Raw genomic sequence first — 65117 nt, forward strand, 5'->3', positions numbered from 1 at the left:
CCATTTATTTTGCACAAAAAATGTAATTTTACCTAAACCACATTTGGCACAAAATAATGGCCGAATGTGCTATAGGTAAAATGAAAATTCAATTGCATCACGATTCGGTGACCTTTATAAAAAATGGTAATTCGGTCAAACAAAACTTTAGCCCTTTGATAATTCGGAATAATGAGAATTGCAACTGAAATTTGATCAAATTAATTTTGGTAAAATGACGCACAAATTATCATAATCTTCTTGTACCAAAACACAAAAACTAATTCACGATGAACTTTTCAAATTTATTTAACATAAAAATAAAAATTAATTATTTTGAAAGCATATACATCGACTAAAAAGGCTACAGAACAGCTTCAAGCAATTTGGTAAATAGTGTTTACATGCAAACCAGACTTCACATGCATTCAATAAAACAACTAATAAAAATTGTATCAGATAATTATTTATTATCAGCGAGAAAATATTGCTGGCTTATTGTTTTACGATAAATAATCCTCTACCTATATCTTTAATTACAAAAACTATTTTGATTGTGGATACATTTTCTTAATATCTCTCCAATACAATCGATTTCACAAAATATTTTTAAAACACATAAAATGGCACACATTTTATTAAAATATTTCTTTATAACACCCCCACGATTCCGGCCTATTTTCATGCTTGTCGACCAGGCCCACAAACTCGCTTCTCGACGGGTGTGAAAAACGACTTTCTACTTCCTAGTAAGTAGAAAAATTATGGCAGCGAAGGAATATGGATTATAATTTGGCGATCCACGGTACTTCCTCATAAAGGCATATTTAAAATTTTCTCACGAATCGAAAGAAACATTTAATATTTTCTTGAAATCTTTCAAAATTGCGAAAGAGCTTTGAAATTTTTCTTCGAAATCTTAAAATTAATTTTTTGAACAAATATAATTTCAAGTTTTTCCAGGAATCTTAAGAAAATTCTTTTATTATTTGGAAAACTTTCAAAATCCTTCTGCAAATTAAAAAAAAATTCTCTCTTTTTTTGTAAATTTAGAAGAAATCTTTAGGTACTTGCCTTACAGTCTTCCAGATACTTTTTCAATTCTTGGTTACAATTCTTCGAAAATCTAAAGTTTGTTAGATTTTTTTATATATTAAGCATTCTCTTAAAAGTATATAAAAAAATCACTTTAAATTTTTCTCCACTTTCTTTAAATCCTTTTAAGTTTTATATTATTTTTTGAAATCTATTTAAAACTGATGAATAACTTTCAAACTTATTGGAATATAATTATATTCTAAGATTTTGTATGCTTGAAACTTTAGAAAAGTTTGATTCAAGGAAAGAATTTCTGAAATTTTTTTTCAAATTTCCCCAGGAATCTTGAGAAAGGATTTCCTATTTTCTATGAAGAAGTAAATTTAAGTGACATACAAATTTTTAATAGCCTTATAATAATGAAAATATTGATTTGAAATGTATGAAAAACACTAAAACTCAATTTTTCAGTTTCAATTTGGTAATACAAATCTTCATTGTAAAAAAGTCTGGTGAAAAAATGAGAATCTCGTCACGATCGAACGTTTTCTTAAGAATCTCGATCGAATAAGACGAGACGATATTAAAGTAACGTAATGGCAAACTAAGATTAAGTAAATTATCGCTGTATAAAGATAAAAAAAATTAATCGAAAATTCCTTTACAAATAATCATTTCAATTTTAAGTTCTTGAGTTATAAAAGATTTAAGTTGGTGGCTAACCCCACAACGGCGCTCTCTTCAAAAAAACGACGATAGACTCCCGTTCACATACGCACGTCTGTTTATACTGCACTCTTGATTGGTCAAGCTTGAGTATTTTATAACTAAAAAACTAAAACTTCAAATAATTTTTGGAAAAGGAATTATCGAACTATTTTTTTAATTTTTATAAAGCCATATAGGTCCGGACAATGCAGTCTGGAACACCCTGTAGAAGGGTAACGTTATACATCAGGACCAACCCATGCGCACGATTTCATCCTGAAGCAGATGTGAGGACGAGTCGTGGACTGCCCCTTATAATCACTGTACTGTGTGAATATCGAGTTGGCAACAGTCCTCTTTTTTCATTGATGGATATGTATAGCAGGGATAGTATAGCAGCATAACATAACGAAATTGCTAAAACTAACCCCGCATTTCATGTCAACAGCTGCCGGTCGGCATTCAAATATGTTGCTTGGACTGCTTTTCTGCATTTGCAACCCTTTTGTCAGCGACTCGAAAAGCGAGATTTTGGAATCGACCCACAGTCATGGAAAGTACCCAAATCACAAGAAGCGTTAAAAAAAGTTTCGTGCATAATTCGTGGGAGACCTTCCCTTTATGCAATATTCTATTATATTGTTAAAATAATTATTTTCAATATAAGTTTTAAGCGATGGTGGCATGTTTTAGTCTCAAATGGGACTGCCAATGATGTTTGTGTTTGAATCTTTTCCCACAAAAAGAACATCCCCATGCTGGTTCTTTGCCACATTCTATTCTCTGGTGTTTGTACAATGACTTTCTCCAGTGGTACTGTTTGCCACACTGCATGCACATCCAAAGACTCTCCGGACGAACTGAAAAAAAATAAAAATATTAGTAACATTTTTCAAGTGTAGATTGCACAAAAATGTCAAACATTTTACATCACAAATTACATGCAAATAAAATTTCTTATTTTTTTAAACATCAAAAGACAGTGATTTGCCTAATATCTTTATTGAATGTTTAAAACTTCAATCGACCCTCTTTCTATAGCAATACATTTTATATCGCCTAGTTTTATTAAAATTTAATTGTATAAATAAGATTTTTCTGGTAAATTAATGTTTAAGCTTATAATGAGATTCCATGTGATGCTTATGCTTAAATCTTTTTTCACATCCAGAACACTGATACGAAGGTTCCTTTCCACACTCCAAACGCAAATGTCTAGTTAATGAGTATTTCATTCGGTACTGTTTTCCACACTGAGAGCAGACCCAGATATTCATGTAATGAGCTGAAAAGAAAAAGAAAAATTTAGTAAGATATATTTTTTTAAATAAATGATCTGGAGTCTACACCAAATAAATACCTTTTCTACATAATAGAGCTAAGAAGCAAGCTAAATTTATTGTTATTCAGCCGAGGAAGAGAAACGATTATGTATTTCTACAAATCCATGGATGACCATTTTTTTATTGTGTTTTTTTAATAAAATATCTTTCTATGCAAATTTTTTACAGATTTGTTTACAAATTAATTTAGGAGCAAAATAATGCAATCAAGTTAAATACAATTGATGCAAGCTCCTCGCATGCGATATCCATCGATGCTTGTGCTTAAATTTTCTTCCGCAAATTGGACAAGTGAATTTTGGCTCAACACTACATTCATAGCGAGTATGATTTTGGAGAGATTTTCGCCACAAGTAACTTTTTCCACAGTAGCAGCAGTCCCACGTTTTGGTTGTAATAGCTGAAAAAGTGTAATATTGATGAGACAAAAGGGAAGAAATAATACTTTACAATTTTCTTATTAAAAAATAAAGTATGTAAAGTAAATAAATTAAATAAAGTATGCAGTTTAAAATTTTTATTTTCTATGATATATCCCAATGAATCAACTCTCTGGTACAAAATTAATCTAACCCGCACTTGTTACGCGGGAGACCGGGGTTCGATTCCCCACCGAAGAGCCAATTTTTCCAGCAGAAAGCGATGGAAAAACACCGCTACAATAAAGCAATGCCTAGTAAAATTACGTTCCCAGTTTTACGATGGAGAACTACGTCAAACCAATCTTTGTATTATTTATTATATATGTATATGGATATGGATATGTTTATATGAATATGTATGTATGTATGTATTATATATGTTTGAATTAGAATAACATATCAATGTTGTGAATGCTGCTATAGTGATCCTCCAACTGTTGGTTGCGTTTAAATTTTTTTTTACATATTTTACACACAAATCGAAGTTGCATCTCGCAGGCTAATTTGTGAAGATCGAATGATGTTTTCCATGAAAAGGAATCTCCACACGAATCACAAATATATGGTCGTCCTGAATCTGCAAAAAAAAATACATTTTTGAATTAGTTTTTGCTTTAATTATACAGATTCTAAATATTCTGATCGATGATTTAATAATCATTAGTTAGTAATTAGCTCATTATTATTATAATATAAAAATCTACCGAAACTTATGCCAAAAAAAAAAATTTCAAAAATCTTATTCTACCAAAATCATGTTCTAAAAATAATAAAATAATTTTTGTAAAAACATAATTGAAAATATTCTACATAAACTATTTCTATTTTACAAAAAAACTTTCATATTCTACACAAATAATGTTCTATATACACAAGGGATTCTGCAGAAAATAAAATAACAATTTATTATTTTAGGGAAAAATAGACATATTAAAGACAAAAATATTTCCGAAGAAAACTTAATTAGTTTTGTGTAGAAAATTTGTCAAAATAATATGCAAAATAACATTTGTTTACATACATATGTGAAGTATTTTTAATTATATTTTTACCAATTTTAAATTCGAATTTCTTGTTTTATAAAGCTTGAAATTAGGTTACACAGACAAAACTGGGATGTTTCATGCAAAGAGGGGTATTCAATAAATATACAAATGATAAAAATCTTTGCTCAATAAATTTATTTGGTTAAATGGGTTATGACATTTCATTCACCTAATAGAAAATAGTGAAAATACGTAAGAATAGGACGAAATTATAAACCTTTTTATAAATCTAATTCAAGTAGTTCAATTTTAAATTCACTTTCATTAAAACAGTTTTTATAAGTCTTAAATAAAGTCACAAAGTTTATTGTTAGCGCAAAACTTAATTGTTATACCTAAAAAAATAATTTTGAAGAAAGCCCCAATTATTGCAGTCTTGACTCATACTGTCATCAAAAACGTTAAGTTTCAGTAATGATATTTTAATTGTTTATTAATTATTATACTTGATGAATTCTGAAAAAATATTTCCCAGTATTTTTACCTTCCTTTAAAACTTATAAAAATCAATTTTCATACAAATGATTCGTTCGTTTCGTTTCAAAGGAATAAACTGCTTTTCTATATAGTAAGCTTATATTAATAATAAATATTTTACTTTATATTATAATTAGTTGTATAAATTCAATTTTTTGTATTGATCGATCCTTTAAATTTCCAATTTTTCTAAATGAATTAGCAGTGCAATATTTGAAACAATTTTTGAAAATGAGTTTTGAGTTTTTTGTACAATCTTTAAACACTTGTTTTGCATAAATTAATATTTTTCATCTCGTATAATAATATTGTGAAATTTGATCAAATGTTTTTTCAACATCCACTTGTGTCTAATTCTGGTTTTGCAAATTGGACAAGGATGTTGAGGTTCCTTCATACATTCTTCTTTTTTGTGCCTAACCAGCGATTGTAGCCACTTGTATCCTCGTCCACAAGCTCTACAAACGTGACGCCCAGCTTTCCGGGCTTCAAGCTCAGCTTCTAAATATCCTGGAAAAAATCAATGAAATATTCAATAAACCACTGAATTCGACATTAAAGTATTTTTTTAGTAACTAGTATATACCAATTTTTACATAGTTGTACATATATACAGAAAGATATGAAATTCGGAAATTCCAAAATTGATTTACAGGTTGCGGATTAGAGCCACCGTGAAGTTAGCTGACGACAGCAGCTCGGCTCTCACGTGTGGAAAACCCGCATGTGAGAGGCGAGCTGCGCTCGTCAGCTGACTTCACGGTGGCTCTAATCCGCTCACGGATGATTCACACTCTTTTCGGTGCTGAAAGATTTCTGAAATGGTAAAAGAGATTTTTTAAGAAAGAAAACCTTAATTATATATAAAAATATGAAAATTATTATTTTAAAGCATCAGATCGGTACATTTATTTTGTATTAATAAAGTAACATTATGTATGACTATGGAAATTCTTAAAATGTGTGTTGAGAACCTGCTTGTGCCTAAATTTTCTTTTACAAACCGTACAAATAAACTTCGGTTCGACTCCACATTCAAATTTTAAATGTTTATACAAAGAATCTCTCCATCTGTACTCTTTTGCACAATTTCTACATTTGTGATTCGGATTTCTACCGCCACATTCTTCGCGCTGATGACGATTGTAACTTGACTTCCAATGATAAGATTTTCCACATACGCATTTGTAAGTAGAACTGCCAGAATCAAATGTGACCCCTTGAGTATGCGACCAACCTGAAATTAAAGAAACTCTTTGTTAGAAGAATGCGTTCCTTTTCCATTGATAAACCAAGTATATATTATTTATAGAATACAAATTCAGAAATTATAATTGAATTTGGTTAATTATTCAAGTTACCACAATTTCGAACCTGCAAATCAATTAAAATTAAATGCACCTTATAAGCAAATTAAAATAATGTCTGTAATACATAAGTTCTTTTATTTACAATCCAGTTGTAATAAGTAGAAGTAATGAGTTACAGATGAAATAGTTATTTACAAAAATAAACTAATAGTAGTAGTAAACTAATTACGAATTAATTTATTACATAATATAATATGTACACTTTTATAATACAAATTTTTAGAAATTTCATTTATATTTTTATACAATCAAATACAAAGAGTTCTCCTAATTTCTCATCGAAAGTTGAAATCTTTCAAAATAAATTCACAATTGGAAAGGTTTTTTTGTAGGAAAATTCTTTACTTAAAAATTAATAGTACATGAAACTTTATAAATACTGACATTTTCATATTTTCATATAACCATTTATAATCATTTTTTCAAATTCATTTTAATCAATTTCTTACCATGCGGGCAGTGCAATTTTAAATCTGCGGAAACAAGTCCGTTAAAAAAATTATACATTTTTTCTGCAAACTTTTATAACCTTATTTCCAATTTTGTTTTGCCGAATTTGTACTTGAATAAATATTTTGCTGAAAAAGAGAATTTAAAAAAATTTAATATTCGCCTTTCTTAAAAAACGGCTCATTTGACAAACTGGTAAGAACAAATTTCGCAGTCATTCGAAACTTTTACAAAATAAGAAAAATAAAAAAAAATTCTTCTTTGTAAAAGCACACATTAAAAAAAAAAAAGATTGGAAAAGATAAACAAATTTTTTTTCCAATAACATTTTTTCCATTTTTTTTTAAATTTTAAATTTTAAAAACCGGGAAGATAAAGAAGGATTTAATAGAAAGGCCCACTTTCTATATTTTATTCAATATTTTTCCAAAACTCGAGATAATATTGATAACGACATTTGTTAAGTTTTGTACATGCAAAATAATTTGGGTAACAATGATAAGTTTTTCTCTCGAAAAATTCAATCTTTTATTTTTTTCTATCGCATAATGCAAGATATTCTAAAGGATAAGAGGTATTTGCTCGAAAAATTTTTAAATGAACAAACTTTTTCTGAGTACTTTGTCAAATCTTCCATTGTGTGCAACAAAATGCAAAAATTCAATTAAAAAAAATTCTTGTGGCCATAAAAATGGTTTAGATCGCATAAAAACCTTCGCGTCATTTTTTTCAAAACGTTCAAACACGTGTAGTATTATTTTCTTAAAAAAAAAAACAGATTAAAGAGGTAAATGATGACATTTTCTGCCTGCAAAGCGAATTTCATAAAATATAAATTAAAAAGGTTTAAAATCTTATATAAATTTGTTCGAAACTGTCCATAATAACAATTAGAGCGGTGAGTTCTAAATTTTAAATTCTTTAAAACTAGTCGCAAGTTATAAGAGCACTTACATACAATATTTTAGGCAGCTTTAGATGGTTTTGAATTTAAAAAATTCAAACATGAAAGAATTTGAAATTCAAAGTCTAAAAATTGTTCAGATTCAGCAGTTAAAAATTAAAAATACTTTAAAAGTATCATCTACCAATAAAAATTTAAAAATCTGAAAAATCTAAATTTAAAATTAATAATGTTTTACAAAGACCATCAGTTGAGTTTTCGTTTTTTTTTTAACTTCTCAAAGACTGATATGAACATACTAATATATTATACAAGCCCATGTACGCCCAAAATATGTCTGTGATAGTTTGTTTTTCTCTTGAATCCTTTTAGGCAAATTTCACAAATATATTTTGCAGGTTGTCCGCATTCATAATCCAAATGTCTATTCAGGCTTCCCTTATTTTGATAAAGTCTTCCACATCTGTGACAAGAATAAGGTTTCAGCATTATTTCACCTCCTGGAAATAAAAAATAAAAACTCCATGTTATTATTATGATAAATTATTAAATAAATAATCAAACGGTTTAATGATTCTTCACATGAAAAATGAAAAAAAGGATATTTAGGAAAAAGTACAATACGAAAAACCTACTTTAATTAATACTAACGTAGACGCGAAATTAATAATAAAAAATAAAACAGCTTCTCAGAAAAGGATACATATTTTTAATAAAATATTCACCAGGTAAAAAAATATTTATTTTTATTTTGCAGTCACTAAGTGAAAATCTCATTTTTGTACAATTTTTTATCGCCATTGAATTTTTTTATGTGCATTAGACAATAAGTTATGTGAACTGGTAAATCAAAACTGCATTCCATGAACGTTGGCACCATGTCTACGGTAATGCGATTTGTGCTTGAAACTTTTTGGACAAAATGGACAATCAAATTGCGGAATTTGTCCACATTCATATTGAAGATGTCGACGTAACGTGTCCACTCGTCCATAAGATCTTCCACATTTTTCGCAAGGAAATGGTTTTTGGATTTTTAGATGTCCTCTAAAATTGAGATGGATGAGTTCTGGAAGCAAATAAATAAACAAAAAAATAGTTTGGTTATTTAACAACTTTTAATCTTAATTTTTCAAATATTAATAAAGCATTAACTCAGAGTTTTCATATAAAAAGCTAAAAGAATCGAACTAAGAGGATTGGATAGAGGGACCAAATAACAATAAGTAAGAAAAAGATTTTGTGAATTAAAAATTCTAAATAATGTCAACTAGGAGAATAATAACTATTTTTATTAGATGATTGATTTTATATTTTATTTTATCAGAATCTATTAAATTTGAGCATGAACAATTTTTCAATCGAGAAAATAGTCCTACATTTCAATAAATACGAGTACATATAAACAGTATTTTTTATTAAAATAATTATGCCCTTTGAAAATGTTTCAGCTCGCATTGTGGACATTAACTAAATGCCTCATGAAGCTACTTCTTTGTTTAAATTTTTTTCCACAATACATGCAAGAATGTTGAGGCAATTTTCCGCATTCTTCCCTGAGGTGTCGATTTAGAGAAATTTTCCAGGCGTATCCTTTTCCACAAAGATTGCAGTTATAAGGACGATCAGAGGCTTGACTAGGAATTTGAATTTTGTAGCGTGAATCTGAAATCAAAAAAATCAAAATATGACAATCTATTCTAAATCAAAATTAAAAATGCAAATATTTACATACATTTAAAAGCAATCAAATTTGTACGACTATTTTTGTATCTACTACAACAATAATTATTTTCGTAGCAAATTTTTTTATTACAAGTTTATTTTAAATCTCAAACGTCTATACTAAACATATGTCAGTAAACAGTATTCCAAAGTCGATTATACAATAGGCCAATTTTTATCTTTATAATATATCTAAACGGCTAAATATAATAATTACTGTTAGTGTAAGTGAAAAAATTGTATTTGATGAATTCGTTATAATTTTTTGCGATTTTATCGTTTAGATTCGTAGAATTCTGGTCTGGAAGGAACAGCAGTTTTTCGAATTTTGCTTTCTTCTCGTCCCTTTGCTTGTCGGAACCATTCTCGTACTCGAAACTCGAAAGTTAATTTATCAGCATTTTCAAATGAAGCCATTGCAGCTACTGGAATAAAAAATGTGTTTAGTTATCTAGATTATACGATTTTGCCGAAAATTAAAAATCTCGAAGATTGAAAAATACTGAAAATATTAAAAATTTGAAAAAATATATTTCCCGAAATTCCAACTTTCTAAAGATAAATAAAACTACTCAAATGTTTAATAATAAAATTAAAATATTCCGAAAATATAAATGAACAAAATTAGAAAAATCCAGAAAATTGAAATGACTGAAATTATTATATTATAATCACGGCAATTTTTAATATTTACATTTCTATTATTTCGAAATAATCAACTGTTAAATCTTATTAGGAATTAACAATTTCAACAAATCCCAAAGTACATTGAAATAATTCAAATCTACTAACATTTAACATTACTAAAATCTTTGATTAATTCAGATTTCTTTCAATATTATACATTTCGTTCAGAAATTTAATTTGGGGAGCAAAAATGTTTAAAAAATGTTTAGAAAAATGGAAATGTTTCGAAAGTGAAAATTAACGAAACGCGATAAAGTCGGAAATCTCAAATTAACCAAATTATTAAATTCTCGAAGTTGTATAATTACCGACCCCTCAATTCAACTCCTCCCCAACCCTTTTCCAGATCGAAAAATGATCATTTAAAATAAATTGCATAAACATTTATATGTGATTGAACACAATTTATTTAACATGTTATATTTTTATAGTTAATTATAGACATTTTTTATTTCGGTTGTGCTATTATTATAGATTAATAAACTGTAAAATCTTAAAATTCATCATCAATTTCAAGAATATAATAAATTTGATAAAATAATTCAATTCTATTAATTCCCCTTTTGCAGCTCGAAAAATTATAATTTGAAATTTTTTAATTGTACAAACGTTTATAATTTGTGAATAAAATAAAATTTATATAATGTATTATAATGTTAATGATAATTACAGCAATTTCTAGTTTATTACAAATTAACCAAATCTTAAAATTAATCAACAATTTCAACAAAATAACAAATTCATTAAAATAATACAAATCTATTAATATTTAACATTAATAAAATGTTTGAACGATTCACATGCCTTGCAATATAATACATTCTTCATCAATTCTTTGCTTCTGAAATTTAATTTAGAGAAAAATTTTAATCCAAAAAATGCAGATAATTCCGAAAGTAAGAGAATTCATTCAATTCCCGAAGATTCATAATTACCAAAAATTTAAAACCCGAATTTTTAAAAAATAACATATTATTCTAACCTGCTATTACAGAGAAAAATTTGCAATTTACAAATTTCGGACATTTTTGAAACAGCTTTTTCGGTAAAATTGTATTGTTCCTAATCATCAAGAATTAAAATACATTTTTGTTTAAACATTTTCGAAACTTACTACACATCGAATTTATTGTTTCCAGATGCTGAAGCTTTCTTTTCCCTTTTCTTCCTTCCCATGAATAAAGACTGGCTAAATTATTTGTAAAGGTGACTCTTAAAACTCTTTTAACAAAATCGATCAAATCTTTGCCTCTGATTTTTTTCATGAACGATACCTGAAACCAGAAAAAATGAGGAAAAATCATTTTGTTGCAATAATGATTGCAATTGTAATGTATGCTTATATTCCCGTTTTATATCAATTTTATAAAGATAAAAAACTTGTTTTTTCAAGCATTTTTTTACATTTTTGACACCAAACCAAAATTATTGCAATCAAAAAGTTACATATCAATAAATAAAAAATAAATGTACCAATTGATGCTTCTTTGCAGGATTCATAGCGATAATACTTTCCAGATGTTCTAAATCTTCATGAGTCTTCATCGGAAAAACGTTATTCCAGTCTGCGTCATCTTCCATACTTTCCTCTTCAGCATCAAATTTTCTCAAACCAACATAAGTGGCCATCATTTTGTGAATTTCCTGGCAAATGCCAATACAGCGTCTCACGTTATAATCTACATCCTCAACTGACGATGAGATTTTCTCGATTTTCGAAAATCCTGCTGAAAAACAAACAAAATATAAATTAGTAACAAGAAATTCAAATTAAGATAAAAAGAATGTTTACCCGATTGTTAAAGAATTTAACAAATGCTCGGGGGGGGGGGGGGGCAATTATTTTAATTAATTTAGTTAAAACAGTAATTGCACGATTAGATTAAGTTGCTAAAATGTATATTGCATTATAAATATATAGATATCATTAGTCAAATAATTATGAAACATTATCAGAAACAACAAAACATTTACAGTTTTATTTTATGTACAATTTATATACAGTGGATCACACATCCGTTTTAAATACTTTTATATAGTTTAATATATTTAATATGTTTAATAGAAGAAACTATTATTTGGTTCGTTATAGGTAACAGCTTGCATTGCATGAACACTGGAAAGATGTGGTCGTAATTGATATTTATGTTTGAATTTTCTTCCACAAATCGGGCACCCAAATTGAGGTTCTTTGTTTCCACACTCTACTCGTTTATGTCGCACCAAACCCTTTCTGTATTTGTAGATTTTTCCACAAGCGTTGCACAAAAAGTGACCAGCTCCTGAAAACCAAAAATTCACGTACTGTTTCAGAAGAAAATTCGAGGAGATTTGGAGTCATCCAGTAAACGAAGAAAGCAAAATAAAAATACGACGTCGATTCATGCTGAATTATTAAATTGTGAAAGCATCTTGTCGAAAAATATTCAATATTGCCCAAGTAATATTTTTGACGAAATCATTTAAGAAAACACTTTTCTGAAATAAAGAATTAATTATAAAATTCGCAATAAGATTTTATTAATGAATAGATACATTGATATCATTTAGCTATTACAGAAATGCAATTTATATATATATTTATTATGCCTAAGCAATTCACATTTCGGTAAATTTTCATTAGTTCGATGTAACTGATTTGTTTTTATGAAAATTATAGAAACAAAAGAATTAGTTTTTTTTGGGTTTCTTTACGACTCTTCTAGGCAGTTCATTCTAAAATATAATTATTATTTCCAACGTTTATTTGCAACTCAAACTTTTTTAAGCTATAGAAAATGAAGCTTTAGTTATCGCAACCAAAATCTTAAATAATTAAGTTTATAATTTGTATTTACAAGATAAATACAAGTAAAAATTAAATATTTATATGTACAATTTTTCAAAGGGTGTTTTTTCTTCTGCGAGTAGCACCGGATTACGAAATTATTTTACAAAATCAAAAGTAATACTTAATTGCCAGAAAAAGTATAAAATAACTGAAAGTCAATCACCAGTTTTCACCAACACAGAAGGCCCCTACAAGCTAAAACTTACACTACATAAAAATTACATTAAAAACGGTTTCACTGCAAATTTTTAATGAATATGAATTCTGTGTCTTTGAAGATGATGCTTGTGTTTAAAACGTTTGCCGCAAATTTCACAGCTTAATTTAGGTAATTTTTGACACTCTATTCGTTTGTGCTGCGAAAGAGATCTTGACCATTTGTAACTTTTACCACAAACTTCACAAGTAAATCGGTTTCCACTATTTTGATTGGAATTAATTACTTGACCCGATGTAGGTTGGAGATGCTCCTCCTGATAGTACACCATGTAACCTGCAAGAAAATATATTCATAAAAAGAAACTGATTTATAAACAGGAAGCGGATTTGGGCCACAGTGAAGTTAGCTGACAAGTGCAGCTCGGCTCTCAAATGCGGAGAGCCCCGATTAGACCAGCGACCAGCTTGCACCCCTCTGCCGGAGAACCATTGGCCCGACATAAAGTGAGGGAAGGGAGCGTAGTGACGTGCGCACCCGGCATGGAAACAAACGCTTGCCGATCATCTAACCGGGGTTCTCCGCATGTGAGAGCCGAGCTTCGTTCGTCATCTAACTTCACAGTGGCTTTTATCCACTACCTTTTGACAAACATTATTTAGACTAATGGCACAATTTAATTATGTGTAAATTATTGAAAGAAAGTTATTAAAAACATATAATACATTAACCGTTAGCTCTATATAATAAAAGAAGCCTGGGGTGGTCTAAAATCTTACCTGATATATTTGGTTCTTTTCTAGAGGGCCAATTTGAGAAGAGACCTTTTCTTGATTCAAGGAATAACTAGTGAGAGGCTGCAAATGGGCATTCAGGAAAAAATGAATCAGCATTTATTTGAAATTTATATAATTAAAATAGCAATATTGAAACTGAGATAACTCTTAACTACCAATTGGACACATTTCTTGAAACGGGGATAAACAGATGGCGACGCTTCCAATATAATAATTTCAAATTAATGCTGATTTCTTTTTATCTAAATGATCATTTAGACCACTTTTGGGATACTACACGAGGGTTTTGGGGTGGACAATTTTCGATTACTCTAAAATAATTATTCTTTAAAGAATTCTCAAATATAATCTGTGGGGGATTTCTTTTTTCTCGGAACACTCACAAATTGGGGTTGTTCTTGACCTTCTTCTGAAAAAAGTTACATCTGGGGGTGGAAATCATAAAATTTTCTAAGTAATAGTAAAAAAGAGCAATAACATACACTTAAAAAATTTACGTTTGGAATCGAATATATTATTCTATCAATAAAACGACAAAAATATTATTTGCTGGAATAATTCATATTAATCAAAAAGTAGACGGTGGATATGTTTAAAATATTATTTTATTATAAATATAATATATTTATGATACAAATATTGGATTTGTATTTGAATACTACCCATTTTTGGGAATGGATATTCAAATTGTATTTTGATGAAGACGAAGTTGATGTCTCTTAAGATGATGTTTGTGCTTAAAAAGTTGTCCACAAATTTCACAACTTAATTGAGGTAATTTCAAGCACTCTATTCGCTCATGCTGCACTAGTGATTTAAGCCACTTATAACTTTTTCCACAGCATTGGCAAGTAAATCGTTTACCGTCATCTGCACTAAAAATAGCCAACTGACTTGTTGGGGGTTGATATATGTAAATCCTCTGCCCTAAAAATCAGATATTCATAAAAAGAACAGATTAAGCTTTGTTTTTGCAATATTTCGCCTATTTAAAGATGTTAATGAGTTTAATTCAAGCCGAATTCTTGCTAATGGGTATCATCTCATGCGGTTTTAAAATTCAAAACAAGAATGCATAACAAATTATTACTATGGCAAATAATTTTCCTTCGAACTGAAGTAGAGTCAAAATCAATTTTATAAAACATTTCTCATTTTTCTTCAATCTTCTTTGTATTGCTCACTTACCTCGAACACCTGCGAAAATATTAATTAGTCATTATTTTGAAGACATGAAAAATTTGTTATTATTATAACTTTCGCGCATACTAGAAAATTCAAGTCGTTCTTTGTCAATTGAACACCAAATATAAAAACAAAATATTCCTGACTTTGGCTCTAAATAAATAATTTTTCTAAATATTTTTAAGATTTTATTTTGCTACAAATGGAATACAAAGTTTACGAAGGCGTTGCTTAAAAAATGAAAATACATTAAAAGCGAAAATATGTATAACATAAAATTAATATGATTAATATCATATGAAAGCTCAAACAGATAAAAATGAGGAATTGCCTTAGTGGCCAAGTGGCACTATATAAAATAGTTGAGATTACTTTCTTTCGTCGTGAATACATTGTTCCTAAGAATTATATCACCGGTATTTAAAAATATTTCGAGTGATGCGGAAGTACGTATTTCCACATTTATTGTTAAGGGCTATCTAACTTTAAGTGCGATTGATTCGAAAATCAGGAATTATGACTATAGAAAGGATTTTAAAGACTAAATTAAACATACATATTGGAACAGACTTGTTGAATGACTATTTCAGGAAACTTCTATACTTCCGCGACACTCGGTACAATTACAATAAAAAAAGAAATCATCTACAGCGACCAAGACTATTTTATCACTTCTAGCCTAAATGTCTAAGCAGTATTCGAAGGCACGAATTTTAAGGCGTACATTGAAAAACCTTCTTTCTCACAAAATAGCTTTTAGATCAAAGTTTTAATAATTTTTTTTTTAAGTTTGCATTCATTTTTCTCAGACTCATTCATTACGAATAACAATATGTTTTACATATTCGACAATTAATCCCAAAAAATTGAAGCTACAAGTAGAGTTTAAAGAACATCCGCTACCTTGAAATATTTCTAAATCATTGTCACGATTTCATACCAATAACCGTAAAAGCCTAGTATCAAAAATGGAATAAATTTAACATTTTTCCATAGACAATTTGCAAAAAGTAACGAATAAAATATTTTTAAAATACATGTGTGGTTGGCAGTAGCAAACTTTTCACCATTCTTACATTTTTCGTTACATTCATGCGAACCAAAAACATACAATTTGTGCATCTTGAAATTTGATTTTCAAAAGGAACACAAGATAGGTAATTATAAAAAAATTTTCAGTAAAATATAAAGATATCGTATAAAGCTCCCTGCTTTTCCTAAAAGCATTTTATATATTTATATAGAATTCTTGCTCTTTTTAAAAATATTTTCCAAACAGATCTTCACCTTCCAAATATCACTGAACGTTACCAAAGCAAGATTCTATGCTTTAAAATTAAGCCTAATTTCTAAAAGCAATATAAAAATCATCTATCACCCAAGTGTGCGACCTAATTAGGAAAAAATAATTTTTTCGAACTTATACTCCGCAACTAATGCAAAAATTTCTCAAAGGTAACAATAGAAAAATACTAAACAATATTATCCAGATGAAAAAAAAATCAAGTTTTTCGTGTTTTATAGATTAATTTTAACATCCTGGAATATCATTCCAAACCCATAAATTGATAATAAAATAAATCAACGTCTTGAAATATAACCATTTTAGAATCATGTAATTATTCAAAATTAATAAGACCGAATATGATGATTTTAAAAATAAGTTTTAAATATCTTTTTATTTTTTTCTAACATTTCGTTTATATATATTTCTTTTCCATACACCGCGTAATTTTGTTGTATTCTATAGTCAAGGGCTGCATATCCAAGGACACATTAAAAAAAATGGACCTAACATAAAATCGAAAATGGTACGCCTGAAGCTACATATGTATCTATTACCTAATAATCTCCATTTTTACCATGGCAGTCCTTATAGTAAAATAATGATAGTAACAAATAAGAAAAAATATTTTCTTTCATCTGACGTTCGCGATTTTCATATCCCTAAAAGCGACCGCCATCCCTCTTTAAGACCTCTTCAGGCACTGTAATTACTATTTATAAATTTATTAATTAATTTTATCATTGCCATAGTTATACTATAAATGATCCTATTTTTGTTACTGTATATATGATGAAGTTTCAACTTAGGAATAACCGTTTATCGTATTCATTTTATTTCACAGTCGGGTTTATCAACTTCGTGGTTGAAGTTGATTATCTCTATTTTAATTAGTTAAAAAAAATTTGAGTATTTTATGTATAGCTTAGTATAGTCTATCCTGCTTTATAAATACTGTCTATAGTATAGAAAATATAACAGTCGTGATACGTAGATGGCGTAGGAATACGGGACGAATACCTGAGAGTGAGTCAATACCTTTTGCAATTTCTTAATTAATTAAATTAATTACTCAAACACTGGCCTTCCCCTCATGCAGCTGAACTGCTGAGTATAAGAAATTTTTTATTAAGACTTGGTAATTTACAATTACGATGTTCGATATTTAAGAATTATAACGATTCCACCGATATGTTATTTGCTCTCAATAGTTAAAAATTAATGAATAAATGTTCTCATTTATGTGATATACACTTATTCTTTAGTTTTTATCTATAAAGAAAAATTACAGTCGACGCTATTTACCTTGCCGTGGATGGGACCGTGGAGGAGTAATTTTCCTGGAAACGATGTTCCCCCACTCTCGAGTCTGATCTTGATGCGTGGTGCTTGATGCGAATTGTTTCGCTCGCTAGTGCGTTGCCACGGTCGTGGTGGGGGAAGAGGTCGACCGAGAGTTAGGTGAAGAGACAAGGTGAATGGCGGCAAGGTAAGTAGCGTCGACTGTACATATAATTGGAATCATTGTCATTCTTAGGCTTCGAATATTTTTAATATCTAAAGAACCAACAGCCAAATTAAAAAATTTTATATTTCGCACTTAAGGTACAAATTACTCCCGCTGACCAGGCTCGCCATCAGCAATTTGGCTGCGTTAGGGGATGCCACGTAGAGGGGGAACAGCATTCAGGTAGCTGATGCTAAATTGTCCTCTGCCCCAAATATTTAAGTACAAAAATGTAAACTCTTTAGATATTATTGGTACTTATTTTTAATGCCAGTTAAAAATGTACTACACATACATATTCCACTCAGTAAGACAGAGTAAAAAACCTTTTTTATTTAAATCTGTTTTTGTATCATTTGAAAAGTGGTATACCATTAGCATGATTCGGAATAAAAAAAATTATCATGATGAGTTACCAGAACTTAATCACATTGTTAAAGAAAAGATTTCAAAAAAATATTCTTTACTCCGCCCTAATATTTAAATATACAGTCAATTCAATCATACAGTTTTATTTCTTAGATTCAGCTTTTGATTTTTTGCTTACAGTAAGAAATGAAGCATACGAAAAATACTGTTAGGAACTGTAGCAGAAAAAATAAGTAAGATTCTCAACTCTTGGCACTTTATCCGACTGATCGATTTAGTAATGCAAATTTAAAAATTATAAACAAAATTATTATTGGATATTATTGGAATGATTATTGGTGTAAAGTTTCTTTTTAATTAAAAACCGGCAGTAATATTTTGGACAGTCTGGTAATTTATAAAATTACTTAATATTCAAAAAATATTGTAATACTTCAGGATAAAATAATTAAAATGTATAATTTAAAAGAAAATTTAATCCGCAGTTTCTAAATCGATAAGGTTAACGTTTTTTTAACAACTGTTAAGATCATTGAAGAATATATTTATCAGTTTTTTTGTCCCTAGTGAGCCACCCACTCACGACTGTATTGATTTAAACTATGGAACCTGTGTGACCAGAATGGTTGCTATGGAAGAGTTCCGGTTACCCGGAAATTCTAAAATCTATCGCATGGAAATTCAATTATTTCTTTAGCAAAAATATTATTCATAAAAAAGTGCTCATGTTTAAAAAAATGTGAAAGCCATACTCAGTGAAAACTTCCATGAATAGTTCTATTATTTTCAAAGAGAATTTCCACAAAATACTGTAAGGAATTTCACTCTGGAATTTGCTTGGAATGGTTTCAAACCAAATTTTTTAGTTGATTTGGGATTTATATTATTTTTACACATTTGTGTTTTAAAGTTTCTCATATTTAGATATTTATCTAAAAAGATAACCGTAAAAAAAGAAACCTCCCCAGCGAGAAACTTACACGTTTCCTCTTTGCTTTGCAAAAATATAGTATCTATGAAATAATAATTATGAGATATGTATAGAAAGAAGCGCTACCTAACATTTTAGCGCCGTACATATATACTTCACAGTAGGATTTTTTAAAACATTAGGATGACAATAAGAACATATTTTTTAAATCCACCACTAGTTTCGTTCCTTTTTAAAATTTAATTCCTTTCTTCTAAATAATAAACATATTAAGTTGTCGCTAAAAGCCATTAAGAAAAGAAATTTAATTTCTGGTATAACACTTCAAACATGAACACTTATTAGTAATTCTATATCTGTATATTTTTTGCGAATGGGTAATTTGAACAAAATTTCTATAAGAATAATAAAAATATATATACCACAAAATAAAATTTTTGTGGAATTCCAGTGAAAATTTCCCAAATTTGATCAAAATTCTATGAAAAGATTATTGTAATCTTGTAATAATGTTAAATGTTAAAAAGAATTTTATGGAAATTATGCAGATTATTTTCATTAGAAATTTCCATAATATTTTCCAAAATAATTTTATAAAAATTGCATCACAATTTCATATACTTTCTCTACGAGAGCTCTATAAAAAATAAACATTCCACGAGAATTGTATAAAGCTTCTGAAGATGAGGTTGGCCCTTTAAAAATTATTCTTAAGAAAACGGACAAGACTTTCTTCGTAAAAGGAAGCGAACAAAAAAGTGGATATTATTAAAAATAAATTGAAATGCCAACCCAATATATAACATATACATGAAGGCATTTTTGATCACTGGAAAAAGAAGACTTCATCTTCTTTCAATATATTTAGAGTGCGAATTTTTTTCACACTTTTTTCTAATCCCTTCTCTCCTCTCTCTCGAAAAAACTCATTACTTCAATAAATATTCTACAAATAAAGAAATGGCACAATTTCCTTCCGATTCATAGAAAATTCATCGAGTAACTGACATTCGTTTCCTTAAACTATATTTTCTTAATGTGCTACCCCCTTTCGTTAAAGATGATTGATAATCAGGGAACGGATTATACCCGCTGTAAAGTAAGCTGAAGAGCCCAGCTCGACTCTCACATTCGAAAAACCGTCAGCCCGACAGAGAGGGAGAGGCGTAGTGATATGAGAGCCGAGCTGCAGTCGTCAGATAACTTTACAGTGGCTCTAATCTACTGATAAGGCTCTAATCCCTGTTTATAAGGAGTATAAAAATATGCAATAAGCTATTTCACAATTCATTTTACCTTCTTGGAAGTAAATTCTAATGATTCTTATAAAAAATTAAGAATCTCTTGTTCGGAACCTATTTTTCTTAATTTTTTTAAAGTTCCTATCATTCCAAAGCATATGGAATCCACATTACACCAGATCCTCCTTATAAAGTTTTTCTTTATGCATTCGCTCCATATGACGAGCAATGTGCATTTTCTGCTTTGCCCTGTAAGTACAATGCGGGCAAGCAAACGCAGGTGGTTTTCCACATTCCCATTTTTGATGATTTCGAAGGCTGCTTTTGAGTTTGTAAACTCTTCCACATGCTTCACAACTGAAGCCTTCAGGGCTTGAAGATGCCGAGCCAAGTCCTTTAGTAAATTCAGATTGCCACAAGAGTGTTGGTATTGGCCATCTGGGCCAATTTGATGTAGTCCATTTTAATCCAGGTAGGCTGAGGTCCTCAGCTAAAACACAGGTGATCATTTTTATCAAAATGGAAAGCATTTGTTTGAGCTGGATAACCCAGAGAAGGCACCAGTAATTTTATAACAAGGCCAAGATGCCCAATCGTTAATTTTGTAAGTTTATCATTTTTTTCTAAAATTTGGAAAAATGATAGTGATAAATTGTCTTATGTTAGCCAATTATGCCCTATGGGGAAATAATCATTTCTCATTAATTAAGAAATACAATGTTCTACCTTGCTAAAAGTAACTCCCAGGTTTGAGTTTGTATTTTCTTACTTTTGAGCCCCAAGCTGTTAACTATGAATTTTATAAACCGAAGAGCAGATTTCGTGCGTTGTGAAAGGAACAGAACGTGCGATTCGAGGACCTCGAGGATATAATTTTCTTCTTTTATTTATCCATTCCTATAATTCCATAATATCCCTCGCTGTTCCTTTCGAAGCACAAGCGTTGTCAATCGTGACCTCTATATACAGGTTTTAGATAATTATGTGTTAGTAAGCATGCTTATTTTTCAAATATCTAAGAAGACCAAAAAGAATAGAAGAATCAAAAGAAAAGAAGTCTAAAAAGAAAAGAATATTGAAAAAAAGAAAACTAAACAGAAAATAAGAATAAAAAGGAAGGAATATAGCATATTATGCGCCAAGGGGAGACACGGGACTTTTTCGACGAGAGAAAGAATCCCCCTTGATGCATACAATATTTATTTATGACAAATACATAATTTCAGACATTATTCAAAGATAGGCCTGATAAGTTTATATGGAGGAATTTTTTAAATATCATTTTATTTTATGGTGTGTCTAGTCATCCAGAAAAATAGCAAAAGAAAAATATTGGACTAGTCCTCCCGAATTCCACGACGATGAGACACTTCGTTTATTTTGAAATGAATTTAGGAAATTTCTGAAAATCACTGAAATTTATAGTAATTTTATCAATTGCAATTTTTCGAAATCTATGTAAAATTTAGATAAATTAACGAAAATTTTGAAAATCTATGTTAAATTATCGCTTAGTTTTGGTCTGATCTACCAAACGGAAATTTCACAAATTTATGAAAAATTTATAAACTAACCATAATTCTGAAAATTTATGCGAAATTGGTCAATTACTTCGTACTTAAACAAATTAAAAAATTTTTGAAGTTTTGAAAATTTCACAAGTGTTGAAATTTTTTCAAATTAAGAAAATTTTTTTTTTAATTAAAGGAAATTTAAGGAAACTTATCGCTTCAATTAGGCCCAGTCCGTCTAATGGTAAATTTTTAAATTTATATTAAATTTATACTTTAACAAAAATGTATGGTGAATTTATCAATTTAAAAAAAAAAAATGTTAAAAATTAGGGTAAATTGAAGGGGCGGATGCAATAACCACCTTAGCGCTTGAACACAAGGAGAATTATTGTCTGCTGCGCAAATTTCCAAAATTGTTCATATTTGAGTGTTGACCATTAATACTTGTGGACTATTTTATTGCGCATCTTTCTTGTACGACAAGCAAATTCGAATTTTTTTTCGTTTTTTGTTTATTTAAGGAAAACAACAATTTTCAGCGAAAAAAGAATCAATACTTTTTTGCATTCAACACGCCAGATTTTTGTCGGGAATTGATATTTTTTCTTGAAAATTTTATGTAACATTCTTCAACATATTCCAGGACTGTTAGAGTGTTTATCTTATTATAAAAACATTTCAGAGCTGTTTAGTGAATTTACAAAACTATTTTCTTCGAAATCTGGGATGCATATATATAAACGAGAAAGTTGTGGGAGGAAGTTTCAAATTTTGAAAACTTTCAGTGAGAAAAGTCTTCCTTAGGTTAGCAAGCCGTACATAATTTTCACATCACTCTCACTTTTTTCCCCTGATGACAAAAGATCTAAAACTTTTTGGAAAAACTTTTTTGATCCCTAAAAAGATTTTTCTCACTGGAAGTTGGCAAAATTCGAATCTTCCTCACACAACTTTCTCGTTTATATACATGCATTCCAGATTTCGAAAAAAATATTTTTGAAAATTCACTGCACAGTCGTAAAATATGCTAAAGAATGTTACATAAGATTTTCAAGAAAAAATATCAATTCCCGACAAAGATCTGGCGAGTTGAATGCAAAAATGTATTGATTCTTTTTTCGTTGAAAATTTTCGTTTTCCTTAAATAAATACAATGTATAGAACAGTTGGAAAAGTAAAAAATGAAAATAAACGGAAATATAAATGAACTTGGAAAAAACCAAAGAAACTTTTTTATGAAGCAAAGAATGCAGAAACATTTGTTTATCGCTTTAAACCCTTCCTTTTAAGATATTTCAACAAAAGAAAATTTCTAATCTGCGTGAAAGCAAAGTAAAGATAGCAAAAAGAATTTCGAGCCAGAATATAATTTCAATAAGAATCAAGTAGGAAAAAAGTTGGAAATTAATTGTCTAAAAGTTGATCCAAAAGAGAATAAAATACTTGGTGAAGTAAAAATAAAAAAACATATTTTTTCATTGGATAATGTTTGATATTATTGGATAATAATATTAAAATAAAAGCAAAAATTTTCAGCAGAATGATAGTATTACAGAAAATTAATTTTTGCAAAAGTTAAAAACTTTTATCATTTTTATCTGTACAGAATTGTGCTTCTTCAGTTTTTCTTTCATCTTCAGAACGGCAGGGGAGCATCCTCATTCTCGATGACCCTAAAAAAATAATAATGATTTAAATGTGTTCCAATTTCTTGTCTTAAATAATAACATACTCACCTATTCCTTGAAATTTTTTCTTTCTTTATTTTCATATTCCCATCTTATCGTCACTTTCTTTATCCAGTTGCTGCTTTCAAATAAAAACCACGCTTAAAAAAGGAAGATTAATGGTTTCAAAAAAATCTCTCATGCGTAACATTCATTTATTTGTATTCCCCCCAAGTACATTCTATTGCCCTAATATATAAAAATAATATCTGCTATGCAATTAAACGTAAAAACAATGAAAACCAACTTAAAAACTAAGGTAATAATTTTCCTTTGTAAGGAGCTATTATCAACGAAATTAATCTATAAAATTTATTAATAAAATTAAAAGAACATAACTTATCAGTAAAATTAATACTCATCTATAATAAAATCAACATAATATTTTTTGATTGCTCAACTAGTTAATATCCATAATAAAAATAGATTTATAACTATAAGCTATATTTACAACGTATTAACAAAAGTTAAATTATTTCCGTCGTTTGTCTCGATATGCTGAGTGTTTAAATGCCGTATCATATGCCACTTTTGGTGTGATCTATACGGACAAAATGAACAAATAAATTTTTTATCTTTTCCACATACCGCACGATGATTTGAATAGGATTTGGGCGACTTGAAAAACTTGAAACACTGTTGACATTGATATGGTGTAACTTTTGGCACTTGTAACTGGCTCCAATTGTAATAATCTGAAATAATACAAAATTTAATGCATTACTGTTCCTCTTATGAAATATAAAAGAGAGAAATATATATAAAGATGCAAATAATCATTTTGATAAAAAATGTATACTGTACAATGTATGGTATTTGTTGTGTAAGGTTATAACACTTCTTAATATTAAATTAAATCCTTATAAGAGTATACAAATACTATTTATTTGTTTAACAATTGATGACAGAAGAGAAATTCGGCCCGGAACAAAAAACGATCATAACTTTTTGGCGCCTAGAGCGGAGGGGCCTCTCAACTTCGCTTAAAATCAAGCGGTAAGGGGTCTCTGCATTTAGAGCGCCAGAAAGGTACCCGCCATTAAGGTGCTTTTATAAAAACAATAAATACATACCTGTTCGCGAATGCAAAAAAAAACTGCCGAAAATTGGTATGAGTTATAAAGGCAGTGGAAAATATAAAGAAACATTGAACATTAATTTAATATAAAAAATAAACGTCGTCAAGTGTTAAAAAAATTTTTATTGATAATTCTATAGAAGAAAATTTACATTTTTTTACAAATGTTCTTGTGGCTTCTGCTAGTCTTTTTGTTATGTATGGTTAAAATATGTCTTCTAAGATTGCTACATTTTTGACTTTTGTAATGACACATTGTGCATGCGAATTTTGGTTCTTTATAGCATTCTGCTCTCTGATGAAAAGCTAAAGATTCGAGTGAAACGTAAATCCTTGGGCAATTAGAACAATTGTAACGAAATAACTCATTTCCGAACTGATGATGATCCACTAGAACAAAAATTTTACTTGTTAATTTAATTATCATCAAGTAGTATCAAATATCTGTTGATGCTTTAGATGGTAATTGACGGCCTGGATGAAAAAATGGTAATACTTTCTGGCGATCTGAGCGCCAGAAAGTTAGAATCGATTCTTTGACCCGGGCCCTCGATTACAGATAGAGCTTTTATCAAAACAGTAATTGTAAGGGTATTTTATAACCAATGGCTTTCAAAAAATCGTAAAATTTGTTCAAATTCAAATCATTACATAATTTTTATTTTGAACAATTTTAAATCAAACGTCTGTCAAAACAAAAAAATAAAATTTAGGGTGACAAAATTTCATTTGTAAATTGTGTAAACAATTGTTATTCAAAAAGTTGGATTTAATATTCGAGATAGCGAAAAACTAATAGCGCCAGTCAGTTCCGCGCAAAAAATTTCATAAGATCCGTGTATTGAACCATTTTTTTCCCAATTCAATTTATTACCCACCGAGTGACGAAAAAAATAATGGTGAAATACATGGAATGTATGTATCTTTTTGGCTGAATCGAATGGCTCTATTAGTTTATACACATCGCGCAGTTTTACATAAAATGTTTCAACAATTTAAAAATAATTTTTTTACTTGAAAAAATTATCTATTAGTTTTTGGGTTATTATTTTTCTAATTCTTTGATAACAAATTTTTTTCAAGTTTTTCAAAGTATAAAAAATAATATTGTTTGCTGCTGAGCCAACTATTTGTCTCGCAACATGTTTCGAGTGTTTCTCTAATACATTTTACGTTAATCATATACTTTCTTATTTCTTTGCTTAAAAAATAATTCGAATTTTGAGAACATGTTAAAAAGTTAGGACTTAAAAGTGAACTCATCAAAGATTGACAAAATTAGGATTAATAATCCTATGAACTTGACAATTTTCAATTCAAAAATTTTAAATGGAACAATTTAAAATGTGAAATATTTAACATTTGCCTGTGAAAATTTATTTGGTAATTAATGACTAGAAATTGCAGACACACTTAAATTATTTTGCGGTGGAAAAAATACTGCAATTTGAATTACTTGTCACTGATTTCAGTGTGACAGGAAGTTTTATAAATTATATGCGTTCAAAATTTCAAAATTCAAAAATTTTTCAAAAAAGAAAAATTATTGGTTTTAATACTGGATACCTTTTTGACAATGGCTTGGACGTGATGTAACACATTCTGCTTGAAGCTGGTACCAATTGTAAGAATCTGAAACATCAAAAAATTTAGTGCATCCCTGTTCCTCTTCTGAAATACAAAAAATATATTATTTCACATAGAGCAAAAAGACCTTAACATGCAGCGCAAATTCAATGCTATTGTTTACCAAATAAAAAAAATGCTAATATAGAGTAAAAATATACACATCTTATCATAAATTAGGCAAAAAAAAACTTCCGGCAGTATCCATTTTATGAAGAAACCTTAAAATTAACTTAAATTTAAAGTATAAAAATCGTGATTATGGTTGCACATTGAACATTTATCGTTCAATACTCGAATGTTGAGTAACTTTGGCAGTTAGTAGATCAGTCATAAAAGGAACAATTTAATATAAAATAGATTTTCATTTATGCATTAGGATAGAAGTTGCGATTAAATTCTTCATCTTTTTTTTGCTTCTTTTTGATTAAATGAAATTGGAGAATTCATTTTCCTTCGTCGAAATAAATGTATATGATCCGAAAAGTGATAAAAATTTTATTTCATCACTCAGACAAAAAATTACATTTTTTTAAACATTCGTTTATATTATATGTGGCTTCTTTTTAAATCGTGTCTATGTAACATATGTCTTGCAAGATTGCCACGTCTGAGACTTTTGTAGTTGCACATTGTACATGAAAATCTTGGTTGTTTGTTGCATTCAACTTTCTGATGAAAACCTAAAGCCTTGAATGAATTGTATTTCCTTGAACAAGTAGCGCACGTGAAACGAGATAATTCATCTATGTAGTGTTGGGGCTCCACTAGAAAAACAAACAAATATTATTAGTTAGTTTATTTAAAAATTCAGATTAAAATTCTATTAAAAAATTATAGTTTCCTTGTTTCGAAAAACTTCTCGGATATGAAATTGAGGGTTATCTTCCAGAGAAAAGTATAAAGTCAAAATTACGAGGTATCAGTTAATCAACAGGGAGCGAATTAGAGCCACTGTGAAGTAAGCTGACGAGCGCAGCTCGGCTCTCACATGCAGAGCACCCCGGTTACACGGGCGCACGCAACTTCACAATGACTCTATTCTGCTCCATATTAATGACAAAGAAGAAATAAACATAATAAGAAAATAGACATTGTCCTCACCTTTCAGAGTTTTTATTTCAAATCTTGTGTATTTAGCAAGCTAAAATACAAATAAACTAAACAACTATCTACATTTCATAATAAATGTATTTATTTTTTTTTCAATACTTTTCGCAGCTAACATTATTCTCGGAATAATAATATCATTACAATCTTTAATAGTTACCCTAATCAACATCATAAAATTGATTCAGATAACCGCCTAATTAAAATATTAACATTTACATATTCAATCACGAATAAATTCTTGAGAATTCTTTTCACATTTTCAGTAGGAAAACCAACTTTTCATTGTCTTATTACAATGAAAAAAATGAATTCAAGCTGACCTTAAACGAAAAGTAAAATTCCATAAATAAAAAGCCTATTTTCAATTAATTGCTGATAATTTTAAACAATTTCGAAACCTTTCAGTCAACTTAAACTCACATTTTTTCTTTGCATAATAATATCTATGGCTGACAATTTTCGTATCAAAAATAAGTATTAAATTGTTTTAACTCGCTTAAAGTGCTCGGTTCTTCTTGAAGAGAAACATGAACTTTATAATGTCTCTGCAAACTGTGCTTGTGCTTAAATCGAGAGTGGCATATAATACATTCAAATTGAGCTTCTTTTCCACATTCAAACCTTTTGTGGCGTTGTAAACTTATAATTCGTCGATATTGCCTCCCACAAGCGTCACAGGGGTAGGTCGAACCATTATCCGCCAATTGGTACGGAGGCACTGAAAAATAAAATCAATTTTTATAAGAAATTTTGTAAAAGCCCTCGAATCTTTATTAAATTAATTATTCCAATAAGACTAGAACTTATCTAACCATAGAGAATTATTTCATAAGTTACTATCACCCAAATCAGAAGAAACTACTCCTGAGGAAAGAAATAGACCTTTTTTATTTTATTTTATACTTTTAAAATTATAACTGTACGTTCAGCATAATATATTTGTTTATTAAAAGTTTAAGAATCGATTTCTCTCCTTCGAACCATAAGATCTATAAATTAATGAAAATCTACCAAAGAGGTGCAGAGATAGAATTACAGAATTAAAAATAAGTGATAGAAATAATCAATAATGTTATATCTGTTTTTCTAATAATGTCCAACACAATAGTTTCATACTTTTAAGACTTACATTTTTATATAATATTTTATACACATTTTGCTTTCATCTCCTGGAGAAGGATACTTATTTCAAATAAAAGAACATATTTTTTTGAAGCAATATATTATTTTACATTAAAGACTGTTTATGGATGGTCTTGACATGATAATGCAAGCTATATTTTCTTTTTGTACAATAATTGCAGTGGGGACATCGGAATTCTGGAATTCTTCCACATTCAAATCTTTTATGTCGAGTTAACGATGATCTCTGAATGTAGGATCTGAAGCACTGATTGCAGAAATAGTTGCGATTTCTCTCTCGCGGATGACCTAAAATTTAAAACAATTTAATAAGTACGCTTCTCACGCTCACTTTTATAATGATTTTTAAATAACTTTCAATTATATTGAACTATTTCTACAAAGTGTGATGGGAAATCGTGATATACATAAACAATTGTATTCAGTATCAAAAATATATTTAACAATAACTGCGAAGAGAACAATTTTTTACAAACACATTTGCAACCCAGACGACAAGTTTCAAAATATTTTCTACAATTTGACTTATTTACAAATTAGATACATTGCTATTTACGTTATAGAACATTTTGTGATGGATTTGCTTGATAATTTCACTGTTTCCTGATGTCAAAAGAATAGGCCAACATTCTGGACTTTCCCTAACATGACGATGTAGAGATTTCTTCCACTTGTAGGATTTCGTACAGGCCATGCATGTGTTGTATTCTGCAAAATAAATACCAACCATTTTTTGATGTATCATTTTTTTTAAAGAATAAATAAAATAAGCATCCTATTTGAAAGAGTTTGGATCACTACAAAGTGTGGATTTCAATAATTAAATATTAGGACATTAACAAAAATCAGAAATATCACAAACAGAGGAGTAATGCCAAACCGAGAAAGTTGACGACAACTTTTATAAAATTAGATGAAGATCGTGCAGGACTTATCAAGATTTGCTGGTACTTTTTTCCTCAATTTACTAATTTATTCTTTTTGGGAATAAAAATACACCAGCAATTATTAAAATAAATTTTTATTCAAAGAATTACAGTCTTGAATAGGTAAATCACTTTCTGTACAAAAATTTAATCCTGGATTAGGTGTCTCAAATTTTTTTCTCAAAAATTGGCCTGATACTTCTACCATTTTTCATGCGACATTTAAGCAAATTGTTATTTGCAAATAAAGTCGCAAAAATGATATTATCTTGTAAATCACTTGACCAAATTTCAAAAGTTTCAAAGTCAGTCATTGATGTAAAATCAGCTAAGTTTATGATGTTTAATTTTTTTTATCAATGTACGTTAATATGTAAGCACTTTCAATCCGGTTAGGAGTATTGGAGAGAAATAAATGACAATGTTAAACTGTCGAAAATTAAAGCGTTTAAAAATAAGGAGACTTAAATTGAAACCTCTCAGAACAAATTAATTCTATTCCAGCTATTCATACCGAAATTAGAAATGGATTTGCAAACAGGAAATTTGAAAATGTCAACATTTTGATCATTCAACAATTGTTCTAAATTGTATGCTATTATAGTTAAATAGATTAAAACTTTGGAAATTTAAAATTAAATTACTACTAAAATACAATAATAAGAACATGTAACCACATACGAAAATAAATTACAAGGAAAATAATTGCAGTGGTGTGATTTGTTTTTTGTTATTTTCTTGTGGCCACAGGAAAATGAGGAAAAAAATGTCAGGAAAAAAAAAAGTTCAAAATTGCTCCCTTTTCAAAAATATACAATTTTATCAAATTTTTTTTAAAAAATCTATATAAATCGACTCAATAGCATTTATTTTAACTTCTTCTTAATCGATTTGGGCACTTTTTTCTATTTTCTGAAACGCTTCCAAAATACACAAGATAAAAATTTGGTAAGGGTGTAATTTTATATATTTTAGGAAGGGGAAAGATTTTTATTTTTAAACTACTAATGATATCTTACGTCTTTTTGGCAAAAAAGGTATTTTTATATTGAGAAATGAAAAAAAAAATTTCCCAAAAACGTGTAGCACGATTTTTTTCTTCCTTGGCTCAAAAGAATCGAGAGACATCCGTAGCAAGTGGAAGGAACAAGAACAAGTTATAGAAAGTAATATAGTTGTGAAATATATGATATGCAAATCTCCAAACACTGACAGCACCTAGCTATGTTCAAGAGCCTTATTTTCTACATATTTTCCTCGTAAACTAATTATTAAGTTGCCTAGAAAAAAATAATGATTTTCTAAGCTTTTGAAGTGTCTGTAGAGGTAACACGATGAAAAGTTTTCATGTGTCTTCTAAGGCAATATGTATAGTTGGTCCGGAAGCTACAAAGATCACATTTGAATTTCAAACTTCCCGTATTATGTACATTTCTTATATGTCTATCCATATTCGTTTTGTACATTGTCATATGTGAGCACAATGAACAGGAGAAATATTTCAATTTTGGATTTTTCCTGCATACGCCCTGCTGATGTCGACAGAGGAGAGATTTTAAAGGAAAAGTTTCTTTGCAGAAAGAACATGAGAATCGTGTTTGCTGAGTCTGAGATGAAACTCGTTGAGATGAAGTTGATTGATTTAAAACTGGATGAGATAAAATTGATCCACCACTCAATCGAATTTGGTCCATCAGAAATTCTGATCCACGATTACTTTCTGTTTTCATTGAGTTATATGGCAAAATTTGTCGGTTATTGAGACCAGGATACTCGCCCCATTCAAAAGATTCTGAAACATAAATACATAGAACAATGTAGCTGAAAGTTATCATTTTGTTATAATTAAAAAAAGCAGCACCTAAATTGGATGATATAATGGATCAATAATTCTATGAAGTAAAAGATCAAAGTATTGGATTAAACAGGCAAAATATAATAAAATAAAACTTAAATTATCCAAAAACACTCTGCTAATCAATTTTTAAAAACTTACAAATACAGTAGACTCTTACCAAGCGCCTCGATCGTAACGTTAGATGCGCGTGCGCGAGAATATATTCAAATACTCCGCCAATTCGTCTCAGAGATATTTCCAGCTAGATTTTAGGGGCGTGGCATAACTAAGCGGACGCTTTGTGAGAGTCTGCTGTAATGATTTCTTATCTATAAGAGCGATGATTAAAATTTTTATTTTTTCTCTGATAATGAAAATAACAGACACGTTAATGGTAGTGAAGTATTTTAGATGAATGCTTTTTGATATAAAATACTTTTATTGTAAAGAACAAATACTTATAATATACGTGAATCTTAACCTAATGTTGATGATATACATGAACATTGTTATCAGAAACTTATCAGGAATTTGTTGTGACAACGAAGGATGAATGTTCTCTAAGGATGTGATATTTTAATAAAGTATTCACTCTGGCTCTGTGTGTGCAAAATGGGCAGGGGTAAAGAGGTTCCACTTGGCAGAAGAAATTCATGTGCTTTTTTAAACTTCTCCAATCACTGTAATGTTTTCCACACTTGAGACACAAAAGATCAGTCTTGCATCGTCTCCAAACTTCAGCTGAAAGAGTACTGCAGAATAGAGGGAGTCCGGCTGTAACATAATCAAAAATAAATGATTAATGAGCTCATTTCTAGAGCTGACTTTAAACGCAAGAGATACATTACTTGCATTGCGCCCTGAACACTAATCACGATTTAGAGCTATATAATTAAGATTAGTTGGGGTTAATGAATTACCGTTAAGCTCTAAAACTTAATACTTTAGGCAAAATAACTACATTTTTGGGAACTTGAAAAAATAGACGAAAGAGAAATTGTTTAGAAAGTTTAATTTTACTGTTTTTAATTACAGTCTTATTAATGAAATTAATTATCAAATTATAATTGCGTAAAGAGCTATAATTATAGCTTCTTTTTTTTTAGATTCGCAGTCTTTAAAATAATAAAGAGCACAAATAAAAGGCTAAATCCGAAGTAAATATTTTTTCAATTTTGAACTCTTTCAGAATTAACCATTTTTAATGACATTTAAAAAAGAATATTTTTTGTATTTAACTTTTAAAATTGTCAAATTCCTGATCACAATTTTCAAAACTGTCCATTTTAATACGGGGGAGCTAAAAATTTGGTGATTTCTTTAACTACGAAGCATGAGAAAAAGTGCAAAAGTTTGATTTCATAAAGTAATATTAAAGTATACGAAGGTATAAAATGTAGTGGATATAAAATTTCAATAAAGATGTATACAGAAAAAAACTATATCCTATTTTTTTATATTTATTATATAAAAATTCATCGGTAACGTCCAAAATGAATTCACTTTAATTTTAGGAATGTACAATTCAACCATTTTTTTTGGTGAACACTTTTTAATTATAAGGTTTGAAGACTTTTTGAAAAAATGTATCCCTGAAATTTTTAGAGTTGAAGACAAAAAGCTTGATTATTTAAAAATTAGAATCGTGCCAATATAAATAATTTCCAAATTAAATTTTGTATAAATCTGCAGTGTGAAAAGTGATAGGATTCCAAAAAATGCGAATGAATGTATAAATTGAACATTTTAAAGTAAAGTCCGAAAAATTAAATATTTCAACGCTGCAACACTCATAATATTGAAAATTATAAAAATTACTTTGTTAAATTGCACAGATCTGAGCCATTTTCAATTAACTTACTAAAAATTAAAACGTATGAGATGGAAAAATTTAAATTGGAGAGTCAAAATTTAACAATTCGGAATTTAAAACGTCTATAATTGAAGAAATCTCAAGTTTTAACATTACGATTCTTCAAGATATTTAAAATGTTTCCATTTGTCAATTGAAAAGTATAATTAAAATTGAAAAAATAAAGAATTTTTTATATAGTTTCCTTTGATTGATATTGCTTTTAATTATAATAGCGCTAATTACAGTGATAATTGACATAAATATTTTGATTAATACATGATTTTCAAACTTTTATTTTGAAAATTTACCATTTAAACTGTAGTGAATTTGCACTAGTAATTTACCCTATTTATATCAAGTCTCTTTATTTTAATACAAAAACATGCAATTCATCAGTCAAATAGCCGAACGAATAAAAAATATCCAACTGAATAAAATAAAATAGTTTAAAATGGTGATGTTTATAAAATATACGTGAATAAAATTTTACATTATTTTAAAAATATGATATGCAAAAGACTTAAAAATAGCATAAACTCTGCACGATTATTTTTCATTTTATTTTGCGTAGATTAATGAATTAAGGAAACTAAAATCATACAGATGGTATTAGTAAAACCTATCATTAATTACAACTTCTTCGTGAACCACGTACACCAGGTATGCCAGGTGGCTGATAAACATTATGATTTCTCATCATATGACGGCGCAGACTGACATTTTGAGTGAAGCTGCGGTGGCAAATTTCGCAAACAAATTTTTTTTGGCCCGAACACTCAAATCTCAAATGTTTCAGTAAACTTTGCTTAAATTTATATCCTCTGCCGCATTGTGAACATCTGAAAGATATATCTTCCACTCTGAGATAATTTGCGTGTCTTGACCTGCGATGATATGTGGAAAACTGATTTTCGATACCTGCAAAAAGATGCATCATTAGTAAGAAACAGGGTAATTATAATAAGATATTTTTACAACATTTTTATAAGAAGGAATGAGGCAGATGATTAAGTAAAAGAGAGAGGTGCAAAGCTACGGTGAAATTTTTATATTAAAAAAATGAAAAGCGAGTGCCAGTGCAGAAATTCTTTTGGTAGAAACTAGATGTTAAACACGAAAAATCATAAAAATATATATATATATAAAGGAAGCGAATTAGAGTCACTGTCAAGTGAGCTGACTAGCGCAGCTCGATTCTCACGTGCATAGAACCCCGGTTAACGCAGCGGGAAGCGTGCGCACTCACGCCTGGACACCCGTTGCTACGCGTCGCCCTCTCCGTCGGGCCGACGGCCTTAGTGTGCACGCTTGCCTCTGAACTAACCGGGGTTCTCCGCATGTGAGAGCCGAGCTGGGCTCATCAGCTAAGTTCAAGGTGACTCTTTTCCGTTACCTGTCTCTTATCCTAAAACAATTGATAATGAAAATAATTTCAAAATATTCGTTTTTTAAAGAAGGTAGGGGAGTTCTAATCAAGCCAACATAAAAATAAAACAATTTTATTGTCAATAAATAAATTATAAATATGAAAGTGACACTCATGTCACAAACTTTGGTCTACGTAAAATTAATTTCGCTTCCAGGGTTTATCTTATGAATCAGGGTGATATGTCGAATAAGGCTTGTTTTTTGTGTGAAGCTATAACTACAGTAAAGACACGGAAATTGTCTTTTTCCTCCACATTCCCAATTCATATGTCGCCGAAGATTTCCAAGTGAGGAGTAGCCACGTCCACACTGATGGCAGGAAAATCGCAGTAGCTTGAGTCCTGTCAAATATAAAGAAAGTATGACATAAAACAGAATTCGGCTATTTTGAAATTTGTATATTTTACTGGATGTGCTATGAAGCTTACAGTGCTGATATTAAAAAAAAACATACCACCACCTGAGAAGAAATGCATTTTTCCATACTGTACAAAAGTGTTTAAAAACTGCATGAAATCAGTAAGGCAAAATTCAAACCAGGAACTCAGACGACATTTATTAGTTTTATTATTCAGAAAATTGTTAATATAAATTTAATATTTGTTTAAATTTAGGTAACATTTTTTGTAGCCCAAAGAAAGTATTTCTATTTCAGATATTACCCTTTTATTATGATAATTTCAAAAATATTTAAATTCAAACACTTTAAGTTTTTAAAGTTAGGATTTTATCCCATATCTATTCGGGTGGCCCAACTTTTTGTTTTTGAATTTGGCAAACGTTACCTCCTTAGTTTCTTCATTTAATTTTTTAAAAATATTTTTTAGCCCCAAATTTATTTTAAAAAATTGAAAACCAAGATCTCTAAACAATTATTTTAAATTAAGGATATGTATGGCATTATTTTTTCACTGAAAGGAAGAAGTGTAGGGGTTAGCATTTGCAAAATTTAAAATGATACTTCTTTTGGGCACCCTAATATCTATTTTTCAAAATTCATTTCATATTGAAATATTCGAAATTTATTATCTTAAAAACTTCTTATGTTAAAAATTCCAACTGGGCAATTTAGAAAAAAATGTTTTTGAAATTTAAAAATCAACACGTTCAAAATGAAACAATTCCAAATTGAAAATGTGTTTTAGGTTTGGAGCATTTAGACTTAAAAAATGACAATTGTACAGCAATTTGAAGTGTATGATAGTAAATGGTTTTTTAATCAAGCCTGAAAAATGTATAATCTGAAAATCAAGAATACATTTTTATATATAAAATGTCACGCATAGAATAATCTTTGACATAAAATAATCATTTGGTTCTTGTAAATATATTTTATTTTAACATTGATGTAAATAATTCATTTCTCAGTTTGTAATAGTAGTAAAAAAATTTAAATTTGCGGAATTACAAATTTTTTTTTAGCAGGTAAAGAAACGTTATGATTGGTTGCTAAATGGCGTCGTAGACTTCCGTTTTGTGTGTAAGAAGCAGTACACAAATTACATCGATATTTTCTTTGGCCGCCACATTCAAAATGCATATGTCTAAATAAACTTCTCCTTAAAGCATATCTTCTTCCACACGAAGGACAAGCGAAAAATTTTCTGCAAGATTCTCCCACAGATTCATCAAAACCTGTATTTTTCTTCATTTTTCTTATTCTCGATTCTCGTGGTGAGCGAAATGGAATGTAAGTGTAACCCGGCAAGAAATCTGAAAGTGAGTAAATATGTTAATCGGTAAACAATTGTCACTTTCAAATTTTTTGTTAATTAAAGCTCCTGGTACATAAGCTATACAAAAACAACATATATTTGACGAAACCTTACATAAGTTTGTTAACTTCACAATAGACAGGAAAATGGGGGGACAGGATACAATATATATAATTTTATTTAAATTAGAGATCAGAAAATAATTAATAGAGTAATAAATTTATTTGATTATTTATTAACTATATATTCTCTTTGTAATTTTAGTATATGAATCATTATATGACAGAGTGAGTGCATTGAATATGCGAATCCAATAAAAAATTAAGATAATTTTGTGTGTAATTACACGAGCAAAGTACTGTTCGACGGATAAAAGTTTTCATACTTACACTCTACTTGATATTTAGTGAACTCACTCTAGAAATTATTTTTGTAAAATTGTACGAAATTTTTATCAAAAACGCCCAGTAGAGTTAACAAATACTTGTAGGATATATCTTAATCGACTTAGAGAAAGTTGTATTTAAATTTCAAGGTCGAATGTAATCGTAATCACACATTTAGATAAACCATTGAGTATTCACCCGGAAAATTATTAATGCCTCTATAAATAAATTCAAAAATTAAATTCTTACATATTTAAATGTCAATCTGCTTTTATAAGTCGTGATTATTGAAAATCCTAACCACCCTGAAAAATATTTTTATAAATAAAGAAATTTATTTTTATTTTAAGTAACCGTTTTTCTGAATGTCATTTCATATAACATATTATACTATACTATAATAGAATATACAATGCCCTGATTGTTAATTACAGTATGCTCTCACAAAGTGCCCAGTTCTCGGGACCGAGGCCCTCACTAAGAGCCCGCTTAGTTAAGCCACGCATCTAAGACTTGGCGTGAAATATCCTTGAAACTCATTGGCGGATTATTTCAATAGCGTCCAGCGAGCGCGCATTTAATCCAAGCTCAAGGTGGTTACCGAATTTAGAAGTAATTGAAGGGAGAGGCACTTGGCGAGAAAAGGCGCTTGGTGGTAAAGGTGCTTTGTGAGAGTCTACTCTAATTATATTCTCGTATTAACGTTATTAATAATGAGGTCGTGGACCTTTCTTTTGTGGGGGTACAAAAACATTATGGGATTTCATCAAATGCGATCTCAAAGTTCCATTTTGAGTGTATCTAGCGGGGCAAAGGTGACATAAAAAACGTCGGAGTCCATCGCACTCAAAATTTACATGTCTCATTAAATTTTTCTTGTTCCGATAAACTTTTCCGCATCTGGAGCAATTAAGAAGTCCAAGTCCTCCTCTTCCAGTACGCCTTTGTACCACTGGTTGTACATCTGGCCAATTTTGTTGATTACTCGATATTGCAGGCAGGTCGATGAAAGCGAAACTGTTGTTGTAATCTGGAAAATATATTACAATTTTAGTATGACATTACTATCTTTAACTAAAAAAAATTAATAATAAAAGGTACTTATAAATCTGAACTTTTTATTCTAGGAGAAATATAGATAATATTATTGGTTTCAAACATAGAGGGATTTTATTTTTTGGTGTATTGTTTATTTATTTAACTATTCATATCAGTCTTACAATAAAAAATTATGTGTTATATCTAACAATTAGTGTTTGGGTTTATCGTAATTATAAGGGTTTCGTAAGCTACGCATGAAACTATTTTCTTATGGGTGTCGATATTTGAACTTTGGATTTTTAACCCTGAAATTTGCCTTTTGAGATTTCACCTTTGACACTCGACCCTCACATTCGACCCGTAACATTAAAACCCATTCAAACTCGACTGTTAATAAACCGACTGAACTCGAGAAGTGATTTTCTGCAATTTTCCTCTCCCCTGGCCAAATCTCTAGATAAATGAAAGAACTTTCTTATAAAGTCGGATGGAGCGCTCTCAAAAACGAAATATACTTTACAATTTAGTATACGATTTTTAAATGGCTAATAAGAGCAGATCCTAAGAAAAATATAACCCAACAAATTAAACATAAAAATTGAGAGTAAAGTTCACATGAACTAGAATGTCGATGTAAAGCTCCAAGCATATAAAATCTTCGAGAACATTTTTCACGAATCTGTGCAATTATGAGTTCCAAAAGAGGATTGCAGATTGACACTCGATGACTTTGGTAAAAATTCATCAATATTGAGGAAACAGTTGAAGGTCCCAAATTCGCTCTATTTGCAATAGACTCTGTGAATAGGAAATAAATGAATTATTCTTGAGACATTAGTCAACAAATTAAGATATGTATTTAAAGACCGTACCACCGTCACAGCACATGTTGGAATACGATAAACATCAGATTTGAGCTGGAAAAACAATATTTAAAACTTCATTACAACATGGTTACCTGTTTTTTGAACTACCTGTTTCTGGGGAAAAAATATAGCTCTAAATTCGGTAGTAATAACATTTTATTTTAACAAACTGCTAGAATTAATTAATGCAAGTCAGTGCATTCCGATAAGGAAAAATTATAAACGTGTATAAAGCTGTGTTAGGATAAATTATTGATAAATAATTAATCTAGCGATCTTCTATAACAATCCGTACGTATTATTCAAATCATTTTAGAATCACATGTTCAGTTACTTATAATTAGAGAGTTTAGAATAATAATTAAACATCAATCGAATTTTTACGTTTATAATTTTTAATTCACCTTAAATGATTTGAAGTAATAAAAAGTTGTTAAATTTAGAACAACATGAAATGTATATATTTTATACGTTTCGAAATTAAAATCTAATTTCATCCTTCGAAATTCCATTTGAAAACTTTCAACATATAATTTCCTAATTTCTTCTTCACAAAAACTACATTTGATGAAAAAAAAATTTTCAGATAAAAAAAAAGTGAACATTTTTTGTAATATAAAGCAAAATGTTTTTCATTGTAACAAATAGATTCTTTTGTCAATCAAAATTACCTGATAAATTATGTTCCTTCCGTACTTAATTCGGATGATAAGTGCAATTCGTGAAGAAGATAAATAAATAATATCCTGTCATATAAAAATGTGTTAACACCCTAATATTTAATTATAATGCTACGACAATCACGAGGTATTCCATGACTGGGAACTTAAAAAATTCCTCTTTTCAGTCGACAGATTTTTCAAAATCTGTATCAGCAATTGGATGATATATTTTCAAAAAGTTCAATCCATTCTTATTTACTATCAAAATAAGGAGAAGAAAAAAATACATTGCACGGTCAGGAAGTCCTAACATTGTAGAATACCTTTGGTCTATGAAGTTGATTGCCGAAGAACGTTCGGAAAACTAAGACTGTAACAACATCAAAAAAGACTTTTTATCAACGTTATTTGCACTGCAAATATGAAAGATCCGAAAGGTCATACAAATATAGCTCAGAATTTTATTCTCGAATGTCCCGCAAAATTTTCACAATATTTGGGCGATGCCCAATTGATTTTTGTCTACCTGCTTGCTCTATCCCCACTACTAACTTCCCCTCACGCGGATGACGGATCTTCAAACTGCTGCCGCCGAATTTATCCAGCGTTGATCCTTTCCACTTAATGGCGAATGAAATTAGAGGAATAAACATTTTTTATTTTTGAATTAGTATTTTAGAAATATTTTATTCTAAATCTATGTTTTTTTCCGATTCCACCGGTATGTCGCTTGCCTTATGAAGTTAAAAATTAGAAAATGCACTATTAGAAATTTATTCTTCGTTAAATGATGATAAATCTTGAAAAATTTACATAAATATAGAAAAATTCAGTATCGAATTATCTCATTTTCAGCTACAATTACAAATTTTTTTATGCATTGCAAAAAAGCAACACTACCCTACCGAAAAGAATCTTTGAGTATATACTAAAAATTCTTTAGGTCAAAGAAGCTTAGAGAAATTCTCCGCAGGCACTCAGGTAGATATTTTTAAAGGTTCAGGAAGCTCGTTTAAATGGTCTGAAGGCTTTAAAAATATCCTTTCCGAAATTGAAATAAGAATACGATCATAAATAACAAGCAGAGAGGCTATCTCAAGAGAGTAGACGACACTCAAGGATCCTTTGTCAAGCTTTCGGATTAAAATGTAGAAGTAGATTTTTTAAATTTCATAGTTAACAGCCTAAAGTCCTAAAACATAATAATTCGGAATCTATGAGTTTCGATGACTTCAGATATCTAACTTTTTTTTTAATGCTTAAAATTGGAATTAATAGAACGTTTCTCGTAAATGGAATGATATACGCCAAAAAAGACAACATTTTTTAATTCAACTAGAAAATTGCATATCAGTATATAAGTTATAATTATAAATAAGTATAATGAAAAAATTCATCAATTAAAAAAAAAGTGTTAATAATTTGAAGAGAAATTTAAAAAGGGAGAGCGGATTAGTCACGACCAACTACTGTAAATAACTCTGCCCGCCCGGTACGTGACGAATACAAAAGGAACATTATATTACCGTCGCATCCTTTTAAAAAGGACCACTAAAAGGATCTTGAAAAGTGAAAAGGACCCAAATCTCCCAAACTATCTCCGAGCATATTTTGTTTCAAATCGACTTTGTTTATAGACTCAAATGGGCCAAGCTATTTCGCTAAAGAAAACTGAGAGATTTCTTTTGGTAGGGTAATGTCACTATTTTCTCGTTATTTTCCACTAAGAACTAAAGAATTCCTCTGCTGGCAAGGATCAGCGGCAGCAGTATAGCGTTCTCTAAACAGCGCCCAAATATTTCATAATACACTAACAGCCCGTTTACGATTTAAAAATATACAATTTTGAATTGTGCATACAGCTTTTTTACATATTTTGGGAAAAGTCACTATATGTTTCGTAAACTGCATCTTCTGATATTTGAATAGTAGCTTCAAATTCTTCCGTTGCTTCGTACGCATGTGAATTTCCATTATCACCATAATGCGAGGCATCTTCATTCTGCGAGGTATATTGCTCCCAAAGTCCTTGATGTCTTGCCAAAATATGTTTCATTAAGCTCTCTTTATATCTCGTTTTATGAGGGCAAAATTCACAGGAAAATTTGGGAGCCACACCACATTCGAAATCGTGATGTCTTTTCAGATGATGCTTATGCTTATAAGTCTTTCCACAGGTCGTACAAGCATGTTTTCCACTCTTCATAGCATACTTCAATCCTGAAACAAAATAATTTTAAAATATTAATTAAGGTTAACGTTTCTCAATTCTTAAACTTTTGATGATGTAATCGAAAAATATGTGAGAAAATTAATAACACAAGAGCAGGTCACAAAGAATACGAATAAATCAGAAGAAATGTATAAATATTACACTGGCGTGTTCGACCATTGTTTTTATTTATTCATATTAAAAGTGTTACATAGAAGTTTAGGTGTCTTATGAAGCGTAATAGTTGTATAAACCAACAGATCGTTCCAATACAGAGTGCTGTTTTATATGAACTTCTAAATAACTTTTGTAAGTCGATTTGTATGGACAGTAATTGCATTTGAGAATTGGCCTCTTTCCACATTCTTTCAAAATATGTCTTCTGAGATTTTTAGGCTCGTAATAACGTCTTTGACAATTTTGACAAATATAACGGCCTTGACCTCGAGACCTTCTTCGTCTTATAGGAGCTGGAAACATAAAATTGTGTGATAGTTATAATTTGTTTAGTTAATTTAATCTATAATAACTAAATTTTTATATCACCATAACTCAAACTTGATATAAATTAATCAAAATAAAAGCTAAGCAACATGAAAATAGTATATTGTGCAAACAATTACGCGCTTACTACATACTATTTTTTGAAACTTTGCACGCAACTGTTTCAAAAAATCACTCATATTTATAATTGAAATAAATTTTTATTTTCAAATCAGGTTTTTTATTATTTATTAATGCAGAAAGTAATAGTTGATGAGGCAAAATTTCTGATTATAAAATCTTTTAATGTTCAGTTGAAGATACAATTCCTAAGTTTAATATTTATAGAATTCTAGAAATAATTTATATTTAATTACAGTTTGTGCATATAAATTGTTGAGATAATTTTCAAGGAGGAATGTAAGAATTAAAATTGGAAACAGCATTTTCCCGGTGTTTTTGCATGTGCTTTTCCAAATAGAATTTGTAAATCGATTTGTATTGGCAAAAGTTGCACTGCCTGAAAGGTTGTTTGCCGCATTCGTGCATCAAATGTCTTCGAAGATTTTTTTCCTCGTAGTAACGTCTTCCACACTTTTGACAAATGTATCTACCCTGTCCGCGAGATCTTCTTTGTTTTGGACCTGCAATTATAAATCACTTTTTCAACGACGTTTTATAACAAATTTGCCCATAGGAAATCAATCTACTCAATATGATTAGAAAAAATATTGCCTGTGATTATGTGTAAAGAAATGCAATTTAATAACTAATGGGACTACAAAATTGTCTATAATTTACACACAAAAAACTTAAATTATATTTTTAAAGATTCGTAGCAGCCTTATAGTGATAATTAATACTATTTATATTATTCTGTGAGAAAAATATTTTAATACATTTTATGAGGTTTTATAATATTGGATGAGATAAATATGCTCACCCAGATTTAAGCCAATCGTACAAGATATAGGATTTTCGAAAACCCCTCCAAATGCCCGATGTATTTTTAATGGGAGAAGATCAGCCATTTTTTAAAATGTTAAAACTTTCTGAAATTTTATCAAAGAAAACAGACAACTACTATACTACTACTACTACTACTACTGATTTTTTAAAGCAAAATGTGCTATTTTTTTAAAGAATTTAAAATAACTGAATTTTTCTAAAATTGAGCAAAAATTGACAAGTATGTTTATCTCATAAAAAACAAGAACAAAAAACACCTTATTCTACAGATTGAATAAGTTAATTCGAACATAAATAATTTCTGATGAATAGAAGTACACAATGTACTCAATACAATATGAATTGTTCTGTTTATAACTCAACAAATAGAATATTTCAATTTTTAAACAATAAGTTGCACAAAGATTTACATTCTCGTGGCCCGAAGATGAACTAAATATAATTTGGCAATATAAAACAGGCTTCAGCAGATGGCCTTTTATGTTTTCCGATTAAATGAGTATTCAAGCTCGATTTATGTTTTGTCCGGTACGAACAGAGCGGGAGGGGGCAAAAGAATTTGGGAGCGATTCCACATTCCAATTTTAAATGTCTTGTCAGGCTGGATTGGTAATTGTACTGCTTCCCGCAATTTTTGCAGACGTAAACTTCTTTGTTTCTCTTTCGACCGATTTCCGATTCCCGTGAGTCTGCAAGAAAAGAAGAAATGAATGGTTAGAGAAATTTTTCTTTCACTTCACAATCTTTCTGTTTTATGTACAATCATTATCCAAACAATAAAATTTATTTTGCTTGCTTAAACTGCGAATTAGTTTTAATTCCTGATCTTATTCTTATATTTATTTATAACCTTTAATTCTGTAAAAAATAAAATATTAGAATTTATTGTACAATAATCTGTAATTTAAAAAATATGGATGAAAGGCTTAAAGAATAATATTACCCCTTATTAATACATTTAGATAATTCATTTATTTATGAAACGCATATTACTTAATACTAATTACAATACGAAGAATAAAGATACTCGATCAGTTCAGTTTTGCAATATCAAACAATTAGCAAATATAACATTTTTCTGATTTTATAGTACCGTTCAGGAGTACGAGGACACCTAAAAAACTAGCAAATAAACACACGAGGAAGACCGTTTTAATTGCCGATCATGGCCTATTTATTTTTTATGATAATTCGAGAACCAATGCAATTTTTTTTAGTTCTTTAGGCTCATTTCAGTTAGGAGACTCTAACGTTAATTTTGCACGACTTGTAAATTTTTAATATTATTTTCCTAGATTTTGCTAGAATATGAAGATTGAAAATGGGCCAAAGTGAGAAATCGATGGCTCAGAAAGCAGAACCGAATGAGCGCTCGAGCAGTATCCAGGAGTCGGGATGACGCGCAGAAAACGCGACTAAAGAGAGCACGGAATCCTCTTTCGTCGCGTTTTCAGCGCGTCATCTCCACTTTTGGCTACTGCTCGAGCGCTCGTTCGGTTCGGTTTTCCGAGGCTTCTGATAGAAAGGTCTTTCTCATTCATTCAGTCTCTATTTATCAACAATATTTCATACATGGCTCTCTTGAAGCCTCATTGAATAATCTTTTCAGCGCTTTTAAAAAAAAATATTCTATATTTTTCTTCAGAAATATCCTGCTAGAAGTTCGTGCATGTTTTTAATCGCAAGTTTCTTAGATATACTCGAACTCCTGAACGGTACTTTATAAGTTCCGCATTTTTGCAGTTCACTTTCAAAAAACTTTTGCTTAAAATTGAGAAAAGATAACCATTCTTATATATATACATATATAAATTCTAAGCCGCAGAGTTTATTGCTGAATATTATGTCTACGTTTTACGTGTGATTTGAGATTCCATTTGCGATCAGTACGATAATCACAGAAGGGGCAACATTCTGATTTGACTCCTCCACAAGACACTTTCAGATGATGGATAAGGTGATGCTTCCATCTGAAAGACTTTGAGCATTTTGAACACTTATATTTAGATGCGTCCGGAGTCCAGTATTTTTTTTCTTCCGGGTTGGTCATTTTGCTTCCTGCTGAACTACACCTTGCACTCAAATCACCCTGGGATGAAAGAACATCGTCATCAAAATCTGATGGAAAGTCAACTTCTTCTTTCTTCAGTACAATATTGCAATCCTTCCAATAATAGCTCGAATCTGGAACAAATAACATTTTTTACAGTATTCATTTCAGAACGGAATTAAGAATCTAAGCCTAAATCTTCGGATTACGAACGTTCTCAAATAACATTTTTTGAATTTAAATAAAATCACATGAAATGGGTAACAAGATTCAAGAATTTCTTTCCACAAATTTATTCTTAAATTTGTATAATTACAGATTAGCAATCGCATATTTCAAATTTCATAAGAGTCTATTTTTCCCTGATTTTCCCGAGGTTACACCTTAAAATATTCTATAAATATTAAATTTTAATATTTGTATTTTGTACTAATCTAATAATATTTATCTATGATATACATCTAAGTTAAATTAATTTAGTGTTAGTTTTTGGTGTTAAGTAATTAACAATAATCAAAGACTAATGATAAAAACGGTTTTCGTTTGCAATCGAAAAATATCATCCAATAAATATTTAATTTTTATCTAATCTAACAAAATCTCTGCCAATTTCACAGCTTCTTTTACTAAATCCATGTTTGCCCTCAAGGTGGACTTTAATATCCCACATTCGTTTTGCTCGATATTTACAGTAACAGCACATAATGGACGCAGTTACTCCACAATAACGGGTTTTATGAGCATAAAGGTGATTGTAGGTTAGAAAATATTTTCCACAATTTCTACATTCGTAATCAGTTCTTTCACCCCATCTCGATTGACCTCCTGAAGAACCTCGAAGTGATGAAGACAATTGACTTAATTCTGAATTTGGATCCTGAACTTCGTGAAATTGAATTGAATGATCCCAGTGTCCTGAAACAGAAGTCAATATATTTAGTTAGCTCGTGAATAATTATAATCAGCCAAAAATAAAATCATATTTAATGATTTCAATTAATTTTCTATTTACGAAAAGGGAAAATACAAAATTGGGTCGTGTATAGAGAACCGATACCGGTATATTACCGGTACCGGTAATAAAAAGTTTAAAAAGAACCGTTAACAGATTTTGTCTATCTAGTAATATTAAATATGAAAATTGATTTTTTGGTCATTTGTTTGTAGACTTTGTCAAATTTTAAAATACATAGTTAGGAAACTTTTGCAAAGAGCTTATTTCTAATCAAAAAATAAAATATCATTCGGGGGAGACCAAAATTTTTGTTTGTTTGAAAAAATACAAAAGAAAACAATATTATTTTGTCAAGAAATTTTTCTAATCAAATTTCAGAATAAAAGAATATCAGAAGAAATGCATTGCATTGAAAGAAATGTGAAAATAGCTGAGAAGCGCAGCTCGGATCTCACAGGTGGAGAAACCCGGTTAGAAAAATTAATAAACTTTACTAATTGCTGATTAATTTAAAATATTAGAATATTAAACATTAAAACTATGTGTTAAGTAAAAAATTGTTTCATAATTAAACTATAAATGTTTATAATTTTTTAAATCATAATGATAATTTATTTTAAAGGCCATATTCGCAATCAGCATCTTAAAATACTTTAGTATATAAGGGGTCAAAAGACCTAGATAGAATTATTTATGTACTTGATTTGTACAAATGTTTAATTTTTTGGATGAAAAATATTAAACTTTTTGTTTCTCCCCCGAATTCTATTTTACTTTTGGGCTAGAAATACGAATTTCTAAAACGATTTGTTTTGATTTTAATTTATCAGAATTACACTTTCCCTAATTAGCATTTGGCCTCATTTTTATTTTTTTAATTACAATTTTTCTGAATTTTTTATTTTCCGAATTAACATTTTCCCTAATTTTTATTGTTCCGAAATCTCATTTGTCATAATTCACACTTTACCGAATTGACATGCAAGTTACATTTCACAATTTCGTCTTTTTATGAAATTATGACTAATGGAAATTAAAAAAAAAATAAATAGGGCAAATGGTAATTTGAAAGAATAAATATTAGGGAAAATAATCATTCAGAAAAAGAAAAATTAAGGCAAACAATGATTTGGAAAATAATTATATCAAATAGGAATACAATCAAAATTAAGGAAAATAAAATTTGGTGAATATTCGTGAGCCTTGTTTATTAAAACAAATTTTATTGAAATTAACTAAACAACTTTTTAAATTTAACCCACTGTTTTACTCAAATTTCTTTGACTCGATATCAATACTTTCGTCGATTTAAAAAAATGATTATTTTGAGCGTAAAATACATTTAAAACCATATTAGCATGCACAATTATTATTTTAAGCCCATATAATTAAAGGTCATTATTTTCCGTACCAAATACCAGTTAAGATCAAGGAAAGATAGTGATAATAGTTTTTAAAACACATGGAAAGAATTTTTTTATAATTTTTTTCCAGTACCGACATGAACTAATTAAAATTAAATATGGCATTAAACCCATTGTTAAATTGTTAAGGCACGTATATTGAGTGTACGAATATTTTTAATGAAATGCAGGAATCTTTTTTACTTATTATTGCTTTGATTTATTTTGGTTGTTCTCCAGAGATCAGTATAAAAGGAAACCTTAGATAGATTCGCATTTATCAATACTTACACGTACAATTATTTTATGACTATGTCAAACAATGAGTTATAAATCACAATTTATGAAATACATACTTAAGTACACTATTCTCATATACACTTAACTAAATTCTTTTTAAGAACTGAAGTACAATTTTTCTGAAAGCCTAAATGTAGTTGCAATTCGGCGAAAGGTACATTTACCTCTTCTATTTTTATTTATTTTTATTGCTATTCATATAAGTTTTATTGGTAGGCTCTAAAAGTGGAATAAACCTAGTTGACAATGAAGATTACCTTCAGCCTCACTTTATTCTGAATACAGTTCGACTAGATTCTTTTCATTACTGATAAATATTATAATTATAAAATTCTTTAATTTGACTCATTATTGATAAATAACTAAAGTTCGTGTGATTCGAGTTTCGTTTTGATATCAATGTTTAGTAAAATACTAAACGTAAATCAGGTTTTAATTTTATGAAAAATATTTAAATTAAACGAAAATTACGTTTATTTTAATGTAAAAATTAATTCAAATGACTCAGGGTAATTGGTACAATGATTGGTCACTTAACGAATTTTTCCAGTTGAAGAATATGTAAAAAACACTATAGACATTGAACGGAATTCAAAAATAGTTAGACAATCAATTTTGTAAATATTCAAATAACCATAATGAGTTATGCGTTAAAAGTTGTAGGCAATTTATGTTTAAAGAAATGAACAATAATGCCCAAAAATAGATTACTGATTTTGAAAGCACAGTAATTAGCCTCTAAAATGTATAATATTTAGCCGGGGCAAAAATTGTTTTTTGATATGATTTCCGCACTTTATTCGCAATACAAAGTGACCAACAATTATATACATAGCATTTACAAAGTTAGAAAAATGTTTGATTAATTTGTTTCAATGATATTTTTCATTTGCTTTTGAGATATTGTGGCCAATCGTTATGTTTCCGCTTTATTCACGACAATGATTGGCCACCGATTTATCGTTATACATACATCATTTTAAGGTTACTACTAATACTAAGTTTTATTTGTGAATATTCTTTCGTATAAGCATATTTAAATGAGGTGGCCAATCATTGAAGGGGGGGGGGGGGATGGCCAGCCATTGTACCGATTGCACTATTTTTATAATCGGATTTTGAAAATTCTAATTTCAGCAAATTAACCTTCACAGTTTTTACTTGATATTATGCACGGACATTAAATGTTTTACGAAACTAGCTTCAATTCTAGACTTGTAAGGACAAAATTTACAAGAAAATCGAGTTTCGCAAGTTGCAGCTCCACAACCCATTTTCAGATGCTTCCGAAGATTAGATGCCCACGAATACATTTGCCCACATCTTGGGCAAACGTGCAGCTTTGGTCGGACAATTGGAAATAGTGGAACTTCTGAAAAAGAAAATTCAATTGGTTTGTGTTAGCATAAAATTAATACTTTTAGATGCCAGAAGAAATAAAAAACGACGTACTTGCTAGACGCTAAACATCAATTTACATGCCTTGCAACTATTTGTACTCAAATATATTTTACCAATTGTCTCAGAAAAATTCTTCGACGAAAGCTCTGAAAGTCTCTTCAGCTGTCTGCAAAAGATTGTTTAGCTAAAGTTTATTTAATACAAAGTATTCCTGAAATTTAACAAATGCTGAAAAATATTTTCAAAGCCATGATGGAAATCATTAATTTAAAAAATTATTTCGGGTCTAGGTAAGTAAATTTTGTTAGAAAACGAGGACAAATTGGTAATCTGACAATATATTTTTTTTTATAATTTTGGTACAGCTCTATTATATATTATTATACAATCTTACATTTTAATTCGTTTTCTAAGAAAATAAATTAAAAGCTATCGAATTTTGTAATAAAAGAAATTGTTTCATTTTCTAAATCAAGAAGAATGTATCCTGGCAATGTGTTTTTTCAAACTGCTCTTATATTTTGTTCTGTGATTACAAAACTTGCAACATTCTTTGGGCTCTTTTCCACATTCAATTCTTAAGTGAGTTTTCATGTTTCGAAGATATCTATAACTTTTTCCACAATTTGGACACTTGTAGGAACCAAGATTTTTGGCTAGATGCATATCTGGGTTTCTGGGGTATATAATGTTGGAAGAATATGAAGGATAGCTATATTTTTCTGCTGCAATTTGACCAGTGTGATACTGGTTTTGCTGGTAGTCTGACCACATTGTCATCCCAGAACCTGTAAAAAGAAATACAATTTTGGTCAGAATTGGATTTTAAACATTATTATCTGTAGCTGGATTGTTATGAACTATAATGACCAAAATGGCTTCATTTTGTCATAAGTTTTACCTTGATATTTACAAAAGGAGTCAACGAACACGATTGGGTATTTCTTCTGAGTTGAATAATGGATAACACACAGAAAACACATAAAATAAATTATTTTATGCAATAAAAATAATTCAAGGAATCAATCTGCTTATTAAACGTAACAAACACACATTTTGGCTTATATTGCACCTTGAAACAAACCAACTTTTGGGATTGAGTCAAGGTCTTTTTAGGTAAAGGTAAAACACAAGTTTTATTTAAAGAATAAAGATCAATGTAATCAATAATTTTTAAAATTTTCGTATTTGCACTGGTTTATCATTAAATAGAAAAACGCGAGAAAATAAATTAAATCTTTTCTGGACAAAAATAAAACTTAAAAACGAATGTAAAAAATTGGTATTCATTAAGAGTATTTTTTTAAGAAACAATCAAAGGTTCGTGATCTTTTGAATTTTTTCGAACAACTATTGACACTTACAATTTAAAAAAAATAAAAAAACCAAAAATTCTAGAACTTTATTCCAGCTGATAAAAGTTCTTTACAATATACAAACAAAATTTTATTAAGGGCTTCGTCCAGTTAAAAAATACCGGAAGAATAGGCATAACGAATGTAAAAATTTGGTATCAATTAGAGTATTTTTTTTAAGAAACAATCGAAGGTTCGTGATCTTTTGAACTTTGCTCCTTATTTCTAAATTGCAGAAAAAATAGGGCAATGTTTTGATTTAAAAAAAAAGATTGTTATAAAACTGAATGCCATGAAATTCGGAACCTTTTAATTTAATTCAAATATTTTAGATTGTATTAAATCCATTCTTATTTCAAGTAAAAAATGAATTCAATATATTTAAAATTATACATTCGCAGGTTCATAACAAATCAGCTTCTTGAAAAAATTGTTAAACAAGCTAAATTTTAATTCTTTGTTGTTAGAGCAATTTTAAATCGGAAATCCATACATTTTTTTGTTCATTTCAAAAGACTCATTTTTATACATTTCTTCCGATCATATTGGTAGGAAAATTCTGACCATTGCTTCGAAATTCAAATTAGGACGAGATCTTTTATCAAAGGCATCATCAAAAAATTTCTTAAAGATTTTTAAAGATTTAGAAATTAAAGAAAATAAAAATGTTAATATGAATCGATATTTTTTCTATATTAAAACTCTTCTATTCCTTCTGGGATTATTTTTATTAAGCCAATGATTTTATACCTACCATTTCTATTTTTTTGTGCAAAATAAATAATTTAGAAGTGCGGAATAGGGTGGGTCAAAAAAGAAAAATTTTGGAAATCAGAAATGTAACTATGTGGAAAAGTAGCCTATGAAAAACCTGAAAAAGTATGATTAATATGGATTCGATCTAATGGTAAAAATTAGCAAGAACCAAATTTGCTGGTCTAGGAAATTTTAATTTAAAAAAATCAAACTCATTTTTTTAAATTCACTAAATTTACACTTATGATTTCCTAGACTAATCAAAATTTTTCTAGCGTATTTTCTTCAGGAGAAACATTCTAGATACCTGCAAAATCTCTCTATAAATTTCTGTAAGTTAAATTTTTTTAATCACGGGTGTAATAAACATTAATAATCTCTGATGGGCTACAAGTAAAAATGTGTAAAAGTTTGGGAAGCTGTTTAAGGCCTCTAAAAAATTAAAAAAACATTGACATCCGCAAATATATCAAAATTACAAAAATAAGAATTTCTTCCAAAATGTTTTGTTAAAACGCAAAACTAAGACTTTATCAATCAAATCCAAATTATGTTTACTCCTTCAGGGTCTTAATATTATTTTTCCGCATAGTTCCATTCCCGATTTTCAAATTTCGTTGTTGACCCATCGTAATATATATTTTGCAGATTCAAATTCCATTAAATTTTTCCCATCAAATTACTTCAAAACAAAAGGCACTTGCAGGAATTCGTCTGATTTAATTTTCCAGATGCTTTCAACATGCTTTGAAGATTGTTTATCAATATTTGAGGAACATTTTTTACTAAGTTCGTTTTTACGATTAATAAATGTTTAAACATTAAAATGGATGATTACAATTAAAAAGTAATATTATAATAATATTATAAGTGATTTGTATCAATTATTTGGAGGTTATACATTTTGAATTAATATTAACTAAAACTATTCTGTAAATCAACATTTTTCCACGTAATTTCCGACCTAGTTTCCTACGTAGTTTACAGCATCATAATTTGCAAGCACTTTCGGTTTAATTAACTCTGAGCTCACAGAATATAACCTGTAACCATACTGTACCTGCAATTCCGATTTCCAACATAAAACACAATTTAATAAAAATTATAATTATTGTTAGTGCCATGCATTCAATTAAAAAAATAATATTCGTATTTATACTATACTGAAAGTAACTTTTATTCTTTCTTTTTTTACAAATACGGCTATATTTAATACAATCCTGTTTGAAAAACAGTTGATTATAACAGAATTAAAATTTATTTGCTACTAAAAACAAAGTTATTAGAAAAAATACTGAAATCATACAGTACAAAATTTTTGATTATCTTTTGTGACTTCACAGAAAAATCTGAGAATACGAAAGTTGTAGATGGTCAAGCAGGGCAAACGCAATGTGGGTAGTCCAAACTAAAGTTAAGTTTCCGTGGTAAATCGCAGATATCTCCCAAGGTCTCCGCTAGAGGCAGCGCCGTTACAGGCCTCTAACCACGGAAAGTTTACCTCAGCTTGGAATAATTAGCTAACTATTACCCTGCTATTTACCTGCAACTTTTCGTACCCCCACTTTTTTATGTGTTCCTTCGCCGATTAATTTTGTTGTTAGCTGTCAAATAGATGAAAAATCAGGAATTTCAAGATTCTCTCCTGAGATGAAGACAGAACGTTTTTTGGCCAGGATGTTGAGATCTGACATGTGCGAGAACATTGCTAGTTTGTTTTGAGCGAAATGGACAATGCGGACAGGAAAATCTTGGAGGTTGTTGACATTCATACTTCAAATGTCTTGTTAAATTTCGACTTTGACTGAAGCGACTTGGACAATTTGGACACTTAAAAGACTGTAAAGGATCGCCTCTGGCTTTTGCACTATTATTCCTTCCTCTTGCTTCAATTATGTAGCCAGCAACATTACTTTCTTCTCTTCCAAAAATTTTTGCTTCGATATTGGACGATGGTGAAATGTAGCTAAAATCCACTTGAGACATCATGAAGCCTGCAATTTTAATACAAAATTGTTAATAATTAAAATCCAATTTATACAAGTTAATCATTATTTTTAGGAAACGGACATGCTTTTGACAAAAACTGGCAAGAGTTGACTTGGTTTTTTGCTCATAAAGACTCATGAGAGGAAAACCGATTTAAGCTACAGGAATTAATACATGCTTATAACCAATTTTTAACGCAATTTATTTAATCAAGAATAAAAATTTTGATAAAAGTTAAGGCAACTCAAAAGAGGTGCATGAATATTCCCCAAAATTTACTTTTCTTAATGTTTATTTGAAAAAAAATCATTTGACCGAATTGCAATTTGCCCAAAATTTGTTTTTATTAAAATTTGTTTACCGTTTGGCATGAATCTTATTTTTCCAAATTTCCATTTTCCCTAGCTTTGTTCTCGAATTTATATTTGGCACAAATTTAAATATTTCGAAATTGCTACTGCTAAGAAGGAAATTGACGTCAAATGACAATTCGGGTAAATGCAAATTATGGCAAATGGTAGGTAAAATAAATAAAAATTAGAGCGAACAGTAAAAAATTATGTCAAACCGTCATTTGTAAAAATATTAATTAGTTGTTTGAAAGTTACGACCAAAATGATGAGGTCAATTAGTAATTCGAAAAAATATAAATAGGAAAAATTGTTATTCGGTTGAATGAATATTGATAAAAGAAGCATAAGTGAAATTCAAATTTGGCGAATATTAATGGGAAAGTCCAATTTGGAAATATTCATATGCCTTATCTCAAAATTGTTTTGGATAAACTAAAGAGCAAAAGGGTAATTTAACATCTTTGCTGGTTTTTCGAAATATATGGCTTTTTGATGGACCGAAATATTATCACTTTAAATAAGATTTTCTGAATTAGCATTAATGCCTAGAATTTTTAGTTTGTTTTATATTTTTTCAAATATTTTATTTTTATAAGTGTTGAATTTTGAACAATATGAAAACAAGCTCGATTCGTCCCAGTCTGACTTATGCAAGTCAGTCCTCCCTTAGGAGGTTTGGAATTAAATTGGCCTAAAATACATTACCCAATATATTTTCAATACATTTTTAACTTTTGTCAATTTTTTAATTAATATTATACATATTTGATTAATATTATACGTTTAAGGCAGGGGTGACTCAAACTGGCCAGCGAGTCAGCTTGGTACGAAACTTGTTTGCTTTTGTGTTATTTGAAAAACTATTGACACTTACAATTTAAAAAAAAATTAAAAAAAAAATTTTTGAACTTAATTCCAACTGATAAAAGTTCTTTACAATGAACAAACAACATTTTTTAAGGGCTTTGTCCAGTCCTGAAAAATTTGCGGAGCTGGAAAAGAGGACATACTAGTCAAATTTGACATTTAATACAATAACTATTAATGCTAAAAATTATTCATAATTATGACAATAATGTAGACAATTTTATTATGAATAAAACTAGGATTCGTTTATTCGTCAAAGGATAGAAGGTTTTGGAACTCAGCCTATACAATAATTTAACAATTCTGTAGAAAAATATGAATTGAACGATACAACTTGCTTATAGCATAATGGGAATAAACTTAATACTATTATGCAGTCATCACATTTTTTTCTATCAAAGAATTAAAGCGTATTTGATACTCAAAAAAAATAAAAGATCAATTTCAATCGATCTCATTGGGTATCATCTATAAAAGACTCTGGCATAGAGGGATGGTAAACTTTCAAATGCTTCAGCACATGAATCTTCTGATGCTTTTTTTCACCACAGTAGGTGCAGGCAAAACGTGGAATTTTTCCACATTGATAAGAAACGTGTGTTATCCATGATGATTTCCATTTGTATAATTTCAGGCAGTTTGGACACTGGAACTTTTTTACACCTGCAATTGAACAAGAGGTTAGTTATCCATATAAATATATAAATAAACAACTAATCATAAATCAACGTGTTTTAAATCGTCAATTAAAATCAAAGCATCAGTATAAATAATATTTAGGAAAATTGAAATAATAGAAGAATCCAGCGACATTATTATTGAACAAGATGCTTTTATTTACAGACTAATTCAAGCCTCACAAATAATTTAGGACGTTTACAGAGGTGTTAGTTATAAAAGATTTAAATCATTTTTCTATTATCCTGAACCAAAAACGGCATATTTGGATGGTGCGTTTCCATGTGCTTAATTATATGAATCTTCTGATATTTTCTAACGCCACAGTGTAAACACGAAAACATTGGTGGTTTTCTGCACTGATTTCGCAAATGAGTGAGCATGGTCTTCTTCGTTTTATACAAATTATAGCAGCTCGGACATTGAAACATTCCAGCTTGCTCATTATAGTGCTCCCGACGATCCCTTAAGATCATAACTTTTTCATCTGAAAATTTAAAAAATCGTGCAGTAAGTATCATGTTCTTCAGTAGAGGTTATTCGACATCAAACATTGCACAATAAATAAGGATGCAGACAATGATATTTTATATAGGACAAAAAATACAGAAAAATGTGTAAGAATATGTACAGCAATATATATTGCACTTTTTAAACAATCCAAGTACTCAGATTAAATACTTTTTTGAATTCATAGATTTAAATCACACCGACTACTCTTATTCCCCTATTATGTTAGGACCAACACCTGCTATTAATAAAAATTCTAAGACTAGTAGAGATTAAATTATTTATTTCAGTTAGTAAATGTAATAAATATTCGGATTTAAGTATTGAGTTGACCACTTCATATTATATTGTACGCTTGAATTAAAAAACTCAGTCCAATTTATTATACAATACAATTTCAGTTCAATTAATTTAAGTGTATTTAAGAAGTTAAAACAATTTGAGACGAAGCTCAATAATTTCACCAGAATTCAAGTGAATTCCAATTAACTCAAATAAATCGTGATTAATTACAATTTTAATTATATCAACATAATTTTAATAAATTCGCCCGATTTCAAGTGAATTTCAATTAATTCAATTCAGAAAAGTTGTGACAAAATAAGGTCGCACGAATAAATTATGAAAACAGTTTAACACGTACGAAAAATAATGTTATTATAATAATAGTTTTTGTGAATGAATTTTTGTTTACTGATGCGTCAAACCAATTGTTTAAAAATGGTTGAATTCTTATAAACCATGAGTTAGTTTTTCGATTCTTTTGATTGCGATTTCAGCCATAGGAAATTTTACTTTCAAAATTGGAAACAGTAGAGTTCTATAGAGAATGTTTTCCCTCCAAAAAATAAGCCTTAATTTATCCGAATTAAAACATTTTTTTAAATGACAAGAAGTGAAGGTGTGAAAAAATGTACGGTGCTATTTATTTAAAATTATATTGTCAGTAATATTATTTTGATTCTTGAATCATAGAAAAACGTTATTTGTCAGAGATTACAGTCTCGAATCAATTTCTTCCAAGTGAATTCAAGCAAGTCTTCGATGTGTTAAACTCAATTCAAGTGAATTTAAATTGTTGAATGAAATTTAAGATAATAGGGAAAACTATGCAAGAGTAGATCACTAAAATTTCCAAAATTGTTATACATCTAAGAGAAAAGTATTGAGAAAAAAATACCATACGGGGAAGCTGATGCAACCTTTTAACTACTTTTTCCCCAAAAAAATTAATAAAATGTATAAATTCGCAAATTCAAATGTTATTTAACAAAAATCTCGAAGTACCTTTTTACAGCTCTCTTTGAATAATAGGATATCGCTTTTGGTAGAAACGTTAAAGACGAAATCACTTTTATTACTTGAATAAAATATTTAATTTATTAAAATATTACACACACCCAACTTGAATGCTTTTCATACGCAACAATACCGAAAATTCTTCAAAACATATATTTTTTTAATCGAACCGTAATTATTTGAGCCTCGGATTTTTCTCAGAACATAACCTAACTGAAATGACAGAAAGGCATATTTGACCGTGTTCGAAAATTCTCATTTTCGATTCAATTCAAAGATATCAATTTAACTAATCAATTTTGAGAATAGCTTACTTTTGTTGATCTTCGCTTCAAAAATGAACCGATTAGCAAACAAGTACTTCAATAAATTCCAGCTCTGCTAAATATGGTTTCAAACGTTGGGATCAAAAGCTCGAAAAAATTGTTCTGTTCATTCTGACCAAATTCAAGTCACCTAATCCATAAAGTGTTGCCCGTACCCAATTATCCCTATAAGTTGAATTCAAATAAATTCACAAAGAATTATTTGCACCGAATAAGAAGTAATTTCAAGCGAATTCGAGCAAAATATAGCAAATTTTTAATAAATCTGAATAAATTCAATTGGAGTATAGAAAATGAAAATGAATTTAAATTACTTAAAAGAAAATAGTTCAAGACAAATTAAGATTAATCATAATAAATATAAGTAAATATCGTTGAAACGAAGTCAAATTCGGAGAATTCAAATAAATTCAACTGAATTACCATTAATTCCAGTGAAATTCCATTAATAGAAATAATTTAAGCGAGTATGCTAAGACATATTTACACTATTTACAGCTTATTATTTATTTATTTATTTAGCAACAGAAAATATAGATTACTAAAGATTTCAATTCAAAAATTAATTTTTCTTTAAATTTTCATTCTAATTAGTAAAGTTGTTTTAAAAAACCCAAGACAATCTAAATGTCGAGGTTCATTTGAAATTTCCTTTAGGAGAAAAATGATTTAAAAATGATTTTAGAGTAAAATACTTTTTTTCATTGATTATATCAGTTCTATAATTAATTTGATAGATTTTCGGTATTATCGAAATTAAAATGCTAAAATCAATTAAAATGTTTGGACTCAGATAAAAAAATATATTTAATTTAGAATTTTGTTCTAAATGTACAAAAAGCCGGTTTTTTATTGAGTTAAATGCACAATTTTCTTGATAGAACTTTTTTTCTTTTTAAATCAAACCATTTTTTCGTGATTTTTGAATTTTTTGTGCCATTTTAACGCTTCAAAAAAAAAACAGGAAATTTTTCCTATGAATTCAAAATAACAGCATGTTTCTTTGCTTCAAACTGGGGAAATTTCAGGTTCGAGTTTTTCCAAAAAAGTGTTCAAATAACTCAATACAAGAAAAAAATTATTTGCACATTTACAAAAAATTCTTAAGTCCACAAAAGTTTTCCCTTAATTTCTCATTTTTTACTTCCGTTCACTAGGAAAAATTGTTTTTTCTTATTTTCATACAACAAAAATGTTTAAAAAATTACCTGGTAGATTAAAAAAATAATGTTTATCAACATAGCGAAGTCGAGAATTATTTAAATAACCATTAATTAATATTAATACTGAAAATCTATAAACTAAACTATAAAATCGATATAATTAATTGAAAATGTTGTTTTGCAAAAGTAAAGAGAAAATCAAGGTAGGCATTTGTTTTGAATCAAGATTTTAGCAAAATCAAAGTTATTTGTTTAAAAAAAAAAAACATGAAGGAGCTGTTGGATTGAATGGGAACCTCAAAATTCATATTCTGTTCGGCTTTTACAATAAAAAATAAGATTAAACAAAAGTTTTTGATAAAAAATCTTTGGCAATCTAAATTTTCTCCATTAAACAAACAAGTAACCAAGATTAGTAGAAAATTGGTTTATATTATATTTTATTAATAAATATTGCTCTGCCTAACACACACACTATGCATGAGATAAGAAATAACTAGCTTTCTCATTTTTTGAATACGATTTATTGATGTTTTTATCTATACAGTAAAAAATCTACTAATCGTACTGAATATTGTCAGCATACGTTTTTTACAAAAACTTATGCGGTCTTTAATCAATGAAAGTGATATATTTGATCACATTAGCAGATTTTACATCTATAAAATTTTTGTTGGGTGACAATATCGGTGCAAAATAATTCTCTGTCAGGATGAAAAGATCGAATATGCGTCCAAACGTAAGATTGTTGACGTGAACGGTGGGGGCAATGGGGACATGCGAAACGCTGTAATCCCTCGCACTCGTACTTATAATGACGCCTCATATGACATCGATTTTTGTAGCTTCGATTACAATTTGGGCAAAAATGTCGCTTTGGATCATCGTGATTAAAATTTTGCCTTATATGTGGTTCATGAATGAGCCAAACCTTAGAAGACAATTCTGAAAAAGAAAGATTACTTTTATTAGTCAAAAATCTAGTTTAACATTACAATATTAACATGCTCTGTTATTTTCAACATCATTCGAATTATTACAGAAAAAATATATTATCTTCGGAGAAGCTGGTTGTATTACCAAATAGTGAGAAATTTAACCAATAAAGCAATACAGTAGAGTAGAGTATCACAAAGCGCCCGGTGCTTAAGACCGAAGGGCCTCACTGAGTTCCCGTTTAGTTAAGCCACGCCCCTAAGGCTTGGCGGGATATAGCTCTGCAACACATCATCATTGGAAGGGAGAGGAACTTGGCGAGAAAAGGCGCTCTTTGTAAAAGGCGCTTTGTGAGAGTCTGCTATGTAATGCATCCAGGGGTTTAATAATATTCCAGAATCTAAATAAACTCATAAAAAAATTACTTACAGCATTTGCAAAAATTTGTAAAAATATTTGAATTTTCTTATGAAAGTAATTTTATTTTTTAACTCAAGTACAATGTGACTGAAAAGCATCCTTGGACATGTTTTAATATAATTTTTTGGTGAAAATGACTTCAATGATTTAAATAATAATCAAAATGAACATTAACTCATCGCAGCGATATCTTTTAAAAATGGACATATCATAACCATACTAAATTATGCAGAACAACATGTTGCCTAAATTATTCACGTCAGTGTTCATTTTTGAACTTCTTGGTATTAGTTACAACATCTATACAGAACATTTCTTCAGTGGGATGGACTTTAACTATATGTCTCCATACTTTAGCGCGTTGAGTGTAACGATTTTTACAGTAGGCACACGAAAAACGTTTCGTGGTTGTACATTCGTTTCGATAATGACAAATCATATGTTTCCGATTTTTGTAGCTTCGACAACAATTCGGACAGTAATGACGACTTTCGTCTATTGGTTGATTCAAAGGATCCTGACTTGCTGGCCAATATTGAAAGGCAACTTCTAAAACAGAAAAAATATATATTTCTGGTTAGCATAAAAGTATGACAAGGTTAAAATTGATTTTACACATATGCACTCCTTCCATTTCCTTCATCAGCGACTGACTCCATAGCCACGTACATCCTTACCAGAATAAAAGTCCGAAAAATTAGTTTAGAAAATATGTATATTTGTTCGAATTTAGTAATACAACGTTCATAATGTTCATTGCTAATACTAATCAACATAAACTATATTATGGTGATAAACTATATTAATCGAATCAAGTACTATAGAGTACTTTATTACTATTACCCATTACTATATTATTAACTATCGTAATAATTATAATTCCATATATTTAATTGATCGTCATTACATATATTTTTGTAGTCGCCCAAATCCATTTCAAAAAAGGCAGGCATGTCAAGCATGGACATCAGAATTGTTTGGTATTTGGATATACCATTCTTGAGAAGATAAGATTAGATTAGAGTTTATTTAAGCTCTGGGAGAGTGTTCCCTAAACCGAGAAAAGAAATGAAACAGAGAAAATAAAGAAACACGTAATTCACAATGTCATGAGATTTTTTGTTCTGATTGGTTACAAATAAAAAATTATATTAAAAAAAATTCCGGCCTCAAAGATATTGAAACTCCCAGAAAACTGATAGCATGACTATTAAAGTAATATTTAAAAAAAGGTAGAGCTTTCCTAAAAATCTTCATTTCAATTTTGTAAAATAAAATGAAAAAAAATATTTTCTGGGAAGCATCAATTTTTCTATTTTTTATTCAATTTGTTTGCAGTTACTGCTTATGTAAGGAAAGTATCCTATCAATTTTCTAGAAAGCCCCAAATTTCTTAATTTGGAAAGCATCCTATTAGTTTGAATGGAACATTACCAATTTCAAAGCCAGAATTTTTTCAATTTTATTTTTCTTTCTTGTTAATTATGCAATATATCACAAAAGTGCAAGCAGCATTTTATGGAAATTTTCTAGACCGTAAACTTTTACTTGCATAGTTTCTTATATTTTTCGCTGTTTCCGAGAACAATGCGAAAATCCGATTTTTCAAAAATAATTTTTTCAATATGAAGTATAATCACTGCTTAATATGTAGTAAATATTACTATACATTTAAAAGAAAAAGTTTTAAAAAGGTGTTTTTGAGAAAATCCAATTTTAAGAATTTTAGAAACACAATAACTCCCACGTGGGATCAAAACTTCTTGAATGCCCATGCTCGTTCCGATAATATTGCATTTTGAAGAAAAAACTTTCTTTCATTTTTTGAGAGTTTACCAGTAGTTTTCAAATGATTGTGGAAAATTCAAAGCAAACTTTCTGGTCAAATGCTGGAATAAGTCTGTCTTTACTTTCAAAAAGACCTAGCCTTTTCTTAAAATTTCGCCTGATTCGAAATAGAATTGGTCAGTCATCATGTTCAAATTAAAGATGGGAGATGTCAAATCCCATGCTTTATTTTAAATATTAATAATATCTAAGTTTTGGATTTATTTTCCAATAAGCATTATTCTTATATTACTTCGTAGGATGTGACAATATTGTAAAATAGTCCCTGTCAAAAAATGATTAAAATGCCTTGAAATCCTAAGGACTAATTAATTTGATACCATTACCATAAAATTTACCAATTAAAGTTATTTCTCAAAATCTCTCTAAATTATTTTCATATTATAAAACCCGGTGTCTTGATGGAGTATGTGTTACTAAATATAATAGTTAATACAATATTAACTTAAGTCCTGAACCATGTTACAGTAAAGTCAAATCAATAGCGCAAACAGTAGCATCTGGATGAATTCCTCGAATGTGTCGATAAATGTGATCTTTGCGTTTGTTTCGAAAATTGCAATGAGGACATGCATATTTCAGTTGCGCGATGGTTGGAGTTGTATTCCTTCGTGGATAAAAGAACGGCTTTCCACCTAATGCTGGCACCCTCCATTCTGTGGGCAAGGATTCATACGAAAATTAATATTAAGTTTTACAAATATTGCAACTGAAAAAAAAATTCAAAAAGAAGGTTTTCGTTTTACACTTTATGTGAAATTGCCACTAAACAATAAGAAATGGCATGAGGGAATTCAAATCTACCTGATAGCAGACTCTCACAAAGCGCCTTTTCTCGCCAAGTGCCTCTCCCCTCCATTAACATTAGATGCGCATGATAAAATTGAAATAATCCACTATTGCATCTCAGAGACATTTCCCACTATGCCTTACGGGCGTGGCTTAATTAAGTAGGCTCTTAGTAAGTGCCTCGGCACCGTACACCGGGTACTTTGTGAGAGTCCACTGTATTCATATGAACATGAAACAGATGATCCCTTATAAATTAATGAGATGCAAGTGAATGATATATGTACATTGATATTGCAATGGAATTATCCAAACTTATAGTTAAAATTTATTGTTATTTACTCTTCAGGAATGCGTGCAAAAAATTAGAAGCTAAAGAGGCTGTGATTCAAGATTTATTCTGCGATTAGGTGACTTAAATTATGTACATAGAGTTTCGTCCAAAGAAGCATATAATATTAACATTTTTCGAGTTATTATTAATGGTCAAAAAGAAAAAAATAATACATTTTCGTCTACCGAATTTTCTACAAAACTTATCATTATTTTGTATTTAATTAGCTTCAACTATCAAACATTGTAAATTTTTGAATATTTAAACAGTTTATATTTTCCGAAATTCACAACATTACCTTAAACAAACTAAAAACTTAAATACTCTGATTTATTCGCCAATACTCATGATTAAAATTATTATTTTGTATAAATACATTTCCTAATGCAAAATTAGAGTTGGAAGATACAAGCAGTATTCAGTCGGGGAAGGGAGTTTTATTTTTTTACAATAACACTTCATCAAATCGAGTAAAAACAAACTCCCATTGGGGTACCAGTAGGACCCTGGCAATGTTTTCGGGGTAAAAGTACTAGGAAAGTCCTTTTTCATTTTATTCCAAATTTTTCCAGATACTCATAGACTTAATATTTTTAAAAAGTCCGGCTTGAAAATGAATACCCAACAAAGTTTAAGATCAGTCCCACAGTGGAAATGTATCTGTGTTTTTTTAAACTTTTTTGAGCATGCATCTTCAAGAATTGTATTTTTAAATCTTTTTTAAATTAAAAACTATTACAACAGGACTTCTTTGAACATAACTCCCATAGTCACTTGACAAATGTTTTGAAAAATAAAATGTGAATTTTCTAGTACTTTTTTCCCTATTTGGACTTTGAAAAAATTGCAAGCAAAGTTGGCACTTTCGCACTGGGTTTTTATATATAGTAGGGTGGGTTGAAAGTTGAGATTCTAAAAAACTATAATTAATATTGAATCGATACATATGCAACTTGCTTACATGCGCTCAAAATTTTTTTGTTTAAATTCATTGCTTACAAAGTATTCAATTTTCTTGAGTTTTATATTTCTTTACTCTCCTAAGGGTCAAAAACGTCTTCCCAATTTTTGTCAATTTTAATTATTCATTTTCTAAGATGTAAACACTTAAAACTTTTTAAATACCGAAAAAATCCCTAGTATTTACACAGGTGTTAAGCAATTTTTGTCTAAAAACAGGGGTAAGTTAATAGGAATGACCTTATATAATATGAGAATTTAAGAAAAAATTGAAAACCAAGAAACTTTTAAAAATTCTGCAAGCAATGCATTTTTTTAAATTGTTTCTTTTTTGAGCTGTTATGAGCTTTTTTTAAATTAAATAAAAAATCTTGAAATTAAAAAAATGGCAATTGAAAGAAGCTGATCTTATACAAATTATTTCTTTTTAATTTTGCAAAAAATCGAGTTAAGTTTATTATTTAAATTTGGATTGCCATTCTTTCAACAACAAAAATGAAGAAAAATAATAACTGTTTCCTATTAATTTTTCAGGATTGTTACAGGAAGCCCAGGATGTCTCATTCTAACATGTTTGTAAACATTTGAAGAACATTTATTTCTTAATAAACAATAAGGACAGCCGAATCGTGGAATTTTTCCACAATCATATTTCATGTGAGTGTGAAGAGTCTTCTTATATTTGTAACCAGCAGTGCATCGAGGACAATGATAGGGCATCTTTAACCTTTGCCAAAAAGGATCAACTTCTTGCTTTCCTTCCAGATTATTCAGATCTTCATTTGATTCCAGAAGATTCAAGTCGGCTGGGTTGTACGCAATATCACCTCCTAGGACAAGAACAAAAATTTTACATGATGTATTATTCCTTTATTCTATAAAAGCCAAAACATACGAAAAACTTACAGGATTATTTTTACCTAATATTAAACAGAGCTGAAGAATCGAGCAATTAAAAAATTCTCAAACAAAAAAGTAGAACTGAAAAATTTAAATTCTTCATTAATATTATGAAAATTGAAATTATCAATCATTTACCTAAAAGTATAACGAGCAAACATAAAAATGGACAGATTTATTAATAAAAACAAGAATTACACAGGCCGACAAAATTTGACAAAGGTCCGGAACCAGAGACCAGACCTAGTATACCCAAAGGTTTTTGCTGCGCTGAATCCGAATCCGACCTCAGAAAAATTCCATCACCCTCAGTTTTCGAGATATTGTAACCTAAAAGTACAAAAAACACCGTTTTTTGCTATATTTGAGGTTACATAGCATCTTGAATATTTTTTTTTTCAAAAACGGGCGAAAGCATCAGAAAGGAGCACCCTTGCCCTCTGAAATCCATTTTTCAGATTCAAGATAGCTTTTTTTTTCATCGATATATCAT

General features: G+C 29.3%; 3 protein-coding genes across 3 annotated transcripts; all 3 read right to left on the minus strand.

Moving 5' to 3' along the window:
* Positions 1–28149: 28149 nt before the first annotated feature.
* LOC117182874 (longitudinals lacking protein-like) lies at positions 28150–41574 on the minus strand. The gene is made up of 3 exons (XM_033375987.1): positions 41259–41574; positions 37657–37829; positions 28150–28227 (listed from the first exon to the last, which is right to left on the minus strand). The coding sequence occupies exons 1-3, from the start codon at positions 41572–41574 to the stop codon at positions 28150–28152; spliced, it is 567 nt and encodes a 188-aa protein (XP_033231878.1).
* Positions 41575–42392: 818 nt separating this feature from the next.
* On the minus strand, positions 42393–43436 carry LOC117167175 (zinc finger protein 501-like). Its single transcript, XM_033351902.1, has 2 exons — positions 43007–43436; positions 42393–42707 (listed from the first exon to the last, which is right to left on the minus strand). The coding sequence occupies exons 1-2, from the start codon at positions 43092–43094 to the stop codon at positions 42472–42474; spliced, it is 324 nt and encodes a 107-aa protein (XP_033207793.1). The 5' UTR covers positions 43095–43436; the 3' UTR covers positions 42393–42471.
* A 192-nt stretch (positions 43437–43628) lies between these two features.
* LOC117182875 (zinc finger protein 572-like) lies at positions 43629–60464 on the minus strand. The gene is made up of 8 exons (XM_033375988.1): positions 60419–60464; positions 60208–60342; positions 52945–53246; positions 52796–52856; positions 49756–49929; positions 45710–45997; positions 44891–45216; positions 43629–43721 (listed from the first exon to the last, which is right to left on the minus strand). The coding sequence occupies exons 1-8, from the start codon at positions 60462–60464 to the stop codon at positions 43629–43631; spliced, it is 1425 nt and encodes a 474-aa protein (XP_033231879.1).
* Between the last annotated feature and the right edge of the window lie 4653 nt (positions 60465–65117).

This window comes from Belonocnema kinseyi, chromosome 2, assembly GCF_010883055.1.
Source record: "Belonocnema kinseyi isolate 2016_QV_RU_SX_M_011 chromosome 2, B_treatae_v1, whole genome shotgun sequence".
NCBI classification, from domain to species: domain Eukaryota; kingdom Metazoa; phylum Arthropoda; class Insecta; order Hymenoptera; family Cynipidae; genus Belonocnema; species Belonocnema kinseyi.

What these genes read in the sequence shown, in the direction of transcription:
- LOC117182874 (XM_033375987.1), bottom strand. Translation starts at nt 41,574, where the DNA reads ATGAAGAGTGGAAAACATGCTTGTACGACCTGTGGAAAGACTTATAAG. An exon ending in TGCAGTTTACGAAACATATA is followed by an intron (nt 37,830 to 41,258) that starts GTGACTTTTCCC and finishes TATATTTTCCAG; the next exon opens with ATTACAACAACAGTTTCGCT. An exon ending in AGAAAAATTTAATGAGACAT is followed by an intron (nt 28,228 to 37,656) that starts GTAAATTTTGAG and finishes TTTATTTTTCAG; the next exon opens with TGCCTCCGTACCAATTGGCG.
- LOC117167175 (XM_033351902.1), bottom strand. Translation starts at nt 43,094, where the DNA reads ATGGCTGATCTTCTCCCATTAAAAATACATCGGGCATTTGGAGGGGTT. An exon ending in TACGATTGGCTTAAATCTGG is followed by an intron (nt 42,708 to 43,006) that starts GTGAGCATATTT and finishes TTATAATTGCAG; the next exon opens with GTCCAAAACAAAGAAGATCT.
- LOC117182875 (XM_033375988.1), bottom strand. Translation starts at nt 60,464, where the DNA reads ATGTACGTGGCTATGGAGTCAGTCGCTGATGAAGGAAATGGAAGGA. An exon ending in TGATGAAGGAAATGGAAGGA is followed by an intron (nt 60,343 to 60,418) that starts GTGCATATGTGT and finishes TTTCTGTTTTAG; the next exon opens with AAGTTGCCTTTCAATATTGG. An exon ending in AATGGAATCTCAAATCACAC is followed by an intron (nt 43,722 to 44,890) that starts GTAAAACGTAGA and finishes CTTTTCTTGCAG; the next exon opens with ACTCACGGGAATCGGAAATC.